Source organism: Cetorhinus maximus, chromosome 6 (genome assembly GCF_964194155.1).
Source record: "Cetorhinus maximus chromosome 6, sCetMax3.hap1.1, whole genome shotgun sequence".
Lineage (NCBI taxonomy): Eukaryota > Metazoa > Chordata > Chondrichthyes > Lamniformes > Cetorhinidae > Cetorhinus > Cetorhinus maximus.
In genome coordinates this window covers 150,836,944-150,909,032 of record NC_135884.1, presented here as the reverse complement: position 1 = coordinate 150,909,032, position 72,089 = coordinate 150,836,944, and positions in this window count along the sequence as shown.

The following is a 72,089-nucleotide window of genomic DNA, read 5'->3' as shown; positions in this document are numbered from 1 at the left end:
ACAGGCACAATGTGTGTACATCTTCTTTCTGCCTGCAAAGAGCAAGGCCCTGTCTATTAATATATGTAGCTTCCACTACCCACAAATGCAGCGCACTGCGAGTCCGACTGACAATCTTAAATTGATTGTCAGCGTAATTCTTAGCACACTGACGATTATTCAGCAAACGCTGTCCACTCACTGAATCACTTATAATGTTGGGCACTGTGTTTTGAGTTTTCCAAGCACTGGCTGGTAGGGTACTGCCTCTATCCTGCCCATTGCGAACAGTGGCTGGTTTGATATGATCCGACGGTCTTTGGGACTTATGGCCTACATACCTAGCATCACACTGGCACTGAAATTCATATACCACGTTATTCATTTACAGAACATTTTGGCTTGATGGCAGCATCATGTTAGTGGTGAATACCTCTCCTGTTGCTATTGCATAGTAGCAGCCTGAAACAGCTAGCTTCACCTGTTGATCACATTTTTGAGATACATTGGCCTGCCAGGGTAATCTGAGGTAGACTGCGCACTTTTTAGGGCTGAAAGTGATGGCCTTAGGCCCATTTATGAGTTTGCGCGATATACAGCATGAAATGATCTGACCAGGGTAGCCATTAACCCTGCAGGATGCCTTTGATGAGCCCTATTTCAGCATTAAGCTTGCACAATGAGCAAATGGCTCAGGCCCTATTTACAAGGTTGCTGAAAAGACCAATCTTACAGCGTGTGGAACTGTAAGAATCCCGAAGCATGTATTGACCAGTGAAGGTAGGCTTGCGGTAGAGCATGGTAGAGAAACCCCCTGGCAGATTTCTAAACTGGTACATCAGCCCAGTGTCTTGGCCACTATTTAGTCCTCAATCAAAAACCAACAGACTATCTTGTCATTATGACATTGCTGTTCGTGGGAGCTAGTTTACGCGAATTGGCAGCTGCATTTCCTACATTACAACAGTGACGTTTAATTGGCCTTGAGATATCTGGTTGTCATGAAAGGCGCTATATTAAATGCTTCTAGTTTCCCGTTCTGGTAGCAAGGTTGGAAATCTTTGTTTTTGGCACCTTCTCCTTCTCTGCTTTTTAATGCTTGAGTGTGGCATTTACCCACCACATTCAGGAGACCAGAAAAGAAAACTTAAGAGGAAGAGAGCGAAATGTTAAGCCTTGTGGTGCCATTTGTGAGCAGGTGCAGTATTGGCCGCTACCTTCAGTGTCCTTTACGTATGTCAGCTTCAGGTCAGCAGCATTCTTCTCGTCAAATGCCAATGCCTCGCGAGGCATGTGCAGCAGAGCGGGAGATCTCTCCTTGCTTTTTAATGATCGGAAAAAAATTCATGGTATTGTTCCTGCTGTCACCTCTTTTAATTCAAACATAAGACCAGATCAAAGGAATCTTCAAACCTTTGAAGCTTCAAGGCTTAGACTTGTCTCTAAGTGAAAGTGAACTCAGAGATGTTTTAACGCTTACTGACATTACAGAGAATAAGGCATGAACACCATCTGAATCAGGAAACTTTGAATGGTGTACATGAAAAGGTTATGTCTAAGAACCACAGTTATGTCAGATACAACAATTTCACTTGTATCATTGTGCATGTCTGTTTTGTTTGATTTTCTAGATTAGCTTAAAAATGAGTACAGATATTTGCAGTTCCATGTAGACAGCAATACATGTTTCTTATTGCAAAATAAATATTGCAGAACAGATTGCATAGTCTAGGCTTCTATTGCCTTGCTGATTCTAATACGCTCCTGGCTGGTCTCCCACATTCTACCCTCCGTAAATTGAGGTCATCCAAAAGTCTGCTGTCCGTGTCCCAACTTGCACCAAGATCGGTTCACTCAGCACCCCTGTGCTCGCTGAACTACACTAACTCCTGGTTAGAAAATGCTTCAATTTTAAATTTCTCATCCTTGTTTTCAAATCTCTCCCTATCCCCGTAATCTCCCCCAGCCCCACGAATCTCCCAGATATCTGCGCTCCTCTAACTCTGGCCTCTTGAGCATCACCGATTTTGACCACTTCATCATTGGTGGCAGGGGCCAGGAGAGGGGTGTGGGGGTTGGTGGGGGGAGTTGTGGGGGGCTGTATTTATTGTTACATACGGAGTTCTTGTCATTGTCCAGCCTCAGTACCCCGACCTTCAGACCTGAAAGACCCACTCACCAATTCAATAGCCTTGCCCAGCATGCAATTGACATGTAACCAGGCAGATAATAATCCTTGCACACCTCAAACTGTTTTAAAGCTGCTTCACCATCATTTTTTGTGAACGGTTTCTAAATACATCTTTTCAGTGAGGGAAACAAAATTCTCAAGCAAGACTGCTGTTAACCATTTGCTATCAGTTTTTTTTTTGACAGTCACTGAACACCCTTCATTTGATAAGCCCCATGAAAAGCAGAAATACTTTTCAAGATTAAATGAAAGTTGTTCCGTTCCAGAAAACCAACTAGTGAAAGATAGAACTGGAGCTAATGTTTATGCACTTGCATTAATTTACAGATCTACACATTATAAACATGCATCTCCTAAACCAAAATCCATAGTTTTAGTTTGTGAATATTTAAACGGGGCTCAAGTGACTGTCCAGTTAATGTCCACCACCTGATATAATTAACAACAATAACTTATATTTATATAATGTTTTTAATGTAGTGGCATGCCCCAAGGCTTTATAAAATAAAGTATGACACTGAGCCACCTAAGGAGTTATCTAGTCAGGTGACTAAAACCTTGGCCAAAGAGATAGGTTTTAAAGAGTGACTTAAAGGAGGAAAGTGAGGTAGAGAGGTGGAAATGTGCAGGGAGAGAATTCCAGAGCTTGAGGCCTAAGCAACTGAAGGCACAGCCGCCAAAGGTGGTAGAGTTGTCATTGGGAATGCACAAGAGACCAGAATTAGAGAAGTGCTGATCTTTTGGAGGTTTGTGGGGCTGGAGATGATTGCAGAGATAGGGAGAGGCAAGGCCATAGAGGGATTTGAAAACAAGAGAGGGATCAGAATTTCCAAGTCAAAACATTGGTTGGTTGGGAGCCATTGGGCACAGGGATGACAGGGGGAATGTGGACTTGCCGCAAGAATTGAACACAATTATAATACAATTAACAGAAGCTCATCAATCATATCTGTGATCAGCCACCTTGGAGTGGTTTAATCTTGTGTGCTTCCAACTCAAAAGTCCTGGGAGTACTTGAAGGAATACTTGGATTCAGGCAACACTGTTTTTTTCTACTTGCTCTCAGAAGATGGATAGAGTCTCCAGGGTTAAAATATTGCCCATTGCTGGTTGTTCTGAGAACGTAGTGGTGAGCCTTCTCCTTGAATTGATGCAGATTGGAGGCAATGTTTCCCTCACAATGGTGGCAGTAGGGCATTGAAAGACATTGACCCAACAATGATGAAGAAGCATGGCTTATGTCGAACTCAGGATGGGGTGTGAATTGGACAGTAAGATCGAGGTGCTGGTGAGTAGACATTAGCAATCACTGAATGCTGGCACTATTCTTAATCGCAAATACTGATGACCCATCAAGACAATACTATTTATACTTGTCTGTCCTCATTAGCCATCATTGTCTCTCTCCTATAATAAATACAGGAAACACTGGAAAAGCTCAGCAGATCTGTCAGCACCTGTGGAGAGAGAAACAGAGTTAACGTTTCAAGTCCAGAGTTGCCAGGCCTCTGAAGAAAAGCCATACGGGCTTGAAACACTGACTCTGTTTCTCACTCCACAGATGTTGCCAGATCTGCTGAGTTTTTCCAACACTTTCTGTTCTTATTCCAGCACCCGCAGTATTTTGCTTTTACCTTATTGTCTCTCTTCTATCAGATTGTTAATGAAATATGGTATTTTGCTCTATTCAGGCCACAATGTTTACCCCACAACCAGCCAATCTGACCAAAAACAAACAAATTGGACATTCATATCACTACTGTTTGTGGAATCCTGCTGTGCATAAATTGGCTGCTGTGTTGGCCGACTTTACAATAGTGACCGCAATTCAAAAGTAATTTGTAGGCTGCGAACCAAAATCAGACTGAATGGCCTATTCCAACTCCTATCTGCCGATGAAGATCTTTGTAATGTCTAGAGGGTGTGGAAGCTGCCTCTCTGCCCCTGTAGAGGCCACAGGGGAAGGCCATGCTTAGTGAGTTGCTACAGTGCATCCAGTAGATCGTACATGCTTCAACCACAGTCCATCAGTGTTACAGTGAGTGATACGTTGAGTCTAGAGACAGTTTTCACACCCTCAAAGCAAATAGACCATGACTACTCATTGGTTTATAGCCTGGAAATGTCTTTGAATTGCAGTAATTTCTGAAACATAGGCAAACTCAGCAGCCAATGTTTGCACAGCAACGAGATAAATGACCAGCTTGTTTGGTTTCCATGGCATTGATTGTGGAATGAATAGAGAAAAAAAGACCTTCTTTCATTAAAAACCTTACAGGAGAGAGACAATGATGGTTAATGATGAGAGACAGGTAGAAATAATTTTGCCCTGATGGGCAGTAAGTATTTGCGATTATGAACAGCGACTCAACAAGGCTCCTTCGACAGCACCTTCCAAACCCTGACCTCTACTTAGAAGGACAAGGGCAGCAGGCACACGGGAACACCACCACCTGGAAGTTCCCCTCCAAGCCACTCACCATCCTGACTTGGAAATATATCGCCGTTCCTTCAGTATCGTTGGGTCAAAATCCTGGAACTCCCTCCCTATCAGCGCTGTGGGTGTACCTACATCACGTGGATTACAGCGGCTCAAGAAGGCAGCTCACCACCACCTTCTCAAGGGCAATTAGGGAGGGGCAATAAATGCTGGCCTAGCCAGTGACACCCTCATCCCAGGACAAATATTTTTAAAAAGCCGTGCAAGTTGAAAGAGTTAAAGAACAAGTGCTTTCTCTTCAGTAATCACTCAGAGATGCAAACATTCTAGCTGTTCTTCAGATCAATACGCCCAGTAGGAAGGACCATTAAAGAGAAGGAATAAGGAAAAACAAAAAGGCACACAAGCCTGCAAACTATAAATCTGGAGAGCCACCTCACTAAAGAACCAATCAGGACATCACCATTTTCATTTGTGAAGTTCAATGGATGGAGAAGCATCATGGGCAGAACTAATGCCTGTGTCTGAATTGCTGGTATTTCTTCATATGAAACTGAACTGAGAGCTCTAGTTTATGAAAAAGGAATAACTTGCAATTATACAGCACCTTTCATGACTGCAGGATGTCCCCATTTGTTGGCTTGCACTTTGCAGCCAACAAAATACATTTGAAGTGTAGTCACTGTTCTAATGTAGGAAACACAGCAGCCCATTTGTGCACAGCAAGCTCCCACAAACAGCAATGAAATAATTAGTAGATGATTTGTTTTCGGTGTTGGAGGGCACTCCACTGCTCTTCCTCCAATAATGCCAAGGGACCTTCTTAATGTAGTTTTTTTTCCACTTAAAAGAGAAAATGGGCCCTTGGTTCAACATATTCTCTGGGAGGTGGCATCTCCAACACTGCAGTGTTCCTATCAGCACAAAATTATGTACTTAAATGTCAGGAGCAGGGCGTGAAACCCATAACTTTTTACCTCAGCCATGAGAGAGGTACCACTCTGCCACAGCTGACAGGTAGCCCCAGGTAGTTTTCTTGTCCTTGGCTAACTATTGTACACTGTAGACTCCTGGACAACAAATTCTCATAAAATTTTGGCGGTTGCATTATGTATTTTACTGACTATCTCTCAGTTCCATGGCTGTGAATCACTGCCAGCAACAATAATGTAAGATTGTTAAACATATTCCTGCGGCGCTCCTTTCTCCGTGATTTTATCAGTGACAACAGCTAGTTTAATTGAATGGGGGTAATGCCTGTTTTAGGATAGCAATCATATGTTAAGTGTTTTCACGCTCAAGACTGATCGGTCATAGATACAAGATCAAATGTAAGGTATTGAGTACAGAGATCTGGGGGTATTTCTTCACAGAGAGTTGTGACACTCTGGAATTCACTGCCACTGTTAGCAGTTGAGGCAGAAGTTGTCAAAGTTCAAGGTTAGATTGGGGAAAAGCGGCGACGTTCCCACTAAGCTTCCTGTGTGTGCAGCCTTACAGTGACCAGGAAGTTACCATGCAAGCTGCTCACGAGTCATCCCCTCTAAGATGTCGTGCATGCATGGACATGTAAAAAAAATCGTACAGGTGCCCACCGCACACTTAAATGAACAGGCTGCGCACAACAAGAAGTAATGAGAGGGGAATTTGGATAGGAGGATGAATGGCAGCAGAATGAAGAGGAACAGGCCAAATGAACATGGTTAGGAATATTGGTTCGCAAGGAGAGTAAACACTAACATAGAACATAGGATAGTTCTGTTGAAGGGTCATGAGGACTCGAAACGTCAACTGTGCTCTTCTCCGCCGATGCTGCCAGACCTGCTGAGTTTTTCCAGGTATTTCTGTTTCTGTTTTTGTTTTAGAACATAGGATGGTTGGGCCGAAGGGTCTTTCTCTGTGTTGCAGCCCGCATCAATTTTCCACATCGAATATCGTAACTAAGATAACATCAGTAAATCTTATCCATTTCTGATAAGTGGTTAATCTCACATAACTGCCTCAGTTCTCATTGTTGAACAGATAATAAGGCGGGTGCCTTGATACATGTACAGTCAAAACTGAAATGACCTCAGCAAAACACAGAAGAGGTGCCTCCCTTTAACAGTTTAATATTCAGTGCTCAGCGAAACATGGCAAGCAATAAGATTTACCTAGTCCGACAGCTCATAGTTACGCTAGCAAGAGGGAATGACAAATTTAAAAGGACATTTGTTAGGGGTGGGAGATTGCATTTTAATTGGAACTCCCCTCAAGTGTGTCTGGGAATTATCCCAAGATTGAAACACATTACTGAGGAATGAGATATTTATCACCAGGCAGCAGGAAAAAAAAAATGAAGAATTAGTTTGTCGCGAGGTTCTCAAGATGTGACAGGGAAAAGGAGTGAGGCATGAGCATCCTCCGAGTTTGGTTGCAGCCTGAGGAGAGGAGCAGATCTCGGAGGGCCACCTTTTGATGTATCGCTGCCTTATGCTTGAGCTCATATGATTGTCCTCCTGCCATCTAAAGAAGATTACTGCGCAGATTAAAAACTGCTCTTCAACAGCTGTGATATTGAGATGAATATAGAGATCTGCTGGAAAGAAAAGAAACATTACATGAGTTTGATATTACTTGATCAGGCCCCACATTAAAATGACAAGTTACTTCTGGTCCTCAATTTGACAGTGATTTGCAGGTAACCCCTTGCGATGGAGCTTTGCAATTCTCCACTTCTCAGCCACTAAGGAAGGTAACTGGTCCTTGGTAATTTGCTAGTATCTCCGCGAGTGCCTGTGCAGCCAATTGCCCTTAATTGAATGAATGATACCTGAGTGGAAATTGGAAATCTGAAACAATTTTCCAGCTGAAGCCATTACATTCATTCCTATTAACTCAATCATTTATGTTATTCCTGTCGAGTGAATGCTCCAATATCTTTTTGCTGCATTCTTATCTTACACCGCGCACAAATCCATTTCTGTATAACATGTTGCGTGACCTCTATTAAATCCCTAACCTACTGTACTGCAAGATAAAAATATAATGGCACGAACAGAGAGAAGGAAAACCTCCATTCTCCCTCTCCCCCTCCCAACCTCTCCAAATGCTCAATGGAAAGCAGCAAATTCCCAAATTGGTGGAGCAACAGAAACATTGGTTTAACTCACTGAGAAAAGGAAAGGGGAAGTAACTAACCAAAGCAGTGTCAACGTCCACACAATGAAACAAGGCCCACACCAAACTGTGAAAGTTCTCATGATAATTAAGTAAGAATTTTTGACATTGAGGACTCCACAGTAAACTACAGTCAGACATTCTGGTTTCCAGTCCAAAATCAAAAGCCACTCAAAAAAAAAAGTTCTCAATTTTTAAAATGAGATTAACGTCGACAAAATCTATGGGTATTACATTTGGCTGTCAGCCATGGCTATACGATGCCTATTGGAGTTTAGAAGAATGAGAGGTGATCTTATTGAAGCATATCAGATTTTGACAGGGTAGATGCTGAGAAGATGTTTCGCCTCCTGAGGGAATCTAGAACTAATGGGGGGCACAGTTTCAGAATGAAAGCATGCCCATTTAAGGTAAAGATGAGGAGGAAATTCTTCTCTCAGAGGGCCTTGAATTTTTGGAATACGCTACCCCAGAGAGCTGTGGAGGCTGGGTTTTTGAACATAGTCAAGACTGAGACAGGTAGATTTTTGAAAAGAAAATGAGAGTCAAGGGTGATGGGGGAGAGGAGGGAAGTGGAGTTGAGGCTCGGATCAGATCAGCCATGATCTTATTGAATGGCGGAACAGGTTCAAGGGGTGAGATGGCCGACACCTGCTCATATTTCTTGCGTGTTTATGTCCAATCAACACGGCTAAATATAACAGACAACCTGGTCACATCACATTACAGTTTGTGGGAGCTTGCTGTGTGCAAATTGACAGCCTCAGTTCTCTGCACTACAACAGTGTTTACACTTCAAAAACACATCACTGGCTGTCAAGAACTTCTGTACATCATGAGTTTGTGGATCGTCAGTTTATAAATGTCAGTTTTTATCTCTCTTTTTAAAACTACCTGAAAGTTTAAGAGTAATCCTTTGGCTTTTATTGTGATTCTGGCTATAACCAATAACTAATTCTAATCATTGAGGCAGTGTCAGGGTGTTCCAGACCCTGATAAAAACAAAATACTGTGGACGCTGGGAATCTGAAACTAAAGGAGAAAATGGTGGAAAACCTCAGCAGGTCTAGGAACATCTGTGGAGACAGAAACAGAGTTAATGTTCTGAGTCCCCATGACCCTTCTTCAGAGCTGTTTTTGTTTTTGACACAGATCCTGAATTTACTTGTCCTTCAAAAACCATACATTGCAGGTGCTGGAAACCTGATACGCAATCAGAAAATGCTGAAAATGCTCAACAGGCCAGGCAGCATCTGGGGAGGGAGAAACAGAGAGTTAACATTTCAGGCCCATGTTCTTTCTTCACATCTAGAAGGTGTCAGAGATTCAACAGTTTTTAAGCAATTGAAGAATGGAGGAAATATATGAAAAAGGGCAGGAAATGAACAAAATAAGGGAGGGGGGTGAGGGGGCAGGTCTATGATAGGGTGGAGGAGTGATGAAATGACAAATGGGATGATGGTGTAAGGCAAGAGGATGGCGATGGGGGCAGGTGAAGAAACAAACAGTGGTTCAAGGTGAGCCATCAATGGTTACAGCAGAACGGCAGAGACGGGGAGAGCATAATGGAACACTTGATGAAAAGGAAAAGGCTTCCATGTCCTGAGAAATTGCTGGAGGTCCCTGTAGACCACCCCATCAGACATGTGCAGATAGGAGATCGCTGCCCCAAACAACAGCCCGCACCTTCTCCACTCCTAGTGACCTTGGTACAGCTATCCTCCATCACTAGTGTCTGCTGTCTAAGGGTAAATGGGAGCTCTACCTAAGGCCTAATAGCTCACATTGCACTTTGGGGAATTGGCTTGTAATCTAGCCTAGAACAAAAAAACAGTAAAAACTGGGAAATAAGATTACTGGTCTGAATTGGTCTTGTATATCTTAAAATGGAGCACCCGTAAAACTGGGAAATAAGATTACTGGTCTGAATTGGTCTTGTATACCTTAAAACGGAGCACCCGTAAAACTGGGAAGTAAGATTACTGGTCTGAACAGCTGTTTTTCCTTTCTAGGAGATAAAAACAGTGGATAAACATTCTCCTCTTTCAACCTGGATCTCTGTCAGTTGTCCTTAATGACTCCCACTGAAATGGATTTGATTCATTCACTGAGTTGGTAGTCAGTCTACTCAAGCCCACAGCACAAAATCATCCCTGATTTGGACAGTCTTCCTTCGAGGACTAGAACAGTGACAATTGCAATACAGGGTAATTGCATGAGAGAGCAATACAAGATGAGAATTGCAAGATGGATTTTACTTCACAAATGAGCTAGAAAGGTCCTTTTCACGGGTGAATTTAAAATCGATATCTCACATCGCATTATTTATTATTATATTGATAAAACACGCATTAATTTCTGCGGATAAGACATGATTTTCTTTTAAGTTCTAACACTAAAAACGAGACAAGCAACCAGAAAAATATGAATGCTTTTGTTTAACTGTAACCTTGAGAATTGCAGGTTGGACCTGGTTGACTTTGGTGCTTTTGTTTGTATCATTTATTTTAAAGGGCAAGCAACATGATCTCTCTTAAAAAGGAACTCATATCCTCAAGACTCTTTTTAAAAAGGGAGTCTGATATTTTCACAATATCGTATAGCTTGAACCAGTATTTCAGGTTTTGATGGACAGTGGACATGCTGGGAACAATCATTAAGCGAAGAGTACAAGAGAAAGCAATTCGATGCTGTAGTGGTGTCCTTGTTTAGTTTAAAGAACAACGTCAGCAAAACAATCTCCCCTTTGTATTAATTTGGGAATCTTGTTTGCAGTAAAACATATTGACTTGTTCAAATCTAATTGGAATGCGCGAAAGTGGGAGGAGAGACACAGAAGATAAATCAGCTAGATAGACCTCTGAGTAAATTCACAGAGGGTGCAAGTACATTATAATCCAACATCTTTCTATTAAATTTTAATACCTAATAGCCAGCCCCCTTGTTCGGCTACTTTATAAGGCCAATTGTATGTATACGAACAGCTTAAACTGACTGGCAGAAACCAGTTGAGAAAGAAGAAATTATGCAACTCAATATCCAAGGAGGTTGTTGCATTTTTTCCAAGCAAACAAGATTCACTGTGTCTTTATTAAGGTGCTACACTCACTAATGGAAATCATATACAGATTCCTACAGCAGTGCCTGGTATCGAAATGTAGCATTACTGTTGTCTCAGGGACTATCATCAATATGTAAAGGTCAGTGAGCATCTCTAAAAGACTTTAACCTTTAATATGCAAATTAATTGAAAACTTCATCCCAACCCTAGTTTAAATGAAATGTCAGTTCACATTTTAGGAAACTCTTAGGCAGGCATTTTATGAATTTTCTGTCTCTTGTGAAGCACCGTGTTCAAACTTCCATTTTTAAAAATTCATTCATGTGGGCTCCACAGGCTGGGCCAGCATTTATTGCCTATCCCTAGTTGCCCTTGAGAACGTGGTGATGAGCTGCCTTCTTGAACCGCTGCAGTCCCTATGGTGTAGGTACACCCACAGTGCTGTTAGGAAGGGAGTTCCAAGGTTTTTGACTCAGCGACAGTGAAGGAACGGCGATATATTTCCAAGCCAGGATGGTGAGTGACTTGGAGGGGAACTTCCAGGTGGTGGTGTTCCCATCTATCTGATGCCCTTGTCCTCCTAGATGGTAGTGGTTGTGGGTTTGGAAGGTGTTGTCGAAGGAGCCTTGGTGAATCCCTGCAGTGCATCTTGTAGATCGTACACACTGCTGCTACTGTGGATTGGTAGTGGAGGGAGTGAATGTTTGTTTGTGGTGCCAATCAAGCAAGCTGCTTTGTCCTGGATGGTGTCAAGCTTCATGAGTATTGTGGGAGCTGTGCTCATCCAGGCAAGTGGAGATCATTCCATCACACTCCTGACTTGTGAATTGTAGTTGGTCGACAGGCTTTGGGGAGTCAGGAAGTGAGTTACTCATTGCAGGATTCCTAGCTTCTGACCTGCTCTTGTAGCCACAGTATTTATATGGTTAGTCCAGTTCAGTTTCTGGTCAATGGTAACCCCCAGGTTGTTGATAGTGGGGAATTCAGTGGTGGTAATGCCATTGAATGTCATGGGGCGATGGTTAGATTCTCTCTTGTTGGAGATGGTCATTGCCTGGCACTTTTGTGGCACAAATGTTATTTGCCACTTGTCAGCCCAAGCCTGGATATTGCCCAGGTCTTGCTGCATTTGGACATGGACTGCTTCAGTATGAATGGCGCTGAACATTGTGCAATCATCAGCGAACATCCCCACTTCTGACCTTATGATGGAAGGAAGGTCATTGGTGAAGCAGCTGAGGATGGTTGGGCTGAGGACACCACCCTGAGGAACTCCTGCAGTGATGTCCTGGAACTGAGATGACTGACCTCCAACAACCTTCCTTTGTGCTGGGTATGACTCCAACCAGTGGAGAGTTTTCCCCGATTCCCATTGACTCCGGTTTTGCTAGGGCTGCTTGATGCCACACTCGGTCAAATGCGGCCTTGACGTCAAGGGCAGTCACTATCACCTCAACTTGCGAGTTCAGCTCTTTTGTCCATGTTTGAACCAAGGCTCTAATGAGGTCAGGAGCTGAGTGGCCCTGGCAGAACCCAAACTAGGCATCAGTAAGCAGGTTATTGCTAAGCAAATGCCGCTTGATAGCACTGTTGCTGACCCCTTCCATTACTTTACTGATGATGGAGAGTAGACTGATGGGGCGGTAATTGGCCGGGTTGGATTTGTTATGCTTTTTATGTACAGGACATACCTGGGCAATTTTCCACATAGCCGGGTAGATGTCAGTGTTGCACCTGTACTGGAACAGCTTGGCTAGGGGTGCAGCAAGTTCTGGAACACAAGTCTTCAGTACAATTGCCAGAATATTGTCAAGGCTCATAGCCTTTGCAGTATCCAGTGCCTCCAGGCTTTTCTTGATATTACGTGGAGTGAACTGAATTGGCTGAAGACTGGCACCTGTGATGCTGGGGACCTCCGGAGGAGGTTGGGATTGATCATCCACTCGGCACTTCTGGCTGAAGATTGTAGCAAATGCTTCAGCCTTATCTTTTGCACTGATGTGCTGGGCTCCTCCATCATTGAGGATGGGGACATTTGTGTATCCTCCTCCAGTAAGTTGTTTAATTTCCACCATGAGTGGATATGGCAGGACTACAGAGCTTAGATCTGATCTGTTGGTTGTGGATAAGTTACATGATAAGTGATAGTGCTTAAAATATTATTGGGCACATTAATAACTCATGTGATGATGGTTAATTCTCACAATTAACATTGTGACAAAGATTAATATTGTGGCACATTAGATTAAAGGACTTTAATCCTCACTAGCAGAGATTCATAGAATCATACAAAACAGAAGGAGGCCACTCAGCCCATCATGCCCATCATGCCTGTGCCAGCCCTTTGAAAGCTATCCAATTGATCCCACTCCCCTGCTCTTTTCCCATTTTCTTTTTATATAACATGCTCATTGTTGGAAGGTTGCTAGGTATGGCTTATGCCATGATATCACTATGGGGCACGGTGAGGAGGTGGGCCCCAAAAACTGCCTCAGCCAATGCAGGGATTTAACCCATCATAACGGCACTATTCTGCATCACACGCTAGCCAACTGAGCTAACCGACCCCCATCTTTGGCCATTTGCTCTATGAATGTTTCCTTTTTGAGTATTTATTCAATTCCTTTTAGAAAGTTAATGCTGAATCTGCTTCCATCACCCTTTCAGGCAGCACATTCCAGATCATGAAAACTTGCTGCATCGTTTTTATTTTCCTCATGTCACCTCTGGTTTCTTTGCCCAATTACCAAAATTCATGTCTTCTGGTTACCGGCCTTCTGCCACTGGAAACAGATTCTTCTTATTTACTCCATCAAAACTTTCAGCTGTCTGAGCCCTGAACTCTGGAGTTCCCTCCCTAAGCCTCTCCACCTCTCCACCACTCCATACGTGAAAAAAACTCCTTTGATTAAGGTTATGGTCATTTGTCCTGATATTACCGTCTGTGACTCGGTGTCGAGATTCTTTATTGCTAAAAGCACCTTAGGGTGCTTTACTACATTTAAGGTGCTCTATAAGTGCAAGTTGTTGTTGTTGGATTGGACCCAAAAAAAGGATAATTGGCATTTTTCTTTTTGATTTCCACTCAAACCAGGGGGAGCAGAGGGACAGACAGCCTGGTGATGTCCAATTGCTCTGGGGCCGGTTATGCGGGGACATTTATCCCCCTCAAGTCCGTTCTGTCATTTAGTTAAATAGTAACCGATCTGTATCTTAATTTCATCTACCTGCTTTGGTTCCTTGCCTAATAAAAATCCGTCGGGGAGAATCTTCGGCTCGACGAACGGGGGCGGGGCCCACTCACCGAGGCGTAAAATGACGCGGGGTTGACGTCAGGCGCGTCATTTAGATTTTCAGTTCGGCGGGCGTGCAGCCGGCTCACTATTAAGGCCTATTAAGGCCGTTTAACCAACAATTAAAATAATTAGCGGAGCTGCCCACCCGACCCTGCACAACCCCACCGACGGGGGGACAATTCTACCCGTTAATCTCAGTTTTGAAACATTCAGTTGACCTGCAGCCTCACTCAATAGGATATCTTCTTCAGAGAGAGAGTTCCAGATTTCCATGTGAAGCAATGCTTCCTGACATCATCTTAAACAACCCAACTCTGATTTTAATGTTAAGGTTCTAGACGTCCCCACCAGAGGAAATATTGTTTCTCTACCCTACAAAATCGAATCTGTTAGTCATATTAAACACCTAAGATTATCCCTTAAACTTCAATATTCAAGGGAAGACAAGCATTGTCTTTGCAACCTGTTGTTAGAATTTAACACTTTTAATCCAGTACAATTCTGCTACATCCCCTCCAAAGGATAATATATCCTTCCTGTGGTGTGATACCCATAATTGAATGCCTTTTCTTCTTAGGGCTTTCACAAACAGGCTTCATGCCTGTTCTCAACTGCTGTAAGTCTCACTGAAGCCTATCTGTGTATTTTGGAGGGAATCCCTGGAGAATCCCAAAAACAACTTCAAAAAAGTCCCCAAATTGTCAGAGAAATGCACCTCGGATAGGCACAAATAACACCAGCCTGCACGTCCCTTTCCGACAGCTCAGTTTCCAGCCAGATTCTCATTGGCCATTAGCAGAATAGATAAAGGAGAACCAGTGGATGTGGTGTATTTGGATTTTCAGAAAGCTTTTGATAAAGTCCCACATAAGAGGTTAGTTTGCAAAGTTAAAGCACATGGGATTGGGGGTAATATATTGGCATGGATTGAGAATTGGTTAGCAGACAGGAAACAGAGAGTAGGAATAAATGGGTCTTTTTTTGGAATGGCATGTGGTGACTAGTGGGGTATTGCAGGGATCAGAGCTTGGGCCCCAGCTATTCACAATATTTTTCAATGATTTGGATGAGGGAACTAAATGTAATATTTCCAAGTTTGCTGATGACAAAACTAGGTGGGAATGTGAGTGGTGAGGAGGATGTTAAGAGGCTTCAAGGTGATTTAGACAAGTTGAGTGAATGGGAAAATACATGGCAGGTGTAATATAACGTGGGTAAATATGAAGTTATCCACTTCAGTTGGAAAGACAGAATGGCAGATTATTATTTAAATGGTGATAGATTGGGAAATGTTGATGTACAAAGTGACCTGGGTGTCCTTGTACACCAATCACTGAAAGCAAGCAAGCAGGTGTAGCAAGCAGTTAAGAAGGCAGGCACATGGAATGTAGGCCTTCATTGCAAGAGGATTTGAGTACAGGAGCAAGGATGTCTTACTGCAGCTATATAGGGCCTTGGTGAGACCACACCTGGAGTATTGCATGCAGTTTTAGTCTCCTTACCTAAAGGGTATACTTGTCATAGGGAGGATGCAGCGAATGTTCACCAGACTGATTCCTGGGATGGTAGGATTGCTGTATGAGTGTAGATTGGTTCAACAAGGCCTGTGCTCACTGGAGTTTAGAAGAATAAGAGGGGATTTCATTGAAACATATAAATTTATGACGGGGCTGGACAGACTGGATGCAGAGATGATGTTTCCAATGGCTGGGGAGGTGGGGGGGTGTCTAGAACAAGGGGTCACAATCTCAGGATATGGAGTAGGTAATTTCGGACTGAGATGTGGAGAAACTTCTTACTCAGAGGGTGGTGAACCTATGGAATTGTCTACCACAGAGGCTGTGGAGGCTAAGCCACTGAATATATTTAAGAAGGGAATAGATAGATTTCTTGACTCTAAAGGCATCAATGGGTATGGGAAGAGAGTGGAAGCATGGAGATGAGATAAAGGATCAGCTGTGATCATATTGAATGGCGGAGCAGGCTCGAAGGGCTGAATGACTGCCTCCTGCTTATATTTTCTATGTTTCTATCTGCATCTAAACTCAAACTACAGTCCTCCCCATTTCCCCAACCAAAATTACAGTAGACATGGACTTTGACAAAACATGCAAGTGAGTCTTAACTCAATGTTGCTTAACTGAAATTATCTGTTGTATCCAATTGTGCCTGGTTAAGCCTCTGTGAAGCACCTGAGGATGTTTCTCTCTGGTAGAGGTGCTACATTAATGCAAGTATTTCTGGTTATTTTAACTGGTTAACTCGAATTTGGGAACAATAGATAGCTTTGAATTATCAAGAGTGAACTATACTGAGATACCCCCGATGACATGGAACTGGACTACCCAGGCTAGGGAGGAGAAATCAAGCTGAACTCACAGGAGAAAGGACAGAGACCATCAGAGGCAAACTGAAACAAGGTGAGCCTGGGGGGTAAAAAGAAGGATTTCACACTGGAAGTCAGTTAAAGCCTGTGGAACCTGGAGTAAAAGGGACAGACAAACAGAAATTTAAAAATAGGTAGGAGCTAAGGCAGAAGCAAAGACCACATTTCTGCAATTTAGCTCACTTGGTAGGGTGCCTGAATTATGACAGTGAGACCTGAGGGTTAACTGAGGATGGTCTTGAGTTCTTCTGCCGTGCCACGGTCACTCTCAATTTTGTGCACAGCCCAGGTTTTACCCCCCGATAGATTTCTGTCTAATTTCCAATTCAACTCAAGCAGCACATTTCAATCTCACATTGATGGATCCTCAGTTGAAGGAAGCGTGGACTTAAAATACATCACAGTTGTGAGCTTTTAACCTGTAGGTTCTTAAGGTTAAAGATTCGTTTTATATACGCCCGCATTTTACATTTAACTTTTGAATCTAGATAGAGCTGCTGAGAATGATTACCGCCCACACGCTGATCCCTAACTTTCAATTTGAAGTGGAAAGATGAAGTGGGAGTTCTGCCCTTCATTTCAGTGCTGAGCTGAGCAGAACTAAAAAACATTGTATTAATATATTGTGCACCGAGTGAGTGATCTTTTATGATGTCCTCCTCGTTTTTGTACACAATTCAAATTCAGACTTCAGAAACAAATTTTAAGGGAGTGGAAAGAATTGGCTTTTACCCAGCTCCTTATAACATTCTCAAAACATCCCAAAGCACCTTACCCCTACAGATTACTCTTTGAAGTGCAGTCACTGGTATCACTGTTGTAATGTCAGCTGTTGCTCAGAGGGCAACACCTTTGCTTCTACATTAGAAAGTTATGGGTTCAGGTCCCACATTCTAAAGGAGAGAGTGTAGGCTGACACTCCAGCACAGGATTGAGAGACACTGTGGGAGGTTCAGCCTTATTGATTGAGACATTAAACCAAGTCCCTATCTGCCCTTTCAGTTTGTCATTGAAGATCCAAGGTCAGCAATTGGTTAGGAGAGCGGTGAGTTCCCCCTGGTATCCTGTCCACTTCACTAAAAAACAGCTTCACTCAAAAGACAATAACCTGGAAGCTATCACATTGCTTTTCGGTGGGGTCCTTGCTGGGTGCAAATTGGCTGCAACATTTCCTTCATTACAAGACTGCTGCCTGAAACTACAAGTAAACACTGGTTGCGATCTTAAATTTTTGGACTCAATGGGCAGAATTTTCTGCCTGGCGGGCAGGCCCGACCCAATCTCCGGCGGGCAGGAGGCCGATCCCTGCCGGAGAAGCGGGCCCCGCCACTATTTTACGTGGGCAGGCCAATTAAGGCCCAGCGTGAAGTCCGGAGGGAAGCGCTATGCACTTCCTGTGTGGGCGGGGGGGATTCCCCAAAAGCGAGAGTGCGCTCTTTCACGCATGCGCATGAAACAGCACACATCTCCCTGAGGCTAAGTGCAGCCTCAGGGAGATCACTGACACTTTTAAAAAGATTTAAAAGATTTTAAAAAATTCACTAACATGTCCCCCTCATGTGACATGTTCATAATTTACACAATAACTTTATTATAATTTTTAAAATCCTGCATGAAACCTCACCCCTCCGGTGGATGAGGTTTCCTGTTTCTTCTATTTGCCGCCGGGGCTCCTGGCCTGCCCACCAACCTTAAGGTTGGATGGGCAGGTCCTTTAATTGTTTAAATGATCCTGTCAATGGCCTCAATTGGCAGAATTTTCTGCCTGGCGGGCGGGCGGACACACAGCTGAATTTGCTGCGCCCCCGCCTTCCTGAAAATTTAAATGGGGCCCGGTGACGTCAGGGGTTCTGCCTGACGTCACCGTGTGTCATTTTACGCATCAGTGAGCAGGCCCCGCCCCCTGCTCGCCGACAGCAAAATTCTGCCCCATGTTGAGACTGAAAGGCTGCAAAGTGCCACATCATGTTTCTTCTCTTTTTATGCATGTCAGTTTACTTATATACAATGGAACTGCTTAGATAATCTCACCTTCTGACCAGATTAGGATGGGAGAATTAATGATGAAGTATTCCAACCAGGGTATTTTTAACACTGACAAGAAGCCGCTTATTTTGAAATCATATTTGCTCCTTTTGAACAGAAAAGGGAAATTATTTAAGGCTACAGGAAATGTGTGGGGGATTAATTGGAGATTAATATCAATGCTAATCTTTATTTGCAATTCATCTGCAGTTTCCATGGGCTGAGTTCTCCGGTCGGCGAGCGGGGGTGGGGACCTCTCGCCAACGTGTAAAATGATGCGCGGTAACGTCCCGATGTCACCGCGCGTCATTTAGATTTCCGGTTCGGCGGGCGCGAAGCCAAGTCGGCTGCGCACCGGACGAACTACCAAAGGCACTTAAGGCCTGTTAAAAATTAATTAAAGCAATTAAATGAGCTGCCCGTCCAACCTTTCGGTTGGTGGGGGGGGAGGCAGGTGAAGACCCCAGGCGGCCTTCGCATTTATCATGAAGCCTCATCCACGGGCGGGGTGAGGTTTCATGAAGGGTTTTAAAAGTCGATAAAATTTTAAAAAATAATTCTTTGACATGTCCCAGCTCATGTGACAGTGTCACACGAGGGGACATGTTTTGAAGGTTTTTAAGTGCTTTATTTCAGGTTTTAAATGTCAAACGCAAGCATGCGCGAAAGGGTAGTAGGCCCGGACTCAGGGAATCCCCTCCCCGCCCGCACAGGGAGCGCACAGCTCTTCCGGGCGCTCGTCACGCTGGGGGTGGGCCTTAACTGGCCCTCCCACGCAAAATTGCGGCACGTCCCCGATTGGGTTCACGCTCGCTCCCGCCTGCCCCCACACAACCCCTCGAAGGGGGAAAATGTTCCCCCATGTGTTTGCAGACCTCCGACAACTCCGCGACTCTACTCTCCACGAGCTTCACCAACAGGTTTATGAACTATTTCAGCTACAGCTTTACCGGAGAGACTCAAACACTTCTCCCTGTGGTAGTCCATTGACGGCAACTGCCCAGTAAGAGGTACCACCATTGATCGCTGTCCTGTACTTTCTATTATTTAGGCAATTTATCATCCAAGTTGCCATTTTTTCTTGTTCTCCGAGAGCTTTATTACAGCTGTATTTTCTTCATGTAGAGGAACCTAAATAAATAACTTCCCACAGTTGACAATGTACAAAGTCCCTCCATTTCATCTCCATCAAGGTCCATTGCCAAAAAAATTCCATAAATTCAGCTGCAGTGACCAGCCCAGCCCAGCCCATAAATCCGGGAATGATTTCCTCTACCCTCATGAAATGCTTTTTGCTGGCTTCTTTTACAATAGACGACAATAATGTTTCCTCATGGTATCAGGTTAACAGCCCTCTCATTTCCGGGAACATAATTCTGGCCTCTTTTTTTTTATCAAAAGAAACTGGAAAACCTGAGAGGTATTTCCCAGGATAAAAGTGAAAATACCATGGATGCTGGAAACCTGAAATAAGAACAGAAAGTGCTGGAAAAGCTCAGCAGCTCTGGCAGTGCCCGTGGAGAGAGAAACAGAGTTAGTGGGCAGAATTTTCTGCGTAAAATGACGCGCGATGACGTCGGGCGAGTGTTCCGACAACATCATCGCGCACTTGCACGATATTTCGGCTGGCGGGCACGAGCGGGAATCAGCAGCGTGCCCGCCGACAATTAACAGGCCTAGTAAGGCCATTAAAAACCAGGTGAAAAGCCCAAAGCGGCCTTAGGGAAACCTCACCCACGGGCAGGATGAGGTTTTCGATTCGTCATTAACAAAAAAAGTTTCAAACTCATTTCTAACATGTCCCCGCTCACGTGACAGGGTCACATGAGGGGACGTGTTTTTAATCTTTTAAAATTCTTTCTTTTTTTATTTTTCAAAGTCTTCATCTCCCTGAGCTCTGTGCCTCAGGGAGCTTTTCCTGCGCGCACCTGCACACATTCGCTGAGTTCCCCGCTCGCCCTCCTTCCCCCCACCCCCCCCAACACAGGCACTGCAGCACGCGTTTCACGCTGGGTGGGCCTTAATTGACCCGCCCAGCGTGAAATCGCGGTCTGGACCCGATCGATGTGCAGCACCATGTTTTATACATTGTTTTACTATAGTATTGTGGAGAACGCATTTTACACATAGCCAATTTGAGTACAGTAGGCTCCCTTAAGCAACAATATGATAATGAATGGATCACCCGCTTGGGTGATGTTGCCAGGACACCAGGGAGAACTCCTCTGTTCTCCTTCAAACAGGATGCTATGCATCCACCTGGGGAAAGGTTCAACACCACATCCGAAAAAACTGGACTTTGAACACTGCAGCAATCCTTCAATGCTGCATCGAGGAGTCATCTTAGATTATAGGATCAACTTTCTGAAGTTTCTCTAAGAGCAGCAACAGCTACCTAATTAGCTAGCTAGCTCAAACTGTTTTTTTCACAAGATTGAATTCATTGTTCAGGGGGCATCATAACAGGCCATCCTCAGTGCTGCCTTGCCTGCACTGGGAGTGCTGCATTGGGTGCACTGAATGTAAAGTGGGAGTTTGGTGAGAGAGGGAGTTCAGTGAAGAGGGGCAGGATGTGCTCCTTTTTCTATCTTTTCTCAGCCTCTAGTAGCTGGCTCTTATTTTGGCAAAGGGGAAGAAGCTGATTGATGAGTAACTGGTAAGTTATTCCATTCTATTCTATTCTATTATTTTCTATTTTATTCGATTCTACTTATTCTAATTATAATAAATAGTTTTTAAAGTCCCATTAAGCGGTTAAGGTGCATTCTATTCCTAAGGTTAAAAAAGAATGCCAATTGGTTGTAAGGTTAATATATTAGATAAAAGGAAAATAAATAAGTGAATAAGATAGTTAAGTAATTAATTAAATCACATTAAGGATGGCAGGACAGGTGATGTGTCAAGGCTGCAGCATGTGGGAGCTCCTGGATGCCAGTGTGATCCAGAGCAAACATGTCTGCAGTAAGTGTCTTTTTATTGTTTCATGGGGTGTGGGCATCGCTGGCTAGGCCAGCGTTTATTGACCATCCGTAATTGCCCTTGTTCCGAGAGCATTTAAGAGTCAACCACATTGCTGTGGCTCTGGAGACACACATAGGCCAGACCAGGTAAGGACGGTAGTTTTCCTTTCCTAAAAGACATTAGTGAACCAGATGGGTCTTTACAACAATTGGCAATGGTTTTGTGGTGATTTATCAGGCTTTTAATTCCGGATTTTTTTATTGAATTCAAATTTGACCATCTGCTGTAGTGGGATTCGAACCCTGGTCCCCAGAGCATCACCCTGGGTCTCTGGAATACCAGTCCAGTGACAATATCACTATGCCACCACTTCCCCCTGAGGAGCTTTGGCTTAGAGTCATTGAGCTGGAGGCTGAGCTGCAGACACTGTGACACATCAGAGAGGTGGAAAGTTACCTGGCTGCTTTGCACCAGGAGGGAGTCGCACCACTTGGAATAGGGTCTTCTGATTTGGTCAGTGGTCAGGGACAGGAGGGTGTGATTGTGAGGGAGGCAGACAAGGGGACCCAGAGGCCAGGAGTACAGGACCCTCAGCCTTTGAAATTGGGCAAAAGATTTGAGGTTCTCTCAGCTTGTTTGGATAAGAATGGGGGCTGAATGGGGATGAGCTAACTGATCATGGCACCATGGTACAGGAAGCCATTCAGAAGGAGCAAAAAGGAATGCAATGGTTGTAGGGGACAGTATAGTGAGACGGATTGACATTGTTCTTTGCAGCAAAGAGCAAGAGTCCAGAAGGCTGCATTGTCTGCCAGGTGCCAGAGTTCAGGACATCTGCTGGGGGCTGGAGAGGAACTTACAGTGGGAGGGGGAGAATCCTGTTGCTGTGGTCCACATAGGTATCATCAACATAGGTACAACTAGGAAAGACGCCCTGCATAGAGAGGTGAGGAGCTAGGCACTAAATTGAAAAGCAGAACCTCAAAGGTAATAATCGCTAGGTTATTACCTGAGCCATAGGGCAAATAAGATAAGAGAAATGAATGTATGTCTCAAAGACTGGTGTGGAAAAGTGGGTTCCGGATCGTGAGTGCACTGGCACCAGTATTGGGGAAAGTGGCATCTGTACCATGGGGACGGTCTACACCTGAACCATCCTGGGACTGGTGTTCTAGCAAGTCGCATAACTAGGGCAGTCGAGAGGGTTTTAAACTAATTAGTGGTATCAAGGGATCAAATTTGGAAAGATTTGGTAAACCAGAGTGCAAAGACAGGGCAAGAGAGAAAGAATGATAAACAGAATGTGACAGGAAGGGACAGAGAATACAAATCTAAGGGTAGAATTTTGCGTGCTGCAGGCGGGTGAGTGCCCGATCCAATCGGGCGTAAAATCACACGAGAAGATGTTGGGCGCTCCTCCCTACATCATCATGCACCTGCGCGATATTTCGTTTGGTGGGGCACATGCAAAAGTCGGAAGCATGCACGCCAACAATTAAGAGGGAAATTAAGCCCATTAACGGCCCATTAATTGACTCTGATTTTTTGTTGCCTGTCCAACCTTACGGTTGGCGGATGGGCGAATTGGCCGGGCGGCCTTTGCATTTTTTATCAAACCTCATCCAAGGGCGGGATGAAATTTCCACGGTGAAATAAAAAACATCTTTGGACAGCATTTTCATCAATTATATTTTCAGGTGGTTGAGTGCTATGCATGGACATTTTTTTTCAGCTTTTAATGCCTTTATTTTAGCTTTTACAGGTTTCCAGCTCCCTGAGGCAGCTGTCTACCTTCAGGGAGGTTTCTCGTTACAGTCACCCACGCCCGCGGAAACATCATCGCCCGCCCCCCGGCTCCGGCACACTAAGAAACTACCCCAGAGACAATCAGCACACGGTTCATGCTGGTTGGCCGTTAATTGGCCAGCCAGCGTGAAATCACAATCGGGGGCCCATTTACCGACTGCTTCATCTGTGGTTAACTAAAAAAGTTAAAGACACTATCAAACTTAAAGAAAAAGCATATAATTGCGCAAAGACAGGTGGCAGGTCAGATGATTGAACAGACTTTAAGTTCAATTAATACATCTGAAATTCAAAGCTGGCCTTGTTACTGGAGCCATGAAACCATTGCCGATTGTCGTGAAAGCCCGTCTGGTTTACTTTAGAGAAGGAAGCTTTGCCATCGCCTTACCTGATCCACATATTAATACAGACCCACAGCAATGTGGCTGACTCTTAGCAAGCCATTCAGTAGCATCAAACTGCAAGAGAAAAGTCTAAAAGGAATGAGAGCAGATGGAGCACCCAGCATTGACCTAGGCACCAGAAATGACAATAGTACACCCTACCCTGTCAACACTGCAATGTCCTCCTTACTAACATCTGGGGGCTTGTACCAAAATTTGGAGAGCTGTCTCACAGACTAGTCAGTCAACAGCTTGATATAGTCATACTCAGGAAATCATACACAGACAATGTCCCAGACACCATCATCACCATCCCATGGTATGTCTGGTCCTACTGGCAGGACAGACCCATAAGGGGTGATGGCACAGTGGTATACAGTTGCGAGGGAATTGCCCCAGGTGTCCTCAACGTCGACATCGACTCCAGACCCCATGAAGTCTCATGGCATCAGTTTAAACAAGGGTAAGTAAACCTCCTGCTGAGTACCACTTATAGCCAGCCCCTCAGCTGAAGATTCAGTACCCCTTGCCTATCACCCTCTGCTTCCTTCCACTCAGCCAATTCTGCATCCAACTTGCTAAATTGCCTTGGATCCCATGGGCTTTTATCATTATCAGTCTCCCATGCAGGACCTTATCAAAAGCTTTGTTGAAGTCCAAGTAGACTACATCAAATGCATTGCCCTCGTCTACACACCTGGTCACCTCTTCGAAAAATTCAATAAAATTGGTCAGACTTGAACTCCCCTTAACAAAACCATGCTGACTCTCCTTGGTTAATCCCTGCCTCTCCAAGTGTAGATTAATTCTGTCCCTCAGAATTGCTTCCAATAGTTTCCCCACCACTGAGTTTAGACTGACTGGCCTGTAGTTCCCTGGTTTATCCCTTCTTCCCTCATTGAATAATGGTACCACATTGGCTGTCCTCTGACCTTATTACAACCTTGGTTCAAACATGGACAAAAGAATTGAACTCCTGAGGTGAGGTGAGAGTGAGTGCCCATGACATCAAGGCAGCATTTAACCGAGTGTGGCATCAAGGGACCGTAGCAAAACTGGAGTCAATTGGAATCAGGGGGAAAACTCTCTGCTGGTTGGATTATTCCTAGCATAAAGGAAGATAGTTGTGGTTGTTGGGGGTCAATCATCCCAATCCCAGGACATCACCGCAGGAGTTCCTCAGGGAACTGTTCTAGGCACAACAATTTTCAGCTCCTTCATCAATGATTTTATCATAAGGTCAGAAGTGGGGATGTTCACTGATTGCACAATGTTCAGCACCATTCGCAACTCCTCAGATACTGAAGCAGTCCATGTCCAAACGCGGCAAGACCTGGACATCATTCAGGCTTGGGCTGGTAAGTGGCAAGTAATAATCGCGCCACACAAGTGCCAGGCAATGAACACCGCAACAAGAGAGAAACTAGCTATCTCTCCATGACATTCAATGGCATTACCATCACTGAATACCCAACAACCAACATCCTGGGGATTATCATTGACCAGAAACTGAACTGGGCTAGTCATATAAATACTGTGGCTACAGGAGCAGGTCAGAGACTTGGAATCCTGGGCTGTGTAACTCAACTTTTGAATCCCCCTAAAGCCTGTCTACCATCTACAAGGCACAAGTCAGGAGTGTGATGGAATACTCTCCACTTGCCTGGATGAGTGTATCTAGAACAACACTCAAGAAGCTTGACACCATCCAGGGCAACACAGCCCGCTTGATTGGTATTCCATCCACCACCTTCAACATTCAACGTACACACTGCTGCTACTGTGGATTGGTAGTGGAGGGAGTGAATGTTTGTGAATGTGGTGCCAATCAAGCAGACTGCTTTGTCCTGGATGGTGTCAATCTTCTTGAGTGCTGTTGGAGCTGCGCTCATCCAGGCAAGTGGGGAGTATTCCATCACACTCCTGACTTTGCCCTTGTAGATGGTAGACAGGCTTTTGGGAGGCTTTGGTAATGCCATTGAACATCTAGAGGTGATGGTTAGATTCTCTCTTGTTGGAGATGGTCATTGCCTGGCACTTGTGTGGCACGAATGTTACTTGCCACTTGTCAATCCAAGCCTGGATATTGTCCAGGCCTTGCTGCATTTGGACATGGTGATCAGCGGTGATAATATAACATGGTGAGCAGTGGCAGCGATATGAAAGTTGGTGTTTTAAATGGTGAACCCAGAGTAGGATCCCAAGGTATGAGAAACTAAAGACAGCCAAAGCCTAACCAGAGACCCATGCACCTAAGAAGAAAACTTGAATTGGTAATTGAAGAGGCTTTGCTGCAGACTGAGAAGTTGAGGAATCCACGAGAGAGTGTGTGGAAGCCCGTAGCAAGATCCCTGAGTGATGCAGAGTAAAAAAAGAATAAAAGTTGGTCAGAGCTCAAAGACGGGCGAACACAACGGCAGAAAATTGCAAGGCCTCCGAGCAACGCCGTGCAAAAAAATGCTCTGTTCACAAGGTGAATGGACGACACTACAAAAGGTTTGCAAGACCCTGAGTGACGCTGAGTTAAGACACTTAGTTAGATCACAAGACGGTGAGGAAAACCTCAAAAATTGCAAGACCCTGAGTGACGCAGAATTAAGGGAATACAAAAAAGATGAATCTGTACCTACATTATAAAATAGGTGGTGGTGCCAGAGGTCCAGTGGATAGTAGAAGCTGGAAGACAACTGCAAGTAAAAGAAAAAAGTTAAATAGGAAACACCCTGCAGAACAAAAGGCAGGCAGAGCAGAGGAAAAACTGCAGAGTTAAAGAGAGAAAACTACGGAGTTTTTTAAAAAGGCAGAAATTGCTGCAGTGCCTTTTGCTATAAAAAAAGGCAAAGTTTCAAAAGCCTTTAATAAAAATGAAACGGCCGATCACCGACGAGCCCGGCAAAACTGGAAATATGTAGAGAAAAAACAACACACCTGCAGAGTAAAAAAACAGAGAAAACTGCCTTGAAGTTGCCCAGAGAAGTTACCACAGCGATGGCACCATAACCCAACATGGTGATCAGCGGTGATAATACAACAGGGTGTACCATCTGCAAGATGCATTGCAGCAACTCACCAAGTCTCCTTTGGCATCACCATAGGTGCCCGCAACCTCTAGCACTTAGTAGGGCAAAGGCAGCAGATGCCTGGTAACAACACAACCTGCAAGTTTCCCTCTGAGTCATAAACCATTCTGACTTGAAACTACAACATTGTCCTCCACTGTCGCTGGGACAAAATCCTGGAACTCCCTCCCAAACAGCACTGTGGGTGTACCTACACCACATGGATGCTTTTTTTTATTAGTCATTCATGGGATGTGGGCATGGTTGGCTGGGCTAACATTTATTGCCCATCCCTAATTGCCCTTGAGAAGATTGCGATGAGCTGCCTTCTTGAACCGCTGCAGTCCATGTGGTGTAGCGCTATGAGGAAGGGAGTTGCAGGATTTTGACCCAGCGACAGTGAAGGAACAGCGATACATTTCCAAGTCAGGATGGTGTGCGGCTCGGAGGGTTCACCGCGTCAGCGGTTCAATAAGGCGTCTCACCACCACCTTCTCGAGGGCAATTAGCAACTGGAAACTAATGCTGGCCTAGCCAACGAAGCCCACTTCCCATGAAAGTGTAAAAAAAAACTGTAGTCTATACTGTGAAAAAAGGCGATTGGAAAGCAGTTAACGAGAGTAGAGGCCTTTGAGTCTTTGGTTTATAGGCTGGCGATGGGAAGCAGAATTGGCAGAACCACCCGGCTCAGAGGTGGGACAGCTACCAACTGAGCCCCGCCTGTTACTGCAGGGGAATGAAGGGCTGGGAAAGGTAATTAACTTAAACAAGTGAGAGTGAAATTCTTGGCTGAATTGCCTCCCCGCTAAATAAATACAATTTCATTAACTATTAAGGAAGCAATAATAAGCTTGAAATGATCAAAAGAGCAAGGCTTGCCTTTAATAGGTCAGTCCGAAAATAAGGGTTGTGTTTTGTGACTCTGCAGCTGCAAAGGACACAACCTCCGCATGTATCTGTGATGTCAAAGCCAGTGACGCCCTAGGCAGCAAACACAGCCAAAACAAAGAGAGAAGGGGAAGGGGTGGTTCTAGGGTTCAACCCGGCCAGTAAATGCAGTACAGGTGATAGTCTCCGTGAGTAACAGCAACTACTGGGAATTCTTAGGGAACATCTGTAAATGGAAGAGAAATGAGTATTGGTCAAGGAGAATCTGCAAATGAAGGAGGAATAGAGGCTGCAGCTCAGGTGGGTGAGGGGCGGCGAGGGCTCGGGTGATGAGGTAAGTCAGAGGCGGTGGAGAGAGTGGGGCAGCAGTGGAAAGGACGGCTCACTGAGTTGTGGCAGCAAGAGTGACCTGGTCGCCACATACAGGCACAAACCAGTACAGGCACCAATAAATGGGTGCACACAAATGATCTCAGTGTTGGGAGGAACTGCGTATGCACAAGCAGACACACGCTGAGTGCACATTCACAGTTGTGGCCAATTAGCAACAGGAGTTACAGCGATCGTGGATACACTGCAAAAGCATTTAATTGCCAATAAAGCACTTTGGGTGTCCTCAGGCTGATGCAAATCTTTCTTTAATTCATTGCCCTGCCATTGTGATTCACACTTCATTGCAAATCTCCATCAGATTTGGGTCAAAATCCTGGAACTCCCTCCCTAAAAGCACTGTGGGTCTACCTACACTTTCTCTAGGGCAATTAGGGATGGGCAATAAATGATACCTAACCAATGACACCCGTATCCTGTGGACAAATAAGTAAAAAAAAAAGCCTTTACTCTTTGTACTCAGAGTAATTTTCATACAAACAAGAATTCAGTGCTGGGGTGCTGACGTTATTCAATGTTAACCCTACCCACCAGGTGGAAACTGGGCAGTCAGGTGATTAAATTTGTCCAGGTGTTAGCAGCCCACAATGATCCTGCTGTCTTCAATTTTAACTTTCCCTTGTGAATGTGCTCACTTAAAGCCTTTGAGACCCTTTTTAAATTGTAGTGTGATGTCCAAAGGTGTCATTAAGTTCCAACTGCAATTTTAACTGTGATCTGACTAGGGCCTGAGTTAAATAGCAGTTGTCTCTTCCCCTCACAACCCCTCCCTCCTTTCATAGGGTCAGGAAGAGCAATTGTTTTGGGTTTCCACCTCAGAAGACTCTCATCCCATAGCAACAACAATTACAACATTGTATTTGTATGGAGTCTTTAACATAGAAAAACATTGCCAGGCACTTTACAAACGCTTTCTCCTTCTTAACTTGCTGCACCCCCTTAATCAGTGTATATTTCACCACATTTCTACCTCCCTTTAGCTCTGAAGAAGAGTCATATGGACTCGAAACATTAACTCTGTCTTTCTCTCCGCAGATGCTGTCAGACCTGCTGAGTTTTTCCAGCTTTTATTGGGTTTTTTTTCAGATTTCCAGCATCCGCAGTATTTTGCCTTTACTTCACAAACAGTATTTGACACTGAGTCTCATAAAGGAGTTATTAGACAGGTGACAAAAAAGTTTGCTCAAAGAGATTAGTTTTAAGGAATGTCTAAAAGGAGGAGAGAGAGGTTGAGAAGCTGTGAGATTTAGGGAGGGAGGGAGTCCCCGAGTTTAATGACGGGCAGCTGAAGCCATGAGCACCTATGGTGGAGTGTTAGAAATTGGGCATGCCCCAGAATCCAGAATCGGAGGGGCACAGGGATCTCAAGGATGCTGTAGAACCGACATAGGGAGGGAGTGAGGCCAAGCAGGGATTTGAAAACAAGGATGAGAATTTTTACATCGAGGCTGGATCAGGAGCCAATGTAGTTCAGCAAGCACAGGGGGTGATAGGGGAACAGGATTTGGTTTTGAGTTAGAATAGGCGCTGAGGTTTATGGCAAGTGGAAGGTGGGAGGCTGGCCAGGAGAGCATTGGAGTAGACAAGTCTAAGGGAAACGACCTACCTCAAGGCAGCCATCAGTCTCCCAAAAATCTACCCCTGTCCACTGGTCAGCTATCATTTCTCACTCCTTTCAGCCAGACCAGCTGATCAGCAGCATGCACACGATGCTGGGGGAGCCAAATTCAATCTCAAAAGGAAATTGGATAAATAATTGATGGGGAATCATTTATACGGTTATGGGGAAAGAGTAGGGGCATGGGGCAAATTTGATTTTTGCTCTTGTAACGAGCTGACACAGGCACTTTGGGATAAATGGAATCCTCCTGTGCTGTATCGTTCTCTGACTCTATGATTCTATGATGTCAATGACCTTTTATCAGGACTGAAAGAAGTCAAAAGATCTAAGCAGGTTGTTAAGCAAGTACAGAACCAGGGAAAAGGGGAGTGGGAGGAAAGGACAAAGCTAAGATATGTGACAGGGTGGAAGGCAGGGGCAATTCAATGACAAAAGGGATGATGGTACAAGGCAAAAGTGGGTGGTAATGGGACAGACAAAGAAACACAAGTTAGGCTGAGAGGATGCATAAATGATTATATCAGAATTATTTATAGCATCTGCTATCTGAGAAATGGGAAGAGTCATCATGACGTAACGTGATTGAACTCGATATTAAGACTGGAAGATCATGAATACCCAATTGAACGATGAGGCACTGTTCCTGGAGCTTCTGTTGAGCTACATTGGAACAGAGTAGGAGGCCGAGGACATGTGGTCAGAGCGGAAGTGGGATGGAGAATTGAAATTGCAAGCAACATATTTGATGCCTAATAAGGAAAAAGAACTTGCATTTACATTGCATCTTTCTCAACCTCAAGAGTTATTGCGGCTGAGAGTTCAGATACTACATTACTGCAAATCACGGTTATAAATTTTTAACGTTATTGTCCCTTTTCTAATTTGCAAAGTTTTGACCAAGGATGATATCAAGAGGTAAAGAGTTACAGCCCCCAAGGAGAGAGTCTCCAATAGTTAATAGACTTAGCCTACTTAGTACATTTGCTCATTATCTTGCAGAGACTGGAGTCATTTGAAGAAATTAAAATTTGGTAATTATTAAAATGTTTAATGTTTTACAGAGTTCGAGCTTTTATTGCTCTAAATGGCCATAAAAGTGACATTAAGTGAAAAGATAAAATCTTCACTGTTTTAACCAGCGTTCGTTCCTTCCACACTTAGACAGCACTCTGTAATTTTCAGCTTTTTCAAATGTGGAAATTAATGCTTTTTTTGACAGGCTTATAATTTTGCAAAAGTAATTAAAAATGTTCATTTTATGCTGTCAGCTGGTTTGAAAAGAGATTTCTGTGTGCCTGCTGCAAAGTTTCTGCATTCAGATGTAGAGAGAGGCTGATTGCTGATGCTAAGGATCTCAATAATTGTAAATGGGCTGAAATAGGAGAGTATAAGTGTGAGGCTGACCATGAGAGCATTGGGGTAGTCAGGTCTAGAGGTGATGACTTCAAATATGCCTGAAACACAGACGTTCAATTGTCTGCCATGTGTGTATGACAGCATAACATAGAATCATAGAATGAGACAGCACAGAAGAAGACCATGTAACTTTTAAATCTAAAACTAAAACCTTTAGTCTTTCCACCCCACCCCCACTAGAGCTGTACTTTGAATATCCTGTCTTCCATTCTTAATTAGAACTTTTCTCAGACAAATACCACCACCTTCAACACCTCTTTGACCCTTTTGTCTGTGACATCTTTTGATTATCTGCTCATCTCCACATCACCACACCCTCAATGTGTCTCTCCCCCCCCCCACCACCCACCTTAAACCAATTTATATTTCTCCCTTCTTCTAACTATGCTCCAGTTCTGCCGAAGGGCCATGAAGGCTCGAAACGTTAACTGATTTCTTCTCCGCCGATGCTGCCAGACTTGCTGAGTTTTTCCAGGTAATTCTGTTTTTGTTTTGGATTTCCAGCATCCGCAGTAGCTTTTAGCTTTTTGTTTTTATCATCATGTCTGTGGTGGGTCTCTGAAAGAACTAGCCAATTACTTTCACAACCCCTGTTCTGGCCCCATGCACTGCAAATTGTTCACATTCAAATATTTATCCACCTCCCTTTGAAGCTATTATTGAATCTGCTTCCACTGCCCCAAGATACCTTTACTCTATAGAATCATAGAATGATACATCACAGAAGGAGGCCATTCTGTCCCTTGTGCCTGTACTGGATCTTTGAAGTAAGTAACATTCCACTTGCCTGCTTTTTCCCCATACCTATTCAAATTTTTGACCTTCGTATATTTCAATGTGCATGATTTATAACATACCTGTGTTTATGCTTATATAAATATCCGTGTGTGTGTGTGAGTGTGCCTGTGTGTGTGTGTGGTTATGTGTGTGGGTATGTGTGTGCATGTGTTTGTGTGTGTCTATGGTAATATAGGTGTCTATATCAGTGTATGCCAGTTGACGTGTGGTGATATCAGTGTCTGCATGTGTTTATGTCAGTAAGTCTGTGTGTGTTGTAATACATCTGTCTCTATCTATCGGCAGAATTTCCAGGTCGGCGAGCGGGGGCCGACATGTAAAATGATGCACGGTGATGTAGGGCATGCGTCCCGACGTCACTGCGCGCCTTTTAGATTGTCAGTTCGGCTGCGCGCCCGCCTGATCTGTCAAAGGCCTATTAAGGCCATTAAGAAAGTTATTAAATTTGTTAAGAATGTTGCCCGTCCAACCTTAAGGTTGGCGGTGGGGGTGTAGGAGAAGTGCCCAAGCGGCCTTCGCATTTTTCATGAAACCTCATCCACGGGCGGGGTGAGGTTTCATGAAGGGTTTATTAATTAAATAAAAGTGTTTGAAAAAAATTAATGGACGTGTCCCAGCTCATGTGACAGTTTCACACGAGGGGACATGTCCTTTAAAATTTTTCTTTTCCTTTATTAAATTTTCCTGAACTTGAACTGATCTCCCTGAGGCACCCAAATTTCGGCGCTCTTTCGCACGCATGCCACAAGCCCCGACTCAGGGAATACCACCCCTCCCCCTCCCCCACCCCCGCCAGCACAGGGAGTACACAGCGCTTCGGGGTGCATGTCAAGCTGAAGGCCTGCCCACGTAAAATGGCGGCGCTGACCCGATCGGGTTCGCCCCCACACAACCCCCCCCTAACACGGGGGAAATGATTCCCTATGTGTGCTGTATATGTGTGTGGGTTGTCATATATAAGCATCTATTCGTGTGTGTTTTATTTGCAATTATAAAGCATGTTTAGCACAGCAAAGCACTTTACTAAAAGCTATTGCATATTAAGAGCTAAGTGAGGAAAACGAAGACACCGTTGATGAGGTGGGTTTTGTGGAATGCATTGAAGGTGGGGGTGGCAGACATTAAGGTCAAGAAAATTGAAAGATAAAAGAGGAAGAGAAAGGGAAAGGAGGAAAGATGGCAGGTAAATTGCAAAATAAATTTTGTTTCGGGTATACGCGGGGGGCCTAGAATGGCGGGTGTGCAGGAGCAGAAATGCAACTTGCATGAGCATGAGGGAAGTTAAAGGAAACAAGAACTTATACTTCCTCAGCATTTTTCACAGCCACAGGATGTCCCAAAGGGCTTTAAATAAATGTTGTACTTTTTGAAGTTCAGTTGCTGTTGTAATTTATCATATGTAGCAGCCAATTTCCACACAGCAAGCTCCTAAAAATATGATCTAACTGACTAGGTAGTGGCTCAAATTTTGCTGTAATAATAATGTTGAGTTGATTGGTGCTCACCATTATTACGTGGCAAATCAAGTGACAATTTCTGGCCTTCACATGTGTACAGTCAGAAGTGGAAAACTAGATCTCATAGATATCCTTCTCATCCACAGGGAATTCATTGTAATGGCATTAATTTGATGTACTTGCCCACTAGTTCCACACTAAGGATGGCTGAAAAAGTTGGAGGCTGGTGCATTTGGGAATAAATGAGTTTTAAAGTGTGATAAAGGATAATTACTGCTGAATAATAAGTCTACCACTGAAAATGTATTTTAGTCTCATTCCCTCAGAAGAAAATTAATGTTGGAGATTTTTAAAAACAGTTAAGTTGAAGGTTTATTTGTGTTATTTCTGTCTGTGCCCTTTTACTTTGCTCCCTTAATTCCATGTGTGTTTCCAAGCTTTATTTTACCTTCTGCGTATTACTTAAATGTAATGTATATGCTTTAATATTCCTCATTGGAACTTTGAGCCTGAGTGAGGATTCTTTAATCAGATTGGTTGAAGACCCTCACTGTTGCTTACAGAGACCACAGATTCCATATAAAGGGCACCACATTGACAAATATGGTGGATTTGGGGAAATCTCTGCTGACACACTCATGAGGAGTTCCTGAGCAACAGTCAGCGAGGTCAACAGCAAAAGCTGATCCTTCAGTGCTGAGAACAAAATCGATGCCAACGTGAATTTGGTGGTGTTAGTTGAGAGATAAAGTATTGGCCAGGACACCAGGAGAACATTTCTGTTCTTCTTTGAAGAGTGCCATGGAGATCTTTAATGTCATGCATACCAGGCCTCAATTTGACATCTGATTTTGTCATGAAGAGATACTAATGTCTATAATGTTATTGGGGATTATTTTCAAATTGGACTTGTAGTAGGGTCTGTGTCTATGTGTGTGTCTATGTGTGTGCTTATGTGTGTGGCTTAATCAGATTAAAGCCAGCTAGTCTGGGTGGTTTGATGTATAGTAGTTTGAGATGTTAATTAGATAAATGTAAGGAGCAAAAGGTAGAATACATTTGAGTTGTTGAATAAACCATTCAAAAGAATGGTTAAAATCTTGCACCTAGCTGACAGACTCCAAGCAATGCATGTATATTATTAATAAAATTGGTGGAATGATAGGATTATTGTTAGGAGAGGTAAAATTTTAAAAACCTAGTAATACAATGGAAAATTTACATTCAAAGGAGAAGCTAGATATAAACATAAAGATTTGTGTGTGCAGGTCAGAGGCGTGTAAGATCTAACCAGGTTGTGAGCCTACAACTGCGCAAGGGAGCCAAACTGAAAGGAAGCTCATTTTGAACTCATAAGGTCACATGTGCTTTGCCTGGCGTCTGTTTAAAGTCTATGGGTTATTGTTGCGTTGGTGAAGATTTACCTGGGAGTGACTAATTTAGCGATTTGTTTAAAAGTTATTATGATAGTAATTTGTAGGCGTGTGTATGTGTTTAATTAGTTGTTAAATTAATAAATGTTTAATTTAGTTTTATATTTAAAAAATCGCTTGAGGCTTAGTGGTTTTACTCCTGAATTCAGAGCTGCATCTCATACATACCAATTGAAAATATAGGTTATGACAGTTGGTCAAGCTTCCCTCTGGGATTTAAACAACTCAGCCTTTACCAACTGCTGTGTCTTAACAATTGAGGGCCCTTGGCTGGATCGTATTTGTAATTCCTTGATTGGTTTGGAATTGGTGAATCTTAAGGTTATGAGTATGAGAAGCACTTTGTATTCAAGAGTTGGTGAGGTTTTTTATAAGTGGTAAGGCTGCAAGCTGGCTTTGGCAATTGCTAATGTTTGTCTGGGAGTAGAAGATATAACTCTGATTGACTTACAAAAAGTAACCAGGGGTAAGTTCACAGATTTGGCGGATAAGTTAAAGTTAGGGTTACCTGTAGTGTTGAGGATAACAGATATGATTAAAGGTATAGCACAACACCTACAGTTGGAAGTGCTACCTGACACTAGTGAGTGACTGCTGGGGGGTAATGAGACTTCAGTTACAAATGAAGACGCTTGAAATTGAACAAGCAAAGGAACTGAAAAAAACTTGAATTAGGAGCCAAGGCCAGAGAAAGGACATTCCAAAGGGCTCAAGCAGAAAGGCAGGAGAAAGAAAGGAAGCTGGAACTGGAATTTTAGGCAAGAAGGAAGGATAAAGAAAGAGAGGCAAGGAAAAGAGAGAAAGAACGAGAACACCTGCTTAAAATGTAGGTTATGTAAGTTAAAAAAGAGATCTCAGATTCTGAGGAGAGTTCTGAGGATGAAAAAAAACCTTTAACCTAAAACCCAGTGGGAGATGCTTAGATTTGTGCACGCTCTTCCAAAGTTTGAGGGAAAAGATGTGAAGCATTCTTTATTTTGTTTGAGAAGATAGCTAAACAGGTGAAATGGCCACAGGAAAACCGAACGTTATTGTTACAATCTATGTTGGTGGGTAGAGATCATGAGGTATATGCCTTGCTGTCTGAAGAAGTATCGATTAATTATGATGTGGTGAAAAAGGTTATTTTGAATGCATATGAGTTGGTTCCTGAGGCATTCAGGCAGAGATTTAGGAATATGAAGAAACAGCCTGGGAAAACTTATATTGAGTTTGAAAGAGTAAAACAAAGTAATTTTGACTGGTGGATGTGGGCGTTAAAAATAGAGACAACATGTGCAGCTCTTAGGGAAGTAATTCTTTTGCAAGAATTTAAAGACTCAATCCCTTCAATAGTAAGAACTCATGTGGAGGAACAGAGAATTCAAACTGTAAGGCAAGCAGCAGAGATAGCTGATGATTACGAGTTAGTTCATGGAACTAAACCTTTTATCGTCACCCTTTTAAATCTGAAAAGAATAAAAAGTGGAAAGTTGAAAGGAAGGTAGATTGTCAGGGAAGAGAAGGAATAGCTGGAAATTCCCAGGAAGTTTTTTTTCACAATAAAAAGGAAGGTGCTGAGGATAGGAGTGACATTTGAAAATTGAGGCGTTTTCATTGTAATAAAGTGGGGCACACAAAGTCAGTGTGTTGGAAATTACAGGGAAAATCTGCTGGAATTACTATGGTGAAGCAAAGTTCTGGAAGTAAAAGTACTGTGGGTTCTGAGGTTCAGGTACAGGAAAAAACAATGGTTTGTGAACAGGTAAAACAGGAAGCATCAGTGATGGGTAAAGAAGTAGGAATGTGTTCACAATTTACCCAAGAGAATTCTGAGGAGCTGGTTGCAGAAATGTTTAAAGGCTTTGTGTGTGTCTTTCCATGTGTACAGGGTGGAATACATAAAGATGTTAAAATTTTAAGAGACACGAGCTAGTCAATCCTTAATGTTGTGTGATAGTGACATTTATTGTTCAGAGGGAGTACTGCAGGAGCAGGTGATAATAAGTGGGACTCATGAAGATGCTAAACCTATCCCCTTGTGAGGGATACATTTAAAGAGCAAATGGAAGACATGTGAAGATATTGTTGGGGTGGTGGAAAAAATTGCCCGTTGCAGGAGTTCAATTTATTTTGGATAATGATATAGCTGGGTCACGGATGTGGGTGATGCCTATGGCAGTTGAGCAGCCAGTAGAAGCGTTTTCAACAGAGATGTTACAAAAGGAACATCCTGGATTGTTTCCAGATTGTGTGATAATGAGGTCACAGGCACACAGGTTGAAACAAGAAAAACAAGAAGGGCAGGCAGTTCAAAGGTAGGAAGAAGGTGTTGAAATTCAATTAACTTGGCACTGTATTTGATAACACTGTTCAGGAGGAATGACTACAGGACAATTCATCTGAAGAGGTTAGTGGAGTTACAGAAAAATGATTTGCAATTAAAACAATTATATCAGGAAGCTTACTCAGGAACAGAAGCAAAAAAAAGAAAAAAAATCCAGTATGTTATTGCCTTAAGGGAGATATTTTAACAAGAACATGAAGGCCGGATCATGCCTTAGCAAATGAAAGCTGGAGTGAGGCGCATCAGATTGTTATCCCATTAGGGTATAGAAATGAGATCCTGAGGATTTCTCATGAAATTCCAATGGGGGGACATTTAGCAATTCAGAAAACACAGGAAATTATATAGAGGTATTTTTGTTGGCCAGGATTGCATAGGGATGTAGTCAAATTCTGCAGAACATGTCACACATGTCAAATAACAGGGAAACCACAAGCAGTTGTTAAGCCGGCACCTTTAATCCCGATACCAACCTTAGAAGGACCTTTTACTAGGGTCATGATTGATTGTGTAGGACCCCTCCCCTAGACTAAAAGTGGAAATCAGTACTTACTGACAATAATGGACGTGTCTACCAGGTTTCCTGAAGTGATACCTTTAAGAAATATTACAACAAAGAAGATTGTGGAGGAGTTAACTAAATGTTTTACAAGATATGGTTTACCTAAAGAAATACAGTCAGATCAGGGGTCAAATTTCATGCCACAGCTGTTTAAGGAAGTTATTAACAGCTTGGGAATAAAACAATTTAAGTCAACTGCTTATCATCTGGAGTCACAAGGAGCTGAATGGTGACATGAAACTTTAAAAACAATGATGAGAGAATACTGTCAGGATTATCCACAGGATTGGGATATGGGAATTCCATTCTTGTTATTTGCTATTAGAGACGCTCCTAATGCAGTCCCTTTGAACTAGTTTATGGTCATGAGGTAAGGGGACCACTGAAATTAATTCATGAGAAATTGGTGGGTCAAAATTCAGAAACTATTCTCCTGGATTATGTATCAAATTTCAGGGAACAATTGAACAGAGCATGTGAGTTTTCTGGGGAACATTTAAAGGTATCACAGCAAGCGATAAAAGTGAAGGCAGATAAGAAAGCGGAAGCCCACAGTTTTGTTTCTGGAGAGTAAGTACTAGTTCTGTTACCAGTACTGGGTGATTTATTAAATGCAAGGGTTAGTGGACTTTACAAGATTGAAAAGAAATTGAGTGAAGTAAATTGTTTACTAAGTACTCCAAATAGAAGAAAGAAGCGCAGGGTGTGTCATGTAAGTATGCTTAAAAAGTACTTTGACAAGGAAGAGGAACAAAAAGAGGCATTAGCGATGGTGGATGATGAGGAAGAGGTAGAAGTGCAGGACTCTGAAATTGATTTTCCTTTAATCAAATTGGATAATGAGGGGGTACTTGAAAATTTAATAGCTTTTCCAAATCACTTTGAAACTTTTTTGGAAGATAACTCAATATTTCATTTAAATTTTCAAAAACTATTGCAGTCACACAAACCTATTTGTGGAAATGAGTTGGGGAACACAGGTTTAGCTATACATGTTGTGTCTGTACAGGCTTCATCTTCAATAAGGCAAAATCCTTATAATTTAAATTGGAAGAGTTATCACAAGTACAAAAAGAAATTGATTTCATGCTTCAAAATGATATCATTAAGTATAGTTGCAGTAACTGGTGTACGCCTATTGTGCTGGTACCGAAAACAGATGAAACACAATGACTATGTGTGGACTATTGAAAGGTGAATGTGCTGACAAAAGCGGATTCATGTCCTGTACCATGGTTGTAAGGTTGCATTCAACAGCATTACCAACCACCTTTGCTTCAAAATCCTGGGGGTTACCATTGACCAGGAACTTAATGAGACCAACCTTATAAATACTGTGACTACAAGGCAAGAAGCTTTGAATTCTCATGTGAGCAACTCACCTGACTTCCCAAAGCTTATCCACAACATATAAGGCACAAGTCAAGCGTGTGATGGAATATCCTCCACTTACCTGGATGAGTGCAGCTCCAACAACACTCAAGAAGCTTGACACCATCCAGGACAAAGCAGCCCACTTGACTGGCACTCCATCCACAAACATTCAGTCCCTCCACCACCAATGTGCAGTAGCAGCAGTGTGTACCATCTACAAGATGCACTGCAGGAATTCACCAAGGCTCCTTCGACAAACCCACGGCCACTACCACCTAGAAGGACAAGGGCAGCAGACACATGGGAACACCACCATTGGACGTTCCCCTCCAAGTCACTCACCATCCTGACTTGGAAATATATCACCATTCCTTCACTGTCGCTGGGTCAAAATCCTGGAATTCCCTTACTAACAGCATGGTGGGTGTATCTACACCACATGGACTACAGCAGCTCAAGACGGCAGCTCACCACCACCTTCTCAAGGGCAACTAGGGATGGGAAATAAATACTGGCCCATCCCGTGAATGAATAAAAAAAAATAAAAAAATTCCGTCCCTAACAATCTGTGAGTATACTTACACCACATGGGCTACAGCGGTTCAAGAAGGTGGCTCACAAAAACATGCTCAAGGGTAATGAGGGATGGACAATGAATGCTGGCCCTGTCAGGGACACTCATTTCCCATCAATGAATACAAATGAAGCAAAATTAACACAACTTCTTTGAGAATAATGCAAGTGACAAGTATGTGAAAATCAGAGGGAAAAGTGAAATGAAAGGCATGTCAAGTAGCAATCTGTTAGCCTGTTTTGATCCTGAGCATTTAACCCAATTCTCACAGGAGCAGACTTTGAAATCAAACATATTCAAATAAAATTGCCAAAATATATACTTGCAAATTTTCAGAGGATTCGAATGTGCTTTGACATGCTAGAGTAAACGCTAAGATTTGAAAGCCCAAAGTGTTTCATTTGACAAGATGTCATGAATATCAAAGGGTGAATACAACAGCTGCCTCGATTTAGTTAAGTCATTGCTTTGCAGAGTTTTAGTGATCTTATCAACTAGAAAGTGTCATTAAATCCAGTTAAAGCTTGTGTTCAATGTACTGTAACTCTCCCAATGGCACAAGGCCTGGTTATTAGATGTACTCAGATTCCACGATAAACATTTTTAAATGTATTTGGGCCTCTTCATCCAGCAGTAATGAAGTGGCAGGAGGTCTTGTGATGCAGTGGGCAGGGTCCCGATCTCTGAATTAGAAGTGCAGGTTTCACATCCCCCTCCTGGACCCAACGGCCTGGGAAGGTGCGTTCGTTACACAGCTGAACAGATTAATTATCAACCAGCAAACGCTTCCAACATGCCTGTGGCAGGCGGTAAGAACGGAAGAGATTACTTGTCAGCCATGCTTGATGTGGAGCAGTGCCCCTCAAGCTTTAGCCTCCGGCTTCAGGTTAGCGACCTGTTCCAGGATAAACAAGCTACAGAAACAGATGTAATTCTGTGCTTTGCCAGCCTCGTGCATCTTTAAATGCAGGGATCTGTCTAAGTAGTAAATTGTCTCTGTGATTCTACTCTTGTCTCTGTGATTCTACTCTTGCCCTTCACAATTTCTTATTTTTATGATTCTGTCCCAGTTCCAAAATGCTAAAGATTTAATGTTGACTATGTGAGAGTGTCATGACAACTGAATATGCATTTAGCAATTTATCTCCCTCTCTGTCAAAAATGAGAGCATGTATTGTAATTAGACAAATGACAGGCAGGGTAACATGAGGTTCAGGATTTGCCTGCAATTATATGGGGCCTCCAGCCAATCAGCGCCCCAAGCAGATCCAATGAAAAAGACCAGTGTAATGGTGAAAAGTAATCCCTGATCACGATGGCAATACTTCTTATAGGGTACTGGAAAATATCGCAAATTATTTACAGCACCAAGCCATTTGGCCCAATCAAGCCATGCTAGTGTTTATACTCCACACAGACCTGCTCCCATGCCTCCTCATCAATGTAGCCTTCTACTCCTTCATGGACAGAGTTTTACCTCCCATAGGCGGGCGCAAAATAGCGCGTGATGACATCATCGCGCACTCGCACGATATTTCCAGCCTTAGGGGTGGCGGGCTGGCGAATCGGCCAGGCAGTCTTTGCATTTTTCAGGGAACCTCATCCAAGGGTGGGATGAGGTTCCTGTAATTAAATTTTAAAAAAATGTTTGGGCAGAATTTTTATCATGCATATGTTTAGGTGAGTGAGCCCGATATGCGGACAATTTTTTTTCTGCAATTGTAAATCTTTATTTGATGGCTTTATATTCTTAATGTCTGTCTGCCTTTGGGGAGCTTTCCTTGTGCGTGCCCCCCTGCACCTGCACTCACTTCAGCGCTTGACCCCTCTCCCGCCCCCCACCCCGGCAGCGCTGAGCTTTTCAGTGCACGTTTCACACTGGCTGGGCGTGAATTGACCAGCCAGCACGAAATCGTGTTTGGAGGCCGATCGCAGGTTTCTCAGCTGCTTCCAGGCCCACCTACTGCGCCCATCCTGATGACCTGAGAATCCTGCCCCATGACTTTATCCAGCTTCCCCTTCAATTCATCTAGACTCATCACCTCAAATGCTCCCTTTGGCAATAAGTTCCACATTCTAACCGCTCTTTGGATAAAGAGATTTCTCTTGAACTCCCCATGCAACAACAGCTTGCATTTATATAACACCATTAATGTCCCAACGAGGCACTTTAAACAAGTGTTGTCAAACAAAATTTGACGTTGAACCACCTGGAGAGACATTAAGGTAGATAATCAAAACCTTTGCTAAAATGGTAATTTTAAGTAGCATCTCAAAGAAGGGGAGAGAGGTGGAGACAGAATAAAATGAGTTAGACAAAATGAGGTAGAGAGGCACAGATGGATCAAATTCCAGAGCTTAGAGCCTTGGCAGCTGAAAGCACAGCCACCAATTGTGGAGCGATTACAATCGAAGATGCTCAAGGAAACAGCAACAGCAAACTTAGTCCTGTCGACCCTGCAAAGTCCTCCTTACTGACATCTGGGGGCTTGGGCCAAAATTGGGAAAACTATCTCACAGACTAGACAAGGAACAGCCTGACATAGTCACACTCATGGAATCATACCTTATGGTTAATGTCCTGGACGGCACTATCAGCATCCCTGGGTATGTCCTGCCCCAGCAGCACGACAGATCCAACAGAAATGGCATCGGCACAGCGGTACATTGTTGGGAGGGAGTTGCTCTGGGAATGCTCAACATCAAATCTGGAGCCCATGAAGTCTCATGGCATCAAGTCAAACATGGGCAAGGAAACCTCCTGCTGATTACCATGTACCGCCCTCCCTCAGCTGATGAATCAGTGTTCCTCCATGTTGAACACCACTTGGAGGAAACACTGAGGGTGGCAAGGGCATAGAATGTACTCTGCCGGGGGTTGGGGGTCGGTGGGGGGGGACTTCAATGTCCATCACCATGAATGACACAGTAGCACAACTGCTGACCGAGTTGGCCAAGTCATGAAGGACGTAGCTGCTAGACTGGGTCTGTGGCAGGTGGTGATGGAACCACCAAGAGGGAACAACCTACTTGACCTCATCCTCACCAACCCCAGCCTGCCGCAGATGCATCTGTCCATATTGGTAGGAGTGACCATCTTCTAGAGATGATGTCCCATCTTCACGTTGAGGATACCCTCCATCATGTTGTGTGGCACTGCCAGTGTGCTAAATGGGATAGATTTCAAACAAATCTAGCAACTCAAGACTGGACAAACATGAGGTGTTGTGCACCATCAGCAGCAGCAGAATTGCACTCAACTACAATCTGTAACCTCATGGCCCGGCATATCCCCCACTCTACCATGACCACTAAGCCAGGGGATCAATCCTGGTTCAAAGAAGAGTGCAGGAGCGCATACCAGGAGCAGCACCAGGCATACCTAAAAATGAGGTGTCAACCTGGTGAAGCTATAACACAGGACTACTTGTGTGCCAAACAGCATTAGCAGCAAGTGAAAGACAGAGCTAAGCGATCCCAGAAACGATCGGATCAGATCTAACCTCTGCAGTCCTGCCACATCCAGTTGTGAATGGTGGTGGACAATTAAGCAACTCACTGGAGGAGGAGCCTCCACAAATATCCCCATCCTCAACGATGGGAGAGTCCAGCACACCAGTACATAAGATAAGGCTGAAGCATTTGCAACAATCTTCAGCCAGAAATGCCGAGTGGACCTTGGCTTTCTCTGGAGATTCTCAGCATCACAGATGCCAGTCTTCAGCAAATTCAATTCACTCCACATGATATCAAGGAATGGCTGAAAGGATATGGGCACTGGGCACTGAAAGGATATGGGCCCTGACAATGTTCCAGCAATAGCACTGAAGACTTGTGCTTCAGAACCTGCCGTGTCCCAGCCAAGCTGCTCCAATACAACTGCAACACTGGCATCTACCCGGCAATGTGGAATATTGCCCAGGTATAACCTGTACACAAAAAGCAGGAAAAATCCAACCCTCCCAATCACAGCCCCATCAGCCTACTCTTGATCATCAGTAAAGTAATGGAAGGGGTCATCAACAATGCTACCAAGTGCACTTGCTTAGCAATAACCTGCTCACTCACACTCAGTTTGGGTTCAGCCAGGGTCACTTAGCTTCAGACATCATTACAGCCTTGGTACAAAATGGACAAAAGAGATGAATTCCAGAGGTGAGGTCAGTGACTGACCTTGGCATCAAGGCTTCATTTGACCGAGTGTGGCATCATGGTGCCCTAACAAAACAAGAGTCAATGGGAATCAGGAGGAAAACTCTCCACTGGTTGGAGTCATACCCAGCACAAAATAAGATAGTTGCAGGAGGTCAATCATCTCAATTCCCGGACATCACTGCAGGGGTTCCTCAGGGTAGTGTCCTCGGCCCAACCATCTTCAGCTGCTTCATCAGTGACCTTCCTTCCATCATAAAGTCAGAAGTGGGGATGTTCGCAGATGACTGCACTATGTTCAGCACCATTCACGACTCCTCAGATACTGAAGCAGTCCATGTCCAAATGCAACAAGACCTGGAGAATATCCAGGCTTGAACTGATAAGTGGCAAGTGACATTCATGCCACACGAGTGCCAGGCAATGACCATCTCCAATAAGAGAGAATCCAACCATTGCCCCTTGACATTCAATGCCATTACCAGTGCTTAATCCCCCACTATCAACATCCTAGGGATTACCATTGACCAGAAGTGGAATTGGACTAACCACATAAAATCTGTGGCTACAAGAGCAGGTCAGAGGCTAGAAATCCAGCGGCAAGTGACACATCTCCTGACCACCCAAAGCTTGTCCACTGTCTACAAGGCGCATGTCAGGAGTGTAATGGGACACTCCCCACTTGCCTGGATGAGTGTAGCTCCAACAACACTCAAGGAGCTTGACACCATCCAGTACAAAGCAACCCGTTTGATTGGCACCACATTCACAAACATTCACTCCCTCCACCACCGATGCACGGTAGCAACAGTGTGTACCGTCTACAAGATGCATCACAGGAACTCATCAAGGTTCCTTAGACAGCAGCTTCCAAACCCATAACCACTAACATCTAGAAGGACAAGCGCAACAGGCACATGGAAGCACCACCACCTGCAAGTTCCCCTCCAAGTCACGCACCATCCTGACTTGGAAATATATCACCGTTCCTTCACTGTTGCTAGGTCAAAATCCCAGAACTCCCTCATTAACAGCACTGTGGGTGTACCTACAGCACAGGGACTGCAGTGGTTCAAGAAGGCAGTTCACCACCGCCTTCTCAAGGGCAACTGTGGATAGGCAATAGATGCTGGCCTACCCAGCAATACCCACATCCCATGAATGAATGAAAAATAAAGGCTCCTCAAATATAGGAACAGAGATTTCATGGAGGGCAATTAAGCTGAAGGGTATTACAAAAATAGGGAGGGACAAGGGCATGGAGTGATTTATAAACAAGGATGAAACTTTTAAGATTGGTGTGTTACTTATGCAGTGTAGATCAGCAAAAAGAGGGGCAATGCCTGAATAGGATGTGATGCAAGTAAGAATGTGGGCAGAGTTTTCGATACCCTCGAGTTTATAGGGGGTAGATTGTGGGGAGCCAGGCAGGAATGCATTGGAATAATCAAGTCTCAAGGTAACAAAGGCATAGATGAAAGTTTCAATAGCACATGAGCTGAGGCAGACAGGAGCTCGAGGGAGGTTGAGGTGGAAATAGACAGTCCTAGGGATGATGCGAATATATAGTTGGAAACTCATCTCACAGTCAAAAGTGACACGAGGGTTGCGAACAGTCTGGTTTAGTCTCAGACAGTTACCAGGGAGAGGGATGGAGTCAGTATCTAGGGAATGGAGTTTATGCTGTGTATGGAAGACAATGGCTTAGGGGTTCCTGATATTTAATTGGAGAAAGTTTCTGCTGATCCAGTACTGGATGTCGAACAAGCAGCCTGATAATTTGGAAGCAATGGAGGTATCGAGAGAGGTGGAGGTGAGGTAGAGTTGGTTGTCGTTATCCTATAAGTGAAAACTAACTGTGCTTTCCGATGATGTCGCTAAGGGGCAGCACGTGGATGTGAAATAGGAAGGGGACAAAGATAGATCCTTTGAAGACTCCAGAGGTAACAGCGTAGGAGTGAGAAGAGAAGCCATTGCAGGTGATTCTCTGGTTACAATTCAATAGGTAAGAATAGAACCAAACTAGAACAGATCTCCCATGGTGTTTGACAGGCAAGAGAATGATATAGTCCAACATGTCAAAGGCTGGAACAAGTTGAGGAGGGGAGTTTGTGCAGTCACAGTCCTGTGGGACATCATTCCTAACTTTGATAATAACTATTTCAGTATTGTGGCGGGGGTGCATCTGTCATTGGAGGATTCAAATATGAAATTGTGGGAAAGATGGGTACAGATCTGGGAGGTGACAACCCCAGATGGGTTGGAGAGGCAAAGGATGTTGGAGATGGGATGGTAGATTGTAAAATCAGCTGGTCAGAGGTGGATAATTTTAGGAGGAGATGATGACAGCAGATTTTAAGGGTTGACGGAAAAGCACATGACGAACTACATATGTACGAATTAGGAGCAGGAGTAGGCCACTTGGCCCCTCGAGCCTGCTCCGCCATTCAATCAGATCGTGGCTGATCTGACTGTAACCTCAGCCCCACATTCCCGCCTATCCCCAATAATCTTTCAACCTCTTGTTAATGAAGAATCTATCTAGCTCTGCCTTAAAAATATTCAAAGGCTCTGCTTCCACCGCATTTTCAGAAAGAGAGTTCCAAAGACTCACAGCCCTCAGGTAGAAAAAGAATTCTCCTCATCTCTATCTTAAACGAGTGACTCTTTATTTTTAAACAGTGACCCCTAGTTCTAGATTCTCCCACAAGAGGAAACATCCTCTCCACATCCACCCTGTCAAGACCCCTCAGGATCTTAAATGTTTCAATTCAGTCACCTCTTACTCTTCTAGATTTCAATGGATACAAGCCTAACCTGTCCAGCTTTTCCTCATAAGGCAACCCACCCATTCCTGGTATTAGTCCAGTAAACCTTCTCTGAACTGTTTCTAACACATTTACATCTTGCTTTAAATAAGGAGGCCAGTTCTATACACAATACTCCAGATGTGGTCTCACCAATGCCCTGTACAACTGAAGCATAACCTCCCTACTTTTGTAATCAATTTCCCTCACAATCAATGATAACATTCTATTAACCTCCCTAATTACCTGCTGTACCTGCTTACTAACCTTTTGCGATTCTGGAAGCAATTCATTGAGGAATAATTGAGACAAATAGCATAGATCTATTTAGGAGTAGCTAGATAAGCAGATGAAGAAGAAAGGACTAGAGGGACTTTGCTGCACACTTTTATGATTCTATGAATGGTAGAAGGGATGGTGACCAACAGGCACAGCTTTAAGATAATTTACCAAACAGTCATGGAGAGAGACGTGGATGTGCAGATCTTTCTTTTTATGAAGAGAGTTGTTGCAATTTGGAATGCACAGCCTGAAATGTGGGAAAGCCCAGATTCAATTGTAACCTTCAAAAGAGAATTGGATAGATGCTTGAAGGGGAAAGAATGAAAGTGTTGGGGGATAGGGGAGTGGGATTATTGGAAATGTCTTTCAAAGAGCTGGCACGGGCACAATGGATCAAAAGACCTCTTTCTGTCCCATATGATTCAGTGACTTAAATCATAGAACTACATGGAAAAGCCAACACGAAAACAGGTCATTCAGCCCAACTAACCTGTTTTGGTTTCTAATCCTTCACAACAGTAGTTGTCATAATACTGTGCACCACTTTCTTCCCATAATCCCTTTTCCTTGAACCAATTCATCTATTTTAAGTTCACCAACAAAACTCAATTCTGTTGTTGAGTATTTAAATCTAAAGAAATTAGTAACAGTGAACCCTTCAATAACTGTGACCATAACAGTTACCACCTTTAAAGATGTATTACCATCAGTGCCACTGCTCTTTAATTGCTATCACATTTAGAGGAATTACAACCCCAATTCCTTTTCCATTTTCATATGCCCTGTTTGCACCTTCCAAACTCACAACCACTACCATCTAGAAGGACAAGGACAGCAGATAACTGGGAACACCACCATCTGGAAGTTCCCCTCCAAGCCACTCACCATCCTGACTTGGGAATATACTGCCGCTCCTTCACTGCCGCTGGGTCAAAATCCTGGAACTCCCTCCTAACAGCACTGTGGGTGCAGTGGTTTAAGAAGGCAGCTCACCACCACCTTCTCAAGGGCAATTAAAGATGGGCAATAATGCTGGCCTAGCCAGCGATGCCCACACAATGAATTTTAAAAAAATCAAATTTCCTTTACTGACCTCTTTTTGTTAAATTCGCTCTTGGGATATAGGTGTTGCTGGCATGGCCGGTATTTATGTGAATAGGGTTATATGTGGTAAGTGGAGACCTTATGTAGAACATAAATACCAGCGTGGGTCAGTTGGGCCAAATGGTCCGTTTGTGTGCTGTAAATCCGATGTAACAATTGCAGCTACATTCTCAGTGAGTCATCCCCGACGGTTTGTCATTTTTTTGTCATGCAATTAGGTTTTCATTAGGGCGCCACAGAAATAAATTTAAATACAAAAGCACTTTAGACAAACACTTCTGCCTTTCCTCACGTTCTTTCATTAGCTGCACAATTATCTCAAATAATTGCTCATGTGCAATAAAATGCTTCCGCTTGAAGACGTTAGAGAATTTGAATCACGTTTTTGAAATCTGATGCATGCAGCAAAGAAGAAACAAAATAACTTGTATTTCTACAGTGCCCTTACAAAGTAATTTACAGCCAACAAAGTACTTTTCTAAGTGTAGTCTCTCTTAGAATGAAGGAAATGTTTGCAGGCAATTTGAATGCAGCAAGCTCCCACAACCAGCAATGAGATAAATCACCAAACATACCTCTTCGAGTGATGTTTATTGAGCGATGACTATTTGGCCCAGGATAGGAATAAATTGGTTAATCCACAGGACCTTTACATCAACAATGAAAGATTGGTAAGAACCAAGTTGAAAAAATTAATCAAAATCCACACTTGTAATTTTATGGTAATGATGAGACATTGTAACTTATGTAGATTTTGACCAGGGTGTAGCTAGTTTGAAAACAACAGTGTTGGAATTTCTACTGCCTGCCATGTTGTTATACTGATATAAACACCAGTTGCTCACACGGGATTGTGCAAACACGTTGTGGGTTCATTTATTTAGAATCGGCACAAGAGAACATTTATTCATAGGTAGAAAGCTTGAAGACATCAGCAACAGAGCTATGTGTGTGTGTGTCCTTTGCTCAAGAACAGAAGTGATCACATGACACACTTCCCTTCTAGTGATGTCATGCCCCTATCTATCAAAGGTAAGACTGCCTGAATGGCAGATTAGAGATTGTCCACCTTCTGATGGAAGCCCCACATGCATGTTTTTGCAAGCTCTGCAGCTCATAGGAAATAAGAGCCGCAATACGCCATTCAGCCCCTCGAGCCTGCTCTGCCATTCAATAAGCTCATGGCTGATGATCTACCTCAACACCATTTTCCCGCACTATCCCCAAATCCCTTGATGCCTTTAATATCCAGAAATCTATCAATCTCTGCTTTGAACATACTCAACATATCCCTTATTCTGAAACTGTGTCCCCTGGTTTTGGACCCACTCAGCCTACTCTGCTGAGGCTGTTGTGAAATTGCTTTAAGAGAGAAATTGCTAATGAGTAAGTCAATCAGGATGTAACCATGTGACCAGTAGGCATTATTCATAGAAACCTTCAGTTTAGCTAGCAGCATGTGGTGTGAAGGAATTGCAGCTGGACTTTTCTGTTAACAATAGCTGCTGACTTTTTACAGTAAATCTGCCTACTGAGCAATCCTGTACCACATCTTCAAATAAACCAAACCTACATTTAGTTTTCCAATCCCATGTGAGATTGGTAAATTTATATTAAGAAATATAACCTGTAAGAATTTTGTTTCAATGAAATAATTCTTCTAAGCTCTAGAGAATACAGGCACAGTCTCCTCAATCTCTCCTCATAGTACAATCCCCCTATCCCAGGAATCAGTCTGGTGAACCTCTGTTGCACTCTCTCTCTGGAAAGCTTATCCTTCCTTAGGTAAGGAGACCAAAACTATACATGATACTCCAGGTGCAGTCTCACAATTGCAGCAAGGCATCTTTACTCCTGTACTCAAATCTCCTTGCAATAAAGGGCAAAATACCATTTGTTTTCCTAATTGCTCAGTGCACCTGCATATTAGCTTTCAGTGACTCATGAACAAGGACACGCAGGACTTTTAGGACATCAGAACTTCCCCATGTCTCATCATTTAAGAAATACCCTGTATTTCTGTTTTTCCAACCAAAGTGGATAGCTTCACATTTTTCCACATTATATTCCATCTGCCATGTTCTTGCCCATTCATTCAGCCTATCTAAATCCCTCTGAATCCTCTTTCTGTCCGCTTCATAACTCACGTTCCAACTTAGTTTTGTGTGATCAGCAAACTTGGAAATATTGCACCTGGTCCCCACATCCAGATCATTGATATAGATTGTGAATAGCAGGAGCCCAAGCACTGATCTTTGCTGTAGCTCACTACTCACAGCCTGCCAACCTGAGAATAAACTGCTTACTCCTACTCTTTATGTCTGTCAACCAATTTTCAACCCCATGTGCTCTAATTTTGATTACTAACCTCTTGCGTGGGACCTTACTGACAGCCTTCTGAAAATCCAAATATACCACATCCACTGGTTCCCCCTCATCGATTCAAGTTACATCCTCAAAAAATTCCAACAGGTTTGCCAAACATGATTTCCCTTTCAAAAATCCATATTGACTCTGCCCAATCCTGCCATTAATTTCAAAGTGTCCAGTTATCACGTTCTTTATAAATAGATGCCAGTATTTTCCCTTCTAGTGATGTTAGGCTGACATGCCTGTCGTTTCCTGTTTTCTGTCTCCTTCCTTTCTTAAATAGTGAGACTACATTTGCTGCCTTTGAATCTTCAGGAACCATTCCAGAATCTATAGAGATTTGGAAGATGACCACCAATGCATTGACTATCTCCTCAACCACATCTTTCAACAATCTAGGATGTAGATCACCAAGTCCAGGGGATTTATCAACTTTCAGCCCCATTAATTTCTGCGGTAATACTTTTTCATAATACTAATTTCTTTCAATTCCTCATTCTTGCTAATCCCTTGGTTCTATAGTATTCCTGGGAGGTTTGTTTTGTATATTCTTCCGTGAAGGCAGACACAAAGGCCTGGATTTACGCTCCTGGGTCGGGAGCACAGAGACAGAACATTGGAGAGACCAAACGCAGACGGGGTGGCCGCTTTGCAGAGCACTTTCAGTCTGTCCGCAAGCATGACCCAGACCTCCCTGTCGATTGCCATTTCAACACTCCACCCTGCTCTCATGCCCACATGTCCGTCCTTGGCTTGCTGCATTGTTCCAGTGAAGCTCAACGCAAACTGGAGGAAAAGCACCTCATCTTCTGACTAGGCACTTTACAGACTTCCGGACTGAATATTGGGTTCAACAATTTTAGATCATGACCACTCTCCTCCATCCCCACCCCCCTTCCGAACACCCCCCTTTTTTTTCAATAATTTATATAGATTTTTCTTTTCCCACCTATTTCCATTATTTTTAAATGTATTACATCCATTGTTTTATCTCTACCTTTTAGCCTATTTCGATCCCTTCCCTTCACCCCACCCCACCCCCACTAGGGCTATCTGTACCTTGCTTGTCTGGCTTTCTACCCTTAATTAGCACATTCCTTTAGATAATATCACCACCTTCAACACCTCTTTGCCCTTTTGTCTGTGACATCTTTTGGTTATCTCCACCTATCACTGGCCCTCTATCCAGCTCTTCTTGTCCCACCCCCCCTTAAACCAGTTTATATTTCACCCCTTTTCTATTTTTACTTAGTTCTGTTGAAGGGTCATTCGGACTCGAAACGTTAACTGGGTTCCTCTCCGCAGATGCTGCCAGACCTGTTGAGTTTTTCCAGGTATTTTTGTTTTTGTTTTGGATTTCCAGCATCCGCAGTTTTTTGCTTTTATTATAGAACATTTCCCAGAATATTTTCCCACCTGACCCGGAAAAAAGAGGCTGGAAAGGCCGTATTTTTGTTCAGTGGGGACGAGCTGGATTAGACGTCAGGGCTGCCGCCCCAGAATGAGTGCAGAGGTTACGCAGAGGGCCGGCCTCTGTGCTCTGACACTTTGTTGAAGCTATTAAAAAATGTTTGAAAGAGAAAAATCTCATTCTTTCACCGCCGCAAACACTCTCTATGCCAAACTATGACACCTCACGCACCCCCCCACCCTCACCATGGCCTCTCATTCCGTCTATGCCACCCTATGCCCTTCTACTCACCCCTATAGCCCCTCATACCCCCTCCCACATTACCCCTCTACACAGCTCCTATAACCCCTCATAACCCCTATGTCAACCCATGCCCTCTATTCATCTCCATGGCTCTTTATATCCCTTATGCCAACTTAGTGCCAGCTCATGACCACCCATGGCCACCACCAGCCACCCTTTCCCCTTACTCCCTCCATGCCAAATCACTTACCAACCACCGTGGGCAGACCTCATAGGAGCTACGCTGACATTAAACAATGTGCCTAATGATGATGTCACTTTGTTAAAAAAAAATATTAAAAGTCATTCAATACATTGAAATTTCTTCAACTAATCTCTTACGAAAACAATCATTTCTATCCTATAATCACTTGGAGCTGTCAATCACACTGTTCAATAAAGGGCACCTCAGTGTGATAATGCTAGTTTGTAAAATGAGCCATGCAGCACAAATCCAAAACTTATAGCCCTCAGGCTGATGTTGACAGAGTGAAATAGCAGCTGCTAAGTTTTTTTCAAAACTCCACACATTATTCAACATAATTAAAGCGCAGCAGTGTTAAATCCCTTGACATATTTGACACTTCCAATCAGATTTGAAAGTTCCAATGAATTTTGACTGTTCCAATGAGTTTTGACTGTTCCAATGAGTTTTGACTGTTCCAATGAGTTTTGACTGTTCTTTGACAGCTTTTTTTCCTTCATACACTGGATTTGGGCTTCGCTGGCTGGGCCAGCATTTATTGCCCATCCCTAGTTTCCCTTGGGAAGGTGGTGGTGAGCTGCCTTCTTGAAGGTAGGTAGACCTATGGTGCTGTTAGGAAGGGAGTTCCAGGATTTTGACCCAGCGACAGTGAAGGAACGGCGATATATTTCCAAATCAGGGTGGTGAGTGACTTGGCGGGGAACTTCCAATGGCGGTGTTCCCATGTATCTGCTGCCTTTATCCTTCTAGATGGTAGTGGTTGTGGGTTTGAAAGGTGCTGCCTAAGGAGCCTTGGTGAATTCCTGCAGTGCATCTTGTAGATAGTACACACTGCTGCTACTGTGTGTCGGTGATCCAAGGAGTGAATGTTTATGGATGTGGTGCCAATCAAGTGGTCTGCTTTGTCCTGGGTAGTGGCCAGCTTCTTGAGCACTGTGGGAGCTGCACTCATCCAGGCAAGTGGGGAGTATTCCATCACGCCCCTGACTAGTGTCTTGTAGATGTTGGACAGGCTTTGGGGAAACAGGTGGTGAGTTACTCATCGCAGGATCCCTAGCCTCTGGCCTGCTCTTGTAGCCACAGTATTTATATAGCTAGTCCAGTTCAGTTTCTGGTCAATGGTAACATCCAGGATGTTGATAGTGGGGGATTCAGTGATGGTAATGCCATTGAACGTCAAGGGGTGATAGTTAGATTCTCCCTTGTGTTAGCAAATAGAGATAGTTTAAGTAGGTTATATTGGATTTTGTGGATGTTAGGAATGAGGTTTACCTTTAAAGTTTAGATTTGATTTGTATTTCTGAATCTGTGTATTAAGAAAGGTCAAATGGTGTTTTAGTTTCACTCTAAAAAAAGGTGCTTGCATTTCTAATGAGGAGTTTTACGACCCCTAAGGAGAAGTTAAACAAACACAACAGTAGAAACTGGCTGTTGCCTAGCAACAGGGGGCCAGAGAGGCAGGTTCCTCTCACACACACAGGAGAGAAACAGCAGTTGTTTTGGAAGCTGTTTGAGTGCAGTTGATTCTGAAAGTTGTTGCCAGGAGAGACTGGAGCAAAGGAGACAGATAGCCAGTCCCAAGCTAAAGAAAAAACCCAAAACTCCAGGCTGGTGGAAACAGAGAAAGTCCAAAGATGGCCTTCTGGTCAAAAGGAGGACAGGAACCTGGAAAAAGGTCCTGTTAAATGAAGTTAAGAGTGAGGGGCAGAGAGAAAGATTCCAAGCTTCAGATTTAAAGATACAAAAACTTCAGAAAGCAGATTTAAAGCAAAAATAGCTTGCAAGAGGCAAGAAGGTCCAAGGAGACAACTGAAGGGCTGTATCTCCTTGCTATGGGCAAGTAAAGCAGTGGTGTTGACGGCTGAGTCAGAGAGACAGAGTGTGTGGAAGAAAGCTTGAATTCATGTGGTGGCCCAGGGAAGAGGGACATCAGAGGGAAAGTTTGAAACCCTGGAGGTGAGCCCTTGACGAAGGCATCTGAGAGAAAGCGTTGATTTGGGAGAAGATTCCAAGGCCAGGTCGTGGAGAATGGAGATTGGTGACCCTTGAATTAAGGGCAGAATTCAGTGAGACTGGTTGGCTCATGGTGTGATAAGCGTCTGGGAGGAGTTGAGGAGAGACCTATAGCATCTGTCACTTGGTTTCAGAGTGTGGTTGTCTGACCACAGGGTGCCATAGGTTTACATGGACTGGGTACTTACTGTGTACATTAGAGTATAAGATAGCTTTTGTAACCTGTGTTATCCTTACAAATCTGTATACATCTGTCAAGGTATTGTTGAGGGTGAAGGAGTATTGTAATATAGTTCACCTTCTCTTGTTGAATAAATGTTTTATTCTTTTGTTATAAGTTCATCAGCTGACCCCTGTGCCTCTGTTCAGGAGCTACTCTCCACGTGTCCAAACAAACAAATAAAATTTAGGATCTATCAAATTGGGTTTCACTCTGGGATCAGGCTTGTCCAGGGGTCACATCAGCTGGGGATCATAACACTTGTTGGAGATGGTCATTACCTGGCACTTGTGTGGCGTGAATGTTACTTGCCACTTGTCAGCCCAAACCTGGATATTGTCCAGGTCTTGCTGCATTTGGACATAGACTGCTTCAGTACCTGAGGGGCAGAATTTTGCCCTTGATGGGCGGGCGGGCCCGACCGACTCAGCGGCGGGCGGGCAGCCGATCGCCAACACCGAAATGGGCCCCGCCACCATTTTAAGTAGGCGGGCCATTTAAGGCCCCCGCAGTGTGTCGCCCGACGGGAAGCGCTATGCGCTTCCTGTGCGGGCGGGGAGGGGGGAATTCCCCAACTGCCAGAGTGCGCTCTGTCACGCATGCGCACGAAAGAGCGCACATTCCCTGAGGCTAAGTGCTGCCTCAGGGAGATCGCTGAAACTCTGTGAAACTCTAAAAATAGAAAAATTTAAAAATCATTAACATGTCCCCCTTGTGTGAAAATGTCACACGAGATGGGGCGTGTTAGTGAAATGCACAAACACTTTATTAAAAGATTTTAAACCTGATATCAAACCTCATCCCGCCACTGGATGAGGTTTGTAAAAGAATCACTTACCCGCCTGCCCGTTGGGCCCATGCGCCGACCTGAAGTTCGCACGAGCCCCTCAAAATCCTGGTCAATTGGAGAGTTAAGGGCCTTAACAAGGCCTTTAATTAATGGCGAGTGCGCGTCCCGCTACATAGCGCGCCCGCCCACCAAAATATCGCAATGCCGCTAGCTGACGTTGAGACGCTCGCGCATCGTCAGCACGCGACATTTCAAGCACCGGCGTGTGGACTCCGCCACCTGCCTGAGGAGTCGCGAATGGTGCTGAACATTGTGCAATCACTAGTGAACATCCCCACTTCTGACCTTATGATAGAAGGAAGATCATTGAAGAAGCAACTGAAAGTGGTTGGGCCTAGGACACTACCCTGAGGAGCTCTCGCAGTGATGTCCTGGAGCAGAGATGACTGACCTCCAACAACCACAGCATTTTCCTTTGTGCTAGGTATGACTTCAACCAGTGGAACGTTTTCTCCCTGATCCCCATTGACTCCAGTTTTTCTCGGGCTCCTTGATGCCACACTCTGTCAAATGTGGCCTTGGTGTCAAGGGCAGTCACTCTAACCTCACCGTGGGAGTTCAGCTCTTTTGTCCATGTTTGAACCAAGGCTGTAATGAGGTCAGGAGCTGAGTGGCTCTGATGGAACCCAAACTGGATGTCAGTGAGCAGGTTATTGCTAAGCCAGTATTGCTTGCTAGTACTGTTGATGGCCCTTACCATTACTTTACTGATGATGAAGAGTAGACTGATGGGGTGGTAATTGGCCAGGTTGGATTTGTCCTGCTTCTTGTGTACAGGACATTCCTGGGCACGTTTCCACGTAGCCAGGTAGGTGCTAGTGTTGTAGCTGTACTGGAACAGCTTGGCTAGGGGCACGGCAACTTCTGGAGCATAAGTCTTCAGTACTATTGCGGGAATATTGTCAGGGCCCATAGCCTTTGCCCTATCCAGTGCCTTCAGCTGTTTATTGATATCACATGGAGTGAATCAAATTGGCTGAGGACTGGCATCTGTGATGCTGGGGATCTCAGGAGGAGGCTTAGATGTATCATCCACTTGGCACTTCTAGCTGAAGATTGTAGCAACTTATTCAGCCTCATCTTTTGCACTGATGTGCTGGGAACCCCCATTATTGAGGATGGGAATATTTGTGGAGCCTCCTCCTCCAGTGAGTTGTTTAATTGTCTTTTACCATGCACGACTGGATGTGGCAGAACTGCAGAGCTTAGATCTGATCCGTTGGTTGTGGGATCACTTAGCTTTGTCCATCACTTGCTACTCATGCTGCTTGGCACGCAAGTCGTCCTATAATATAGCTTCACCAGATTGACACCTCATTTTTAGGTATGCCTGGTGCTGCTCCTGGCACGCCCTCCTGCACTCTTCATTGACAGTTCCAATGAGTTTTATGCATGTTTGCACACAGTCATGTCTACTTTTAACCATGCCAAAGGGCACCTGATCTACCCCAAAGGGTGCTTTACCTCTTCCAAAGGGTGCCTTACCTCTCCCATAGGAGTCCCTGGACCATATCCAAAGGGTACCTACCATTCCAAAAGGGTACACTGGCTATCCAAATGAATCTGCAAGGTCCAATCAGTACACTTTGGGTTTCAGACACTTACCTCACTAAACTCATGGGCAAGTGGAGGCAGTTGTTGATTTATATGGGCTGTTACTCCTACTAACCACAGATGTGCAATTTATAACCTGCCCCATTACCCCCTGCGAAAATGGTGAAGGCCAGTTTTGGGGACAGTACTACTGGATATGGACCTCTGCCAGCATTTTCCTCTCTGTCTTTGTGAATGTTCAGGCCAAAGTATTTGTTTAGTTTCCCTGCCATGTCCTTATTCCTCATTATAAATTCTTTTGACTTGGCTGATAATGGGCCCACGTCTTTGCAAACCTTTTCCTTTTTTTATACCTGTAGAAACTTTTTTGGTCCATTTTTTATGTTTCTTGCTAGTTTATTTTCATATTCTATTTTCTCTTTCCGTATCAGTTTCTTGGCCCTCCTTTGCTGAATTCTAAAATGCCTCCAGTCCACAGGTTTACTACTTTTTTGGCAATACAATCTTCTCTTGTTTGCCACGGTTGGATTACCTTTCCTGTTGGGTTTTTGCACCTCAAAGCAATATAAATTTGTTGCAAACCATGTATTAAATCTTTAAATGCTAGTCATTGCCTGTCTACCATCATGTCTTGTAATGCAGTTTTCCAATCTGCCACTGCCAACTTGCCTCTCATACCTTTGTAGTTTCCTTGGTTTAAGTTAAAGACCCCAGTTTTGGATTGAAACACATCACTTTCAATCTTAAGGTAAAATTCCGTCATGTTGCAGTTACTCTTCCCTAAAGGCTTATTCACAGCAAGTTTATTAGTGAGCCCTTTTCTCATTCCACAATATTAGATCTAAAATGGCCCATTCCCTAGTTAGTTCCTCAACATGCTATTCCAGAAAACTATCTTGTAAACATTTCTGGAATTTGTCCTCCACTGCATTTGTGCTAATTAGGCTTACCCAGTCTATAATCAGATTGAAGGCCCTATGATTAACTTGTTACAAGCACCTCTAATTTCCTGATTTATACCGTGCTCTGCACTCAGGGAAGCATTGGCACAGTGGTATTGTCACTAGTAATCCAAAGACCCTGGTTAATGCGCTGGCGACCCAGGTTTGAATCCCACCATGGCAGACGGTGAAATTTAAAATCAATAAGAAACTAAAAGTCTGAAGATAAGCATGAAACCACTGCCTATTGTCATAAAATCCCATTTGGTTCACTAATGGAAAGGAAATCGGCCATCTTTACCTGGCCTGGCCTACATGTGACTCCAGACCCACAACCACAATGTGGTTGACTCTTAAATGCCCTCTGAACAAGGGCAATAAATGCTGGCCTAGCAAGCGACACCTACATCCCATGAATGAATATATTTTTTTAAAAATCACCACTCCTGTTAGGTTGCCAAGAACAACCCCCACAAATGTTCACTGTTCATTGCTGTTTCTTAGCTCCATCCAAACTGATTCTACATCTTGATCTAAGATCCCCTCTCACTAATGTAATAATATCATCCTTTATTAAAAGTGCTAGCCCACTTCCTTTTTTCTTTTTGTCCATCCTTCCTAAATACCTTTACAAATTCAGTCCCCAGCCTTAGTCACCCTGCAGCTGTTTCCAAATAAGGGGTTGCCCATTTAAAACGGAGATGAGGTGAATTTTTTTCTCCCAGAGGGTCGTGAGTCTTTGGAACTCTCTTCCTCAAAAGGCAGTGGAAGCAGAGTCTTCAAATATTTTTAAGGCAGAGGCGGATAGTTTCTTGGTAAGCAAGGGGGTGGTAGGTTATCGGGGGTAGGCAGGATGCAGTTTTGAGGTAACTATCAGATCAACCATGATCTTATTAAATGCCAGAGCAGGCTCAAGGGGCCGACTGACCCACTCCAGCTCCTTGTTCACAGGTTCGTACGTTCATATGTACACACTCCTGCCACTGTTCGTCGGTGGTGGAGGAAGTGAATGTTTGTGGAAGGGGTGCCAATCCAGTGGGCTTGTGCCTTGTAGATGGTGGACAGGCTTTGGGAGTCAGGAGGTGAGCTACTCACTGCAGGATTCCTAGCCTCTGACTTGCTCTTGTAGCCACAGATATACTGATAGACTAAATAAGGAGAAGCTGTTTCTTTTGGCAAGAGGCCAGTCATCAGAAGGCAGAACTTTAAGATAATTGGGTGAAGAACCAGAAGGATAAACCTTTTTGCCTAGTGAAGAGTTAGGCTTTTGAATGTGCTACCCGACAGAGTGGTGGAAGCACGTTCAATAGTAGCTTTCAAAAGGGATTTGGATATATACTTGAAGAGAAAAATTTGGGAATGAGCTGATGTGAGCGGCTAACTGGATTGTTCTTTGAATGGACTGAATGACCTTCTTCGCTGTACACTTTTATGATTCTTTGGTTGTTAGGAGGATTGGTGACCAACAGGCACAGTTTTAAGATAATTTACAAAAGAGCCAGGGAGGGAGATGAGGAGAATGTTTTTAATATATGAAGACAATTGTTGCAATCTGCAATGGACAGTTTGAAAAGGTGTCAATGTGGAATAGATTATAACTTGAGTATTGCTCAAAAAAGAGACATTTTTTTCAAAGCTTTTTTGTCTTGCATGATATGATATATGATATATGATATATGACTCAGTGACTTAAATCACAGAACCACATGGAAAAGCCAACACTAAAACAGGTCATTCAGCCCAACTAACCTATATTGTTTGCTCAATCATCGCAAAAGCAGCTGTCATAATACCGTGTGCCACCTTCTTCCCATAATTCCCTTTCCTTCGGCCAATTCATCTTTCATAAATTCACCAGCAAGACTCAATTCTGTTGTTGAGTACTTAAACCCAAAGAAATTAGCATAAGTAAGCTCACCAAGTAACTGTGACCATAACAGTTCCCACCTTTAAAGATGTGTTACCATCGGTGCCACTGGTCTTTAATTGCTATCACATTTAGAGGCACTAGAACTTCAATTCCTTTTCCATTTCTATGTATCCTGTTTGCAATCCCAAAAATCAAATTTCCCTTCTCACCTTCTTTTGTTAAATCCATTCTCGGGAAGTAGTCACAGCTGGTATTTATTGCCTGTGGCCAGTTGCCCTTGAGTAGATGGTATTGTGTCTTCATCAACCTCTGCAGGCCATGTGGTGAAGCTGTGCCCACGGTGCTATTCCAGGATTTTGACCTAGCACCATGGAAGGAGTGGGCACTGTATGTCCAATTCGAGATGATGCCTGTGGCTCAGAGGGGGACTTGGAGGTGACGGTGTACCTACGCACCCACTGCCCTGTCCATCTAAGGTGGTCAAGCTTACCGGTTTGGGAAATGCTGTTGTAGGAGCCTTGGTGAGTAGATAGTAGACACTGCAGCCACTGTGTACCACTGATGAGGGGACTGAACGAGTGTGTGTTTCTCACCCAACATTCCCAAGTTGCAAATATTGCAACAAAGAAATTTCTCCCAGCCACTGCCATTCTGCCTCAAGGTGATACATGAGAGTGACCCAGGTTGACTTCCCAAGATCACTTCAGAAGATACCAGCATAAGTTTGGATGAAGCCTCAACTGGATTCTTGCTTTACCAACTTACCACCCCGCCGCCAATTGAGGCCCTTAAGTGGGTACCCCTCCTCCCGTCATTACTCACCTGCAGCCTGGGCTCCAGAAACAATATTAGGACTTATGTGGGTATTGTACTGGCACGCTTTAGGAAGGACCTGGAGGCATTCTAGAGGGTGCAGAATAGTTTTATGAGAATGGTTCCAGGGATGAGGGACATAAGTTATGAGGATAGATTGGAGAAACTGGGGATGTTCTCTATAGCTAAGGCCATCCGTGGGCTTTCCTGCCATAGACTTGATAAGGATGGAGGTGGGAAGGTGCTGGGACCTTCACCCATCAGCCTTCCACTGGATTAAATGCCACCTCACTGCCAAACTCGCCCTGGGGAAGGGCTTTAAGTTCAGTAACTTCCAATATAAAGAATCCCAGTCAACCAATTTACTCCCATTATACAGAATTTCAAGGGATCTATCACTTGAGAAAGTTGAGAGAAGGAACAATGATGCGAGGAAGAACCTTTTTATGCAGTAAGTCGTGAAGATCCGGGATCTGCCTGAGACTGTGGTGGAGGCAGATTCAGTCAAGGTTTTCAGAAGGGAATTGGATAAGCCCCTGAAGAAGAAAAAAATGTAGGGCTCTGGGGAAAAGGCAGGGGAGTAAGATTAGCTGAGTTGTTCTTGCAGACAGTTGATATGGACACAAAGGGCTGAATGAACTATTTCTGTGCTGTAACCATTCCATGATTAATCCTGAAGCAGGCTTCTATTTTCAGTCAATCATAAGGGATTGGTCCATTTACAAGTGAATGGGGAGGAGTTTGATCTATAAGAATCCTATACAATGATAGAGAATATGGAAGAGTCTGGTCTACTGGTGATATTTATAAGGTGACTGAATGGGAAGGTGTTTGGTCCATTTGGATTCTAACACTGCCAGCTGTGATTCAGTTAGTAATGCTCACCTTTGAATCAGAAATCTAGTGGGAGTGACCGGGAAGATGTTTGATCCATTGAGATCCTGTATAATCGGAGTGAATGGGAAGTGGGGTGGTCAGTTGGAATTCTGTAAACTGGTAGTGAATGTGAAGGTGATAGATCCCTTGAAATTCTGTATAATGGGAGTAAATTGGTTGACTGGGATTCTTTATATTGGAAGTTACTGAACTTAATGCCCTCCCCCAGGGCGAGTTTGGCAGTGAGGTGGCATTTAATCCAGTGGAAGGCTGATGGGTGAAGGTCCCAGCACCTTCCCACCTCCATCCTTATCAAGTCTACGGCAGGAAAGCCCACGGATGACCTTAGCACCCCACAACCAATTGAGGTCCTTAAGTTGGTTACACCCTCCCCCTGCCATCACTCAGCTGTAGCCTGGGATCCAGAAACAATTCTAGGCCTCACGTGGGTATCGTACCGTCGGCTGCCACCATCTTCCCCGTATTGCTGCCGTTCAATAGAGTGCCAATCTCTGATTGGCTGGCAGCCCTCTGCGTACATGATCCCGGGGAAGGCCCCCCACTGTCCAGTTAAGTGACTGATTGGCACATATTATGGTGGGCCTTCCCCTAAAACGGGCACCGCAGGACTCTCACCGGCTCTCCAGCCTAGAAGCTACAACCTCAGAAAAATTCTTAACAGGTTTGTCAAATTTATCTTTCAAAATCTGTTTTGACCATGCCCACTCGTATTATGATTCTTGAAGTGTCCTGTTATCATGCTTCTGATAGTAGATTCTAGAAATTTTCCTACTATTGATGTCAGCCAAACTGGCTTCTAGTTCCTTGCCTACTCTCTATCCTTCTCTCTGGGGAGAATTGTCCGTCCACCGTTGTGGGGGGTTGTGCGGGGACGGACACTGACCCAATCGGCACCCCCGATCGGGTTCCCGCCGCCATTTTATGTGGGTGAGCCAATTGAGGCCCACCCAGCGTGACACGCACCCGGAAGCGCTGAGCACTCCCCCTGTGTAGGCGGGGGTTCCCTGAGTTGGGGCCTGTGCTCTTTCGCAGAGGTGCCCCAGGGACATTAGTTTAAGTTTTTTAAAAATCTAAATAAAGAAAAGAAAAATTTTAAGACATGGCCCCTCACTGACGGTGTCACATGAGTTGGGACATGTCAATGAATTTTTGTAAAAATTTTTAATCAATTTGTTAACACTTCATGAAAACTCATCCCGCCCGTGGATGAGGTTCCATGAAAAATGCGTGCAAAGGCCACCTGGGCTCTTCACCTGCCCCCTCGCCAACATTAAGGTTGGACGGGCAGCTCAGTTTATTAGTTTAATTAGCTTTTAAATGGCCTTAATAGGCCTTTGACATTTCGGCAGGTGCGCAGCCAATTCGGCTGTGCTCCCACCAAACTGAAAATCTAAATGACGCGCAGTGACGTCGGGACGCCTGCCCGATATCACCCTGCGTCATTTTACGCCCGCCCCCACACACCGAGCTGAAAATTCTGGCCTCTCTTTCTTTCTCTCTCTCTCTCTCTCTCTCCCCCCCAGCTTTCTTGAGGAGTGGGTTTATGTTTGCTGCAATCCAATCCACAGGAACCAGTCCAGAACCTGAGAAACTCTGGAAGATCAAAGCTAAAGCATCCGATATCTCTGTAACTACCTGTTAAATCCCTAGGATATAGACTGTCAATTCCAGGAGATTTGTTGGCTTTTAGTTCCATTACTTTCTCCAATACTATTTCTTTACTAATACTAATATCCTTAAGTTCTGCAATTTCACTAGATTTTTCCAAAATGTTTTTGTATGCCCCACCATAAAAAAAGGATATAAAATATTTGTTTACTGTCTGTTCCATTTCATCATTCCCCAGTATAATTTCTCCTGACTCTGACTCTAAGGGGGAAACCTTTATGCTAGCTCATCTCTTCCTTTTTACATATCTAAGGAACTTTGAAAATCTGCTTTTGTATCTTTTCCTAGTTTATTTTTCTTTGTCAATTTCTTGGTTATCCTTTGCTGAATTTTAAAATCCTTCCAATCCTCAGGCTTACTATTCTTTTCAGCAACAGTAAGGCCACTATCCTTTAATCTAACACTATCTTTAACTTGTCTCCTCAGCCTTTCCCTGGGTTCTTATTCGGTAAGGGACATAAAATCATTGTGAATTCTGAACTAACTCTTTTAAATGTTTACCATTGCCTATCTACTATCATATCTTTTAATTTAGTTTCCCAATCTACCTTAGCCAGCCTTCTCTCCAGACTTATGTAGTTTGCTTTATTCAGGTTTAAGACTCCAGTTTCAGGCTTAAGGAGGTGACATGGGTTCTGGGGGTTATAGGAAGTGTCTAGTCATAATGTTCCCCATAATGGCCATCATTAATATGGAGCAGGCTTGACGGACCAGTTGGTCTTTTCGTTTTTGTATGTACTACAGTGAGCGCTGTGGCAGCCCATCACATGCATTTGTTACGACCGCAGCTGATGTTATTTGCTGAGCAAGCCAAATCACAGAGGGAAACTTGACTTGCTGATAATCATTTTTTTTTTGTATTTTTGAAAATGAGGGGAAAACTACTGACCCCAGAAGCGTAGAATCCCAGTGACACTTCTGGGATTTTAAAATTAAAAGATTCAGAAGAAAAAAAGTTAAACACACAGGATTAAAATTACATAGTTGAAATATTCTTACAAAACATTCCCCCAAATAAACTCACTTGGCCAGTACACACAAGTAAACTCCTTGGCAACAGCTCTCTTATTGATTTTTAACCATAAAAATCCAGTAATACTACCCAAGGCAAAAATTGCTGCTACTTCAATAAAGTATATTACACGACTTCTCACTCTCTTCCATTCAGCTGTGGAAATCCAAAGGAAGTTCAGAAACAGGTTGCTTTCTGAAAACTCACAACTTTTCTCAGTGCAGAGCCGGTGTCAGGACATCTCCCCCACAAAGCCTCCTCGACTCAACTAAACATCAAATATTAAATACATTTTTCCCTTTCATCCTCGACTCCATTGTCCTAAGCACCACTTTAAACTCAACTTTTCCAAAATATAAAAATCTTTCATGTCTTCCTATTGCCTCCACTTTCAGGTCAAATAAAATTTAATACCCTTCCCTTGTTTACTTTTGAAACATTTGTAAGTTGTAAAAGTCCATTAAAACCCCTTTGAAATGTAACAGCTGAAAAGTCAAGTACCTAGCTGTCACCTAATGCACATTTTAAAACCCAATCTATTTACTTATACATTCAACTTCACCATAGCCTTTCATTATAAGTACATGCATCTAGCTCCTTTGCTTTTCATGTCTCAGTTCCCATAAACAAGCTCTATGAACCTTCCTCCAGTTTAATTAATCATGGACACACGCACACACACACAAACACACGGCCTTCTTTACAGAATACTACCATATTCCTCAAAATATTAAAATAATAACATCCAACTTCTCACATTTATCTTCTCAATGGACCAATAATTGAACAATCACTACTGTACACCGTCTCTCCACCACAGCCTATCATGTCCCTGATTTCAGGGTGACAGAATGCTCTACCTTGGGGTTAGGGCCATGCCCATCAGCCAAGGTGCTTGAGTCTAGTTAGTCACACTTGTGTCTCCGAGGTGAAGTTTAGTCCCTATTGAATCCTTTAAATCATCTGTTTTAATAAGGTGGCACTTCAGCCATTAAGCCTTATGCAGCTTATAACATAGCACCCAGGCTTGGAGAGAAGAGGGGAACCTCATGAAGTTTGTAAAGTGTTAAATGGCTTAGGTGAAGCAAATCCTAAACATCACTAGTTTTTCCTTTATTGGCTCAGTGCTTATCGTCTTTCTGTCTTTGCCTCTCCCAGGAGTTGACTTGGCTGCGGGGCATGGGAGCGGGGTTGGGGGGTGCGGGTGAATGGGGAGAGGGAAGAAGTATCTCATCCCGATGTCCCAGTCATCATAGTGTGTGGCCAAGCTTGAGAGACCAGCTTGTCTTTGCCTGTCTATCACTTTCACATGTCTGTAAAATTCAAAATAGGACAGAACAATAGAAGCAGGTATCGCAACCATGAACCGGTTAAAGAACTTCTTTTTACAAAGAGTGATCAATATATGGAATAATGTTCCATGCAGGGGAATAGACCTCATTATGTGTGCCTGGCTGGAAGAGAAATTCAAAAGACAATCAGGTGCCAGAAATTAGAGAATTAAAATACCAGAGGGAAGAGCATCATTGGGCCAAATGGTTTTTGCTCATCCTTGACTTTCCTCTTGCCCTCTGGAATGACAGTCAGCGCTGGAGAAATGATTCTGGGAACAAATTCAATGACAATACAGCATTAATACACAAAACACTCTTCCGGCTCCGAGTGTCCAGTATTTGTTCATTCTTATTGCATTATATAAACATTAAAAATAGGATTGAAGGATTTGTACCTGCTGCTGCCTTTAAGCACTTTGGAGAGATCATTAAAGGCCTTTCTCTCAGCAAATGATGGTGTCAGGAAGCTGGCAATTGTTGGTAGGAATAAAATGGGAAACTAAAGATGTCAACATAGCAAGGCATTCTAATTAGGCGTGTTATCGCAAATTAGGTTTAGCAAGCGATTATGCAGATGGCGAGCTTTCAGTTTTGTTAATGACCATCCTCAGTAAGAGAATGGATTTAAAGAAGTTCAGAGCTCTTAATTTCAACATTTTCCATCAAACACTGGGTCCATGTCTTGTCATTGTAAACAGTTGCTAGTTTCTTGAAAGCAATTAATGGATGTTGCTGGGTGAGTGAATTAGTTTTAAAATGATGAGCACAAATCTTCACCTTATCGATTAATTAACAATTGGCACCTGTGGGTTCAGTCAGTTGAGCGCAGCCAGTTAGGGTTGATTTAGCCTTTCAATCTTCCAAGGTGGTTGTGCACAAATTGCTGTCATGTTTCCTATGCTAAGGAGGCAAAGAATTTGCATTTATATAGCACCTTACACAAACTCAGGACGTCTCAAATTGCTTCACATCCAATGCTTGACAGTGTAGTCACTGTGATAACCAAGGAAATTCACTAGCCAAATTGTGCACAGCAAGCTCCCACCAACAGCACTGTCATAATGACAAGGTAATTTGGTTTTTTTTTTAGTGATGGGTTGATGGATAAATATTGGCCAGGGCACGAAGGCAATCTCCTCTGACCTTCTTCAAAATGGTGCTGTGGGATCTTTAACATCCACCCGATGAGACAAACAATGGTTTCGTTTAAGAGCTTGTCCAAAATAAAAAAAACAGCACCTCTGACAATGAAATACAGCCTCAGCCTAGATTCTGTGCTCAAGGCTGTGGAATAGAACATGCATTCATCAACCTTTGATCAGAAATGAGGGGACCACCCAATGAGCCAAAGTAACAGGGGGGACACTTGAAAAGTACTTCATTGACTATAAAGCATTTTGGGACTTCCTGAGATTATGAAAGACATTCTAAATGACATTCTTTCTTTCTTTTAAGTTATTCTTTCTCATCACCTCACAATGGCAGAGATCTATACCTCACTCTGTGTTTCCTTTTACTTAGCCTCTTCAGGCTTCTGAAACCCATCTTGACCACGATTTCTTGGTCGTATCCTGGACTAATGCTTATTCCCCTAAAGTTCTCAGTTTAAAATCGATGCAGTCTCATTGCGCGCTCCGTGATATGGAAATTGTGGCCCAGATTTTGCGGTAGTAATAGTAATGAAACTGTCTGTGTGCGCTGGACCCCCACCATCCTCAACCACTGGCAGCAACCTTTGGACTTTGCATGTGGACGATGAAACGTGGAAATCAAAAAGCTGCTGACAGTGAATCTATGCTTCTCAAAGGGTGAACTGTTGAAGTAACCTCAGACTACAGTCAATTAGAAATCACTGAACTGATGAGAAATTGCCTGTTCTGATGAAAGGTCAACGTGAAACACTGGACAACATTTTACTGTCCCCTGCTGGTGGGTTTGCAGGGGTGGGGGTGGGAACTGGTCATAGAATTCTCCTGCTGATCTTCCCACCCCGACCTGTCTGCAATCTTACACAGGGTGGGCAAGTCCTAGGGTGGCCCCCTACCCTCTCCACAGTTGAGGCCTTTTAAGTGGCCAAGCCCGGCAGGTGACCCTGCGTGGGCACCTGGTGGGAAAGGGAGATGCCTCCCTCAAGGCTTCCCTTTCCACATCGGGCAATCCCGCCCGCACCCCTCCCCCACCTCCTACCTCTAAACCCTGCTCCCTGTGGGTGCTCCCTCCCCCAGATCTTTATCAAGACCCCCACCATCCTTTCTCCACCTTCTCCTGCCCATCCTGGCCTCACCTCCTCTCCCTGCTGTGAAACCCTCCATGTGTGCATGGGCCTGGACTCCTGGACTTAGGGTCTGGGGATTGCTTGTAGTTCCAGTCTTGGCCAATGCTGCCACTAGTACTGCTGGGGCTACAGACCTACTGGCCAATCAGATTGGATAACAGATCTCTGAGGCGGGAATTTCACCCAAGTGAAGGGTCAAAGTCCAGTCCCCAGTCAATTAACACTCTTTGAAGCATTAAATGTCTGTGGAGCTGTTGAGACCGGTAGGGATTCCCGTCTCACTATTCATATGGCGAGGTGGGAAACCCACTATTTGAAAAGTCCTGCCCATTAACTCTGTTTATCTCTCCACAGATACTGAGTATTTCTCACATTTTCTGTTTTTATTTCAAATTTTCATCTTATCCAATATTTTGCTTTTCCCTTTTTATATGATTGCTGTTAAATCTCTTAAAATGTTGCAGAGTGTACTAGGTTTTTAATGGATATTTAGTTCATAATTATAGGTGAAAAACCTCTCTAGCTGTGAAAAACTAGTATAAGTTTGTCATTTCTCCATTATGATTAAAAAATGCCACATATTATTTATTTGTTTATGTTTCTTTATGAATCTTTAGCTTCTAACTTAATCCCAATCATTTATTTTGCTCTTTGTAAAATGTAATTATGAATAAAGGATGAGTGCATTTTATTTCTGATTTGTTGTCCGTGAGAATACTTTGATCTGATTGGCTATTTACAATGTTTGATAAGATCATTGCTGCTAGACACCTGGGGATCCCCTTGACTTGGTGCCAGCTTCAAACTAATGTCAGGAAAGGTGAAATCCATGTCACATAAATCACTGGATCTTTGTGGACAACTGTTTCTGAGGCTGGCAGTGAGCAATGACTGCATAATTCAGGTCTGTACTTTTTAATCTTCCACTGAGAGGCGATGGGTGGGAATGAGCATGACTTGGGGCTTGTTACGCTTAAGGGTTCAAAAAAACAGTAACTTCTGACCTCTAGTGGGAGAGGAATGTCTTCCTTTAAAGACCATGACAGAGAGCCTCTGCATTGTTGCAAAAATCCCAAAATGGCTGAAAGTTCTAAGTCCCGCCCCCGGACCCAGCACTTCCCATCTTCACCGTGGTGGGACTGGAGTCAGACTGGAGTTCGCACATGCACGATTGGTGGAGGCAGCTGACCATTTAAATCACCAGCTGCCTCCACTGAACTGGGATTTTGGAAGAACAGGAGTGTGGAATCCAGAGTGTGCAGATCAGAACAGATAAGAGGAAGTCTGGACTTTTTAAAAAATTCATTCATGGGTTGTGGGCTTCACTGGCTAGGCCAGCATTTATTGCCCAACTTTAATTGCCCTTGAGAAGGTGGTGGTGAGCTGCCTTCTTGAACTGCTGCAGTCCATGTCATGTAGGTATACGCCCACAGTGCTGTTAGGAAGAGAATTCTAGGATTTTGACCCAGTGACAGTGAAGGAACAGCGATATATTTCCAAGTCAGGATGGTGAATAACTTCAAGGGAAACTTCCAGGAGGTGGTGTTCCCATGTATCTGCTGCCCATGTCCTTCTAGGTGGCAGTGGTCATGGGTTTGGAAGGTACTGTCTAAGGAGCCTTGGTGAATTCCTTAAAATTCTTCTGGATATCCAGGGTGGTCTTTTGGAGAGGTAAGGTACCCGTTTTGGGTAGGGTGCAGGGACACGTTTGGGACAGGTAAGGTACTCTTTGGGATTGTTAAAATTGAATGTGACATTGCACTTTCAATGCACAAACTCATTGGAATTGCCAAGCTGTAAAAGAACTACTCAGCTGTGAAAGCAATGTCCAGTTGTTCAGGAAATGTTTGGGAGCTGCCCAGCTTTCCAGGGAATGTCTAGAAAGCCTTAAGGAGCTATCCAGCTGTAAAGGAGCTTCCTGGAACTGTCCAGCTGTCCAGGAAGTGTCCAGCTGTTATGAAAATTTAAAAAGCTGTACAGCTATCAAGCAACTGCACAGGAACTGTCCAACTGTCAAGGAACTGTCCAGCCATAAAGGAAATGTTAAGTTGCTGTCCAGTTTCAAGCCTGTCAAAGCTGTCAAGGAAATGTCAAAGCTGTCAAGGATACGAGGCGGGTAGAGGGTAATTAAGTTGGCATATGGGCATGGGGGCTATGGGGGTTGGTGGAAGGAATGGTCTGGCATAGGTTGACATGGATGGGGCATAAGGAGTGTGTGGGAGAGGCTGAGGGTGGTGAGGGCTGGAGGGATGTTTTTATTTTATTTTTTTTTTACTTATTTCAACACAGTGCCAGAGCACAGAGGCAGATCTTGCAACCAGCCCGCCTCCACACCCGGCAACTTGTGGATTCGGTCCAGGGTTGCCTACCCACACCCCCATCCCCACCCCCTCACCCCTGCCACCAACCCCCACTCCCCAACAACTGAAAACCCAGGCTGCGGACGGACATTTTTAAAGATGGGGTTCGCCGAGCCAGAAAATCTTCCGACTCGTCAAACCGGACAGGGGACGAGAACCTGGACCTACATTTCCATTGTCAGCTGTGACTCAGCTGGTTGCACTCTTGCTTCTTCATCAGGTAGTTAGGAGTTCCCACTCCAGAGACTTAGCACAAAAAGCTAAGTTCATGTACCCAGTGCAGTCTTTAGGGGGCGCTGTACAGTCAGATGTGGTGCCTCTGGATGTCACATTAAAGAGAAGTTCCATCTACCATCTTAGGTGGTCTTAAAATGTCCAATGGCACTATTTTGAAGAGGAACAGTAGATTCTTCTCAGTGTCCTGGCCAGTGATTACCACGGAAACAAATTATCTGGTCATTTATTTAATTGTTGTTTGTGGGACCTTGCTGTTCCGTCTTTTGTAAAATCATCGAATAGTTATAGCACAGAAGGAGGCCATTCCGCCCGTCGTGTCTGTGACAGCTCTGTGCAAGAGCGATTCACATAGTGCCACTCCCCCCACCATTCCCCCTGGCCCTGAAAATATTTTCTCTTCAGCTAATGGTCCAATTCTCCTTTGAACGCCGTTCCTATAAGTTTTCCCGCCCAGAAGCAGTTAAGTTAAAGGCTTGTTTAATCAAGTTTCCTTTCTGCTTCCATCCCTCCATGCACAGTCCTGAGAGATACTGAACTTCACAAAATACAGCTACCATTTTTCATGGCCCTGCCGACTCCAGATGATCCATGACCCGGAAGTGTTCATCCGTGATGAGTGTTTCTACGGTTTTGAGTTTGATTCAGCTTACTGAACCTGCTCTGTGATCTGAAACACAAAGTGCAGGAACAGATACAGGGAAAATATCAAAACAATAGCAAAGGATTGACAGCAGAAGACAGAGCTGTCAGTTTTGGGGTTATATATTTCTGTCTCAGCGTATTGTCTGGAAAGTCAACAGAAAATTTCACAATGACAGATAGCTGACTTAATATATTGTTTGCCCATCATCCCTGCTCCAGCGATTGAGCAGCTACTCAAGACTAGTGGTCATAAATTTATTACCATCTGTCACTGCGGGAATCATTTGGCTTAAAGGCTCAGATGTCAACTTGTGGATCAAACATATTCTTTACAAAAGTTCACCTTCTTCGTCATACCACAACTCGTTAAAGAATTCACAAGGTGCTGCTCATTTTCCATTCTGCTAATCCCTTTCAGTTTGGTTTCTCTACAGTTTGTCCTTTGCTTTCAACTCCACACTTTCAAAACACACAATTTAATCTCTCTTCCTACCTTTAATTAATTGAAGGGAAGATTTTTAACTTTCAAAAACTGGACTTTGCTTTTATTTCTTATCACCTCCTACCACATAAGTGTCTGACTTCTGTTTCATACAGTCATACAGCAAAGAAGGAGGCCATTTTGTTCACAGTGCCAACGCTAACTCTTTGAAAAATATATCCAATTATTCCCTGCTCTTTCCACACGGCTATTTCCCCTTCATGTATCTATTCCATTTCAATATGGCCGAAAAGTGAGATATGTTGCCGAAGCTTTATATCTTGCACTCATCAAGACAATCACGAGAATGCCAAATTTCAAACGATCACAACAATTTATACTACAGGAGGGAAGGATGCTGATTGGTTGGCAATTTGACTCTGACTGACTGTGGCATTGCCATGAAGAAAGCAATGGGAAACTTGCCAACCCATCAGCACCCTGTTCTCCTCTAGTATAAATTGTTGTGATCATTTGAAATTTGGCATTCTTGCATTTATCCTGATGAGTGCAAGATGATAAGCTTCTGCAATATGTCACTTTTTTCACTGATATTCAATTTCCTTTTGAAAAATGGCCATCAAGCCTCGTTAGCATTATTTGGGTGAGGAGCTGGTGACACTTCACAGGTGTCAATTTATACAGGTGAACGTTAGGCCACTTGACTTGAGTGCGTTTTGGTGGGGTGGCAATGTGAGGGGGTGGGTGAGGGTGTTGATGTGGT